General features: G+C 44.2%; 2 protein-coding genes and 1 pseudogene across 2 annotated transcripts in view; 1 reads left to right on the top strand and 2 right to left on the bottom strand.

Annotated features, from left to right (window-relative positions):
* Nucleotides 1-1,537, bottom strand: part of LOC116356312 (uncharacterized) — a 3,827-nt gene extending 2,290 nt beyond the window's left edge. Inside the window, exons 1-2 of the mRNA XM_031801462.1 lie at nucleotides 1,323-1,537; nucleotides 1-388 (exon numbers count right to left, since the gene is read on the bottom strand). The exon at nucleotides 1-388 is cut by the window's left edge and continues 1,340 nt beyond it. Coding sequence (XP_031657322.1) covers nucleotides 1-343 — 343 coding nt within the window. The 5' untranslated portion in view covers nucleotides 344-388; nucleotides 1,323-1,537. The remainder of the gene's footprint in view (nucleotides 389-1,322) is intronic.
* An 18,321-nt stretch (nucleotides 1,538-19,858) lies between these two features.
* LOC109876107 (disintegrin and metalloproteinase domain-containing protein 10-like) lies at nucleotides 19,859-65,785 on the top strand. Its single transcript, XM_031801556.1, has 16 exons — nucleotides 19,859-20,040; nucleotides 24,516-24,669; nucleotides 27,138-27,256; nucleotides 27,580-27,738; nucleotides 34,148-34,248; nucleotides 34,867-35,016; nucleotides 35,168-35,260; nucleotides 35,501-35,684; nucleotides 35,986-36,149; nucleotides 40,950-41,133; nucleotides 41,386-41,536; nucleotides 41,815-41,998; nucleotides 44,945-45,056; nucleotides 46,747-46,967; nucleotides 48,662-48,788; nucleotides 54,553-65,785. Exons 1-16 carry the CDS (start codon nucleotides 19,974-19,976, stop codon nucleotides 54,762-54,764), a joined length of 2,382 nt encoding a protein of 793 aa, XP_031657416.1. The 5' UTR covers nucleotides 19,859-19,973; the 3' UTR covers nucleotides 54,765-65,785.
* A 3,616-nt stretch (nucleotides 65,786-69,401) lies between these two features.
* LOC116356403 (uncharacterized) lies at nucleotides 69,402-69,575 on the bottom strand (annotated as a pseudogene).
* Nucleotides 69,576-72,089: the final 2,514 nt, after the last annotated feature.

Raw genomic sequence — 72,089 nt, 5'->3', positions numbered from 1 at the left:
CATTGTTATTGTCCAGCTCCTCAATGCTGGTGCTCTGAGAGTGCTGAGGATGGTCCTCACTCTTCAGACTCCGAGGCCCATTATGAGGTTCTATAGTTGGCCCTTTGCTGCTCAGACTCATCAGTAGGCTCATCAGTCCTTTATCAGTAGGCTCCCCTGTGGATAAGTGGCCAAGGCAGGGCGGAGGGCCCATACTCCTCAAACTCTGTGGTCTTTCTTTCTGAGGTCCTTCATTATGAGGTCCTTCATTAGACTCTTCTGTGGATCCTGTGGATCCAGGGCAGGGTGGAGGGCTGGGCCCCAGGATTCTGGTGATCTTCTCTGACTTCCTCCCATGAGCCATGGCTCAGGCTGGCCCATCAAATCCCCCACCACACTATCCTCAGTCCTAAAATAAGACCGCAATGAACCCATGGTCAAATTATTATCGGAATTGCATATCGGGTTTACAAGCTAAATTTATGCCTAAAATAGTTTACTGGTTCTATTTACATAGCTAGACCAAATAAGAGTGTACGGGAACGCATGCAATCCTCAAGTGAGCGAAATCAAATGGTTTAATCTTCTAAAACTGCGTCACTACACATCTGCGTTCAATAATACCCGCCAAAACCACACACATCTAAATGCGAACTGTCCCTGTCCATGGTGCTGAACCGTACAACTGATGATTGATGCTATTTGTAGTCGGCCTTTTTTTGTTGATCATTATGACGTTGCAAATGCTGTTGCTATTGCTGTTGCTATTGCTGTTGCTATTGCGGATCGTATAAGATCTCGTGCGAGATTCTTCCATTGAACATTGCAGATAATCAAAATGATAAACGATTACGCCAAACTTTTGCCGCAACTGCAGGGGTAGCGTTAGAAATATGTTCTTTTGAGCACAGGAGAGCAAAACGCACGCAATTCGTTCTATCTCAACCTATTTCTTAAATCGGATCCGGGTTTTCACGCACTCAGCATCTATTGTCTGTCTCCCATAAAACGCAGATATGTTTTTCTCATCCATTCTCTGAAAACCGCTAATCGTCACATTCAACCAAAGCGTTGTAAATCTATAGGCGACAAAAACAAACCGTTTACTTCTTATTGGCATAATTAACAACGACCTTGATTTGATTGATTTCTCATTGAGACTGCACCACGCTGGTGTTGTGCTATAAGCTAATCAGGCTGGTGGTGTGTGTGTGCGCGTGCCATGATTCTCTGTGCCATAGAACCAAATCTTTATGATAGAGACCTGAGATAGCGAGTTGCAAGCTGATCTGTTTTTATGAAAGCTTAATCATCAAAATAATATAAGCCGATATCCGACTTACCAGCATTGACTGATGATCAGGATCTTCGCTACTTTTTAAATTCTTGCCTGTGTCCCGATCAGAGATTTGCCTTAGAAGAAAAAAACGGGAATCTGGTGAATTTAGAAGAAAAGAGAAAGGGGCAAGCAGCCCTGGAACATGTGTAAGGAATACCCCAGGCATCTCTATTCTCTCCTCAGCCTCTGGATGCTTCAGTACTGGAGGACCAGGGTTGGGCTGGAGGACCAGGGTTGGGCTGGAGGACCAGGGTTGGGCTGGAGGACCAGGGTTGGGCTGGAGGACCAGGGCTGGGCTGGAGGACCAGGGCTGGGCTGGAGGACCAGGGTTGGGGGTACTGGAGGACCAGGGTTGGGAAACACTGTTGGGGATACTGGAGGACCAGGGTTGGGCTGGAGGACCAGGGCTGGGAAACACTGTTCTGGGTCATCTGATCTCATTAAAAGTATCCTTCATGAGACTGAACAGAAATCAGAGTCAAAGTGAGAGTCCTATAAACATTACGGCCATTTGTTTCCTAGGGGTTAAAAACATTTAATATCCAGATACTCAATTAGCCCATGCATTCTGTCTATTTTTGTATTTTAATTTCTACATTTCTACAGAAGCGGTAGGCTACACCGCCTAGTATTTATGTCAATTAATAACAATGATAATTTTTTTTATGTTGTGCTATTATTTTGTGAAAGCACACATTGACCTCCATTTTCAACCATCTATGAAAATCCACCAATATCGACGGGATGTGTAATCTATTCGCCTACTTTAGTCTACTCTAGATATGCATCTGACATCCTTTGCTCGGTTGCACATGAATGCAAAACAGGCTGTTCATGTAACAACAAACCCCCCCCCGGGGCTACTCAACTAGCTTCATTTAATCTAAACCTCATAATAATGTTTATTAACAATAACACAATGTAGAACCAGTTTCTCTGCCACTGTCTGACGCCTGCAAAGAGAACTAGCTAGTTGTCTCAGGTTGTTGGAGGTTAACCAGCGCAGTCGCACATTGCCCATTCTGAATGAAAGATCCGTGGTGAACGACACTGGTGACACTAGTAAGTAGATGAAGCTATACTATTAAAGGACTTATACCATTATGACGTCACTGTGACATTGTTCTAAAGAATATCTGGTACTGATGTATTTATGACCATGTTCATCAAGTACGTTTCTCTCACTGTCACACAGTACAGAAATATGTCTTTTGATTCTCTCTCTCTCTCTGTCTCCCCCCTCTCTCTCTCTCTCTCTCTCTCTCTCTCTCTCTCTCTCTCTCTCTCTCTCTCTCCTCCCCCCCCCCCCCCCCCCCCCACCCGCAATAACCATCTGCTAAATATGTGTATGTGACCAATACAATTTGATTTGACTTGGTAGAGGGAAGAGCAGTCGATTGATTTTACCAGAGTCAATTAAACCACCATTTATTTAAAATAAAAAGGGATCTTTTTCTGTTTTATATTAAAGCATCACTTATCAACAAAAAAATATTCTCCCAGCAACATTGTTTAGACGCCGACACAACCTTCTTAGGCAGGGAGGCAAATGAATTTCCACGCTTCAGTGCATGAAGCCTCGATCACACCGACAGTGTTATTGCATTTTGGTACACCAGAAGTACATTCATTTCCAATGGGACGCTGTGTATTTGTATTCATTATGGACCCCCATTGGCAGCAACTGCTCTTCTTGGGGTCCAGCAAAATTAAGGCAGTTTATACCATTAAAAAAAAACATTACAATACATTCACAGATTTCACAACACACTGTCCTCAGGCCCCTACTCCACCACTACCACATATCTACAACACACTGCCCTCAGGCCCCTACTCCACCACTTCCACATATCTACAACACACTGCCCTCAGGCCCCTACTCCACCACTACCACATATCTACAACACACTGCCCTCAGGCCCCTACTCCACCACTACCACATATCTACAACACACTGTCCTCAGGCCCCTACTCCACCACTACCACATATCTACAACACACTGCCCCCAGGCCCCTACTCCACCACTACCACATATCTACAACACACTGTCCTCAGGCCCCTACTCCACCACTACCACATATCTACAACGCACTGCCCTCAGGCCCCTACTCCACCACTTCCACATATCTACAACACACTGCCCTCAGGCCCCTACTCCACCACTACCACATAACTACAACACACTGCCCTCAGGCCCCTACTCCACCACTACCACATATCTACAACACACTGCCATCAGGCCCCTACTCCACCACTACCACATATCTACAACACACTGCTCTCAGGCCCCTACTCCACCACTACCACATATCTACAACACACTGCCCTCAGGCCCCTACCCCACCACTACCACATATCTACAACACACTGTCCTCAGGCCCCTACTCCACCACTTCCACATATCTACAACACACTGCCCTCAGGCCCCTACTCCACCACTACCACATATCTACAACACACTGCCCTCAGGCCCCTACTCCACCACTACCACATATCTACAACACACTGCCCTCAGGCCCCTACTCCACCACTTCCACATATCTACAACACACTGCCCTCAGGCCCCTACTCCACCACTACCACATATCTACAACACACTGCCCTCAGGCCCCTACTCCACCACTACCACATATCTACAACACACTGTCCTCAGGCCCCTACTCCACCACTACCACATATCTACAACACACTGCCCTCAGGCCCCTACTCCACCACTACCACATATCTACAACACACTGTCCTCAGGCCCCTACTCCACCACTACCACATATCTACAACACACTGCCCTCAGGCCCCTACTCCACCACTACCACATATCTACAACACACTGTCCTCAGGCCCCTACTCCACCACTACCACATATCTACAACACACTGTCCTCAGGCCCCTACTCCACCACTACCACATATCTACAACACACTGTCCTCAGGCCCCTACTCCACCACTACCACATATCTACAACACACTGCCCTCAGCCCCTACTCCACCACTACCACATATCTACAACACACTGCCCTCAGGCCCCTACTCCACCACTTCCACATATCTACAACACACTGCCCTCAGGCCCCTACTCCACCACTACCACATATCTACAACACACTGCCCTCAGGCCCCTACTCCACCACTACCACATATCTACAACACACTGCCCTCAGCCCCTACTCCACCACTACCACATATCTACAACACACTGCCCTCAGGCCCCTACTCCACCACTTCCACATATCTACAACACACTGCCCTCAGGCCCCTACTCCACCACTTCCACATATCTACAACACACTGCCCTGCAGGCCCATACTCCACCACTTCCACATATCTACAACACACTGCCCTCAGGCCCCTACTCCACCACTACCACATATCTACAACACACTTCCCTCAGGCCCCTACTCCACCACTACCACATATCTACAACACACTGCCCTCAGGCCCCTAATCCATCACTTCCACATATCTACAACACACTGCCCTCAGGCCCCTACTCCACCACTACCACATATCTACAACACACTGCCCTCAGGCCCCTACTCCACCACATCCACATATCTACAACACACTGCCCTCAGGCCCCTACTCCACCAAAACCACATATCTACAACACACTGCCCTCAGGCCCCTACTCCACCACTACCACAGATCTACAACACACTGTCCTCAGGCCCCTACTCCACCACTACCACATATCTACAACACACTGCCCTCAGGCCCCTAATCCATCACTTCCACATATCTACAACACACTGCCCTCAGGCCCCTACTCCACCACTACCACATATCTACAACACACTGCCCTCAGGCCCCTACTCCACCACTTCCACATATCTACAACACACTGCCCTCAGGCCCCTACTCCACCACTACCACATATCTACAACACACTGCCCTCAGGCCCCTACTCCACCACTACCACAGATCTACAACACACTGCCCTCAGGCCCCTACTCCACCACTTCCACATATCTACAACACACTGCCCTCAGGCCCATACTCCACCACTTCCACATATCTACAACACACTGCCCTCAGGCCCCTACTCCACCACTACCACATATCTACAACACACTGCCCTCAGTCCCTACTCCACCACTTCCACATATCTACAACACACTGCCCTCAGCCCCTACTCCACCACTACCACATATCTACAACACACTGCCCTCAGGCCCCTACTCCACCACTTCCACATATCTACAACACACTGCCCTCAGGCCCCTACTCCACCACTACCACATATCTACAACACACTGCCCTCAGGCCCCTACTCCACCACTTCCACATATCTACAACACACTGCCCTCAGGCCCCTACTCCACCACTACCACATATCTACAACACACTGCCCTCAGGCCCCTACTCCACCACTACCACATATCTACAACACACTGCCCTCAGCCCCTACTCCACCACTACCACATATCTACAACACACTGCCCTCAGGCCCCTACTCCACCACTTCCACATATCTACAATACACTGCCTTCAGGCCCCTACTCCACCACTACCACATATCTACAACACACTGCCCTCAGGCCCCTACTCCACCACTTCCACATATCTACAACACACTGCCCTCAGGCCCATACTCCACCACTTCCACATATCTACAACACACTGCCCTCAGGCCCCTACTCCACCACTACCACATATCTACAACACACTTCCCTCAGGCCCCTACTCCACCACTACCACATATCTACAACACACTGCCCTCAGGCCCCTACTCCATCACTTCCACATATCTACAACACACTGCCCTCAGGCCCCTACTCCACCACTACCACATATCTACAACACACTGCCCTCAGGCCCCTACTCCACCACTACCACATATCTACAACACACTGCCCTCAGGCCCCTACTCCACCACTTCCACATATCTACAACACACTGCCCTCAGGCCCCTACTCCACCACTACCACATATCTACAACACACTGCCCTCAGGCCCCTACTCCACCACTACCACATATCTACAACACACTGCCCTCAGGCCCCTACTCCACCACTACCACATATCTACAACACACTGCCCTCAGGCCCCTACTCCATCACTTCCACAAATCTACAACACACTGCCCTCAGGCCCCTACTCCACCACTACCACATATCTACAACACACTGCCCTCAGGCCCCTACTCCACCACTACCACATATCTACAACACACTGCCCTCAGGCCCCTACTCCACCACTACCACATATCTACAACACACTGCCCTCAGGCCCCTACTCCACCACTTCCACATATCTACAACACACTGCCCTCAGGCCCCTACTCCACCACTACCACATATCTACAACACACTGCCCTCAGGCCCCTACTCCACCACTTCCACATATCTACAACACACTGCCCTCAGGCCCCTACTCCACCACTACCACATATCTACAACACACTGCCCTCAGGCCCCTACTCCACCACTACCACATATCTACAACACACTGCCCTCAGGCCCCTACTCCACCACTACCACATATCTACAACACACTGCCCTCAGGCCCCTACTCCACCACTACCACATATCTACAACACACTGCCCTCAGGCCCCTACTCCACCACTTCCACATATCTACAACACACTGCCCTCAGGCCCCTACTCCACCACTACCACATATCTACAACACACTGCCCTCAGGCCCCTACTCCACCACTTCCACATATCTACAACACACTGCCCTCAGGCCCCTACTCCACCACTACCACATATCTACAACACACTGCCCTCAGGCCCCTACTCCACCACTACCACATATCTACAACACACTGCCCTCAGGCCCCTACTCCATCACTTCCACATATCTACAACACACTGCCCTCAGGCCCCTACTCCACCACTTCCACATATCTACAACACACTGCCCTCAGGCCCCTACTCCACCACTACCACATATCTACAAAACACTGCCCTCAGGCCCCTACTCCACCACTACCACATATCTACAACACACTGCCCTCAGGCCCCTACTCCATCACTTCCACATATCTACAACACACTGCCCTCAGGCCCCTACTCCACCACTTCCACATATCTACAACACACTGCCCTCAGGCCCCTACTCCACCACTACCACATATCTACAACACACTGCCCTCAGGCCCCTACTCCACCACTACCACATATCTACAACACACTGCCCTCAGGCCCCTACTCCATCACTTCCACATATCTACAACACACTGCCCTCAGGCCCCTACTCCACCACTTCCACATATCTACAACACACTGCCCTCAGGCCCCTACTCCACCACTTCCACATATCTACAACACACTGCCCTCAGGCCCCTACTCCACCACTACCACATATCTACAACACACTGCCCTCAGGCCCCTACTCCACCACTACCACATATCTACAACACACTGCCCTCAGGCCCCTACTCCACCACTACCACATATCTACAACACACTGCCCTCAGGCCCCTACTCCATCACTTCCACATATCTACAACACACTGCCCTCAGGCCCCTACTCCACCACTACCACATATCTACAACACACTGCCCTCAGGCCCCTACTCCACCACTTCCACATATCTACAACACACTGCCCTCAGGCCCCTACTCCACCACTACCACATATCTACAACACACTGCCCTCAGGCCCCTACTCCACCACTTCCACATATCTACAACACACTGCCCTCAGGCCCATACTCCACCACTTCCACATATCTACAACACACTGCCCTCAGGCCCCTACTCCACCACTACCACATATCTACAACACACTTCCCTCAGGCCCCTACTCCACCACTACCACAGATCTACAACACACTGTCCTCAGGCCCCTACTCCACCACTACCACATATCTACAACACACTGCCCTCAGGCCCCTACTCCACCACTTCCACATATCTACAACACACTGCCCTCAGCCCCTACTCCACCACTACCACATATCTACAACACACTGCCCTCAGGCCCCTACTCCACCACATCCACATATCTACAACACACTGCCCTCAGGCCCCTACTCCACCACTACCACATATCTACAACACACTGCCCTCAGGCCCCTACTCCACCACTACCACATATCTACAACACACTGCCCTCAGCCCCTACTCCACCACTACCACATATCTACAACACACTGCCCTCAGGCCCCTACTCCACCACTACCACATATCTACAACACACTGCCCTCAGGCCCCTACTCCACCACTTCCACATATCTACAACACACTGCCCTCAGGCCCATACTCCACCACTTCCACATATCTACAACACACTGCCCTCAGGCCCCTACTCCACCACTACCACATATCTACAACACACTTCCCTCAGGCCCCTACTCCACCACTACCACATATCTACAACACACTGCCCTCAGGCCCCTACTCCACCACTTCCACATATCTACAACACACTGCCCTCAGCCCTACTCCACCACTACCACATATCTACAACACACTGCCCTCAGGCCCCTACTCCACCACATCCACATATCTACAACACACTGCCCTCAGGCCCCTACTCCACCACTACCACATATCTACAACACACTGCCCTCAGGCCCCTACTCCACCACTACCACATATCTACAACACACTGCCCTCAGCCCCTACTCCACCACTACCACATATCTACAACACACTGCCCTCAGGCCCCTACTCCACCACTACCACATATCTACAACACACTGCCCTCAGGCCCCTACTCCACCACTTCCACATATCTACAACACACTGCCCTCAGGCCCATACTCCACCACTTCCACATATCTACAACACACTGCCCTCAGGCCCCTACTCCACCACTACCACATATCTACAACACACTGCCCTCAGGCCCCTACTCCACCACTACCACATATCTACAACACACTGCCCTCAGGCCCCTACTCCACCACTACCACATATCTACAACACACTGCCCTCAGGCCCCTACTCCACCACTACCACATATCTACAACACACTGCCCTCAGGCCCCTACTCCACCACTTCCACATATCTACAACACACTGCCCTCAGGCCCCTACTCCACCACTTCCACATATCTACAACACACTGCCCTCAGCCCCTACTCCACCACTACCACATATCTACAACACACTGCCCTCAGGCCCCTACTCCACCACTTCCACATATCTACAACACACTGCCCTCAGCCCCTACTCCACCACTACCACATATCTACAACACACTGCCCTCAGGCCCCTACTCCACCACTTCCACATATCTACAACACACTGCCCTCAGGCCCCTACTCCACCACTTCCACATATCTACAACACACTGCCCTCAGCCCCTACTCCACCACTACCACATATCTACAACACACTTCCCTCAGGCCCCTACTCCACCACTACCACATATCTACAACACACTGCCCTCAGGCCCCTACTCCATCACTTCCACATATCTACAACACACTGCCCTCAGGCCCCTACTCCACCACTACCACATATCTACAACACACTGCTCTCAGGCCCCTACTCCACCACTACCACATATCTACAACACACTGCCCTCAGGCCCCTACTCCACCACTTCCACATATCTACAACACACTTCCCTCAGGCCCCTACTCCACCACTACCACATATCTACAACACACTGCCCTCAGGCCCCTACTCCACCACTACCACATATCTACAACACACTGCCCTCAGCCCCTACTCCACCACTACCACATATCTACAACACACTGCCCTCAGCCCCTACTCCACCACTACCACATATCTACAACACACTGCCCTCAGGCCCCTACTCCACCACTTCCACATATCTACAACACACTGCCCTCAGGCCCCTACTCCACCACTACCACATATCTACAACACACTGCCCTCAGGCCCCTACTCCACCACTTCCACATATCTACAACACACTGCCCTCAGGCCCCTACTCCACCACTACCACATATCTACAACACACTGCCCTCAGGCCCCTACTCCACCACTACCACATATCTACAACACACTGCCCTCAGGCCCCTACTCCACCACTACCACATATCTACAACACACTGCCCTCAGGCCCCTACTCCACCACTACCACATATCTACAACACACTGCCCTCAGGCCCCTACTCCACCACTACCACATATCTACAACACACTGCCCTCAGGCCCCTACTCCACCACTTCCACATATCTACAACACACTGCCCCCAGGCCCCTACTCCACCACTACCACATATCTACAACACACTGCCCTCAGGCCCCTACTCCACCACTAACACATATCTACAACACACTGCCCTCAGGCCCCTACTCCACCACTACCACATATCTACAACACACTGCCCTCAGGCCCCTACTCCATCACTTCCACTAATCTACAACACACTGCCCTCAGGCCCCTACTCCACCACTTCCACATATCTACAACACACTGCCCTCAGGCCCCTACTCCACCACTACCACATATCTACAACACACTGCCCTCAGGCCCCTACTCCACCACTACCACATATCTACAACACACTGCCCTCAGGCCCCTACTCCACCACTTCCACATATCTACAACACACTGCCCCCAGGCCCCTACTCCACCACTACCACATATCTACAACACACTGCCCTCAGGCCCCTACTCCACCACTAACACATATCTACAACACACTGCCCTCAGGCCCCTACTCCACCACTACCACATATCTACAACACACTGCCCTCAGGCCCCTACTCCATCACTTCCACTAATCTACAACACACTGCCCTCAGGCCCCTACTCCACCACTTCCACATATCTACAACACACTGCCCTCAGGCCCCTACTCCACCACTACCACATATCTACAAACACACTGCCCTCAGGCCCCTACTCCACCACTACCACATATCTACAACACACTGCCCTCAGGCCCCTACTCCACCACTACCACATATCTACAACACACTGCCCTCAGGCCCCTACTCCATCACTTCCACATATCTACAACACACTGCCCTCAGGCCCCTACTCCACCACTACCACATATCTACAACACACTGCCCTCAGGCCCCTACTCCACCACTACCACATATCTACAACACACTGCCCTCAGGCCCCTACTCCACCACTACCACATATCTACAACACACTGCCCTCAGGCCCCTACTCCATCACTTCCACATATCTACAACACACTGCCCTCAGGCCCCTACTCCACCACTACCACATATCTACAACACACTGCCCTCAGGCCCCTACTCCACCACTACCACATATCTACAACACACTGCCCTCAGGCCCCTACTCCACCACTACCACATATCTACAACACACTGCCCTCAGGCCCCTACTCCACCACTACCACATATCTACAACACACTGCCCTCAGGCCCCTACTCCACCACTACCACATATCTACAACACACTGCCCTCAGGCCCCTACTCCACCACTTCCACATATCTACAACACACTGCCCTCAGGCCCCTACTCCACCACTACCACATATCTACAACACACTGCCCTCAGGCCCCTACTCCACCACTTCCACATATCTACAACACACTGCCCCCAGGCCCCTACTCCACCACTACCACATATCTACAACACACTGCCCTCAGGCCCCTACTCCACCACTTCCACATATCTACAACACACTGCCCTCAGGCCCCTACTCCACCACTACCACATATCTACAACACACTGCCCTCAGGCCCCTACTCCACCACTTCCACATATCTACAACACACTGCCCTCAGGCCCCTACTCCACCACTACCACATATCTACAACACACTGCCCTCAGGCCCCTACTCCACCACTACCACATATCTACAACACACTGCCCTCAGGCCCCTACTCCATCACTTCCACATATCTACAACACACTGCCCTCAGGCCCCTACTCCACCACTTCCACATATCTACAACACACTGCCCTCAGGCCCCTACTCCACCACTACCACATATCTACAACACACTGCCCTCAGGCCCCTACTCCACCACTACCACATATCTACAACACACTGCCCTCAGGCCCCTACTCCATCACTTCCACATATCTACAACACACTGCCCTCAGGCCCCTACTCCACCACTACCACATATCTACAGTACAATATCCACGTGTACCTGTGTGGGTAGTGCGTATGTTATCGTGTTTGTGTATGCCTGTGTCTGTATGCCTGTGTCTGTATGCCTGTGTCTGTATGCCTGTGTCTGTATGCCTGTGTCTGTATGCCTGTGTCTGTGCCTATGTTTGTGTTGCTTCACAGTCCCCGCTGATTCTACTGCTGCATCAGTTACTTGATGTGGAATAGAGTTCCATGTAGTCATGGCTCTATGTAGTACTGTGGAATAGAGTTCCATGTAGTCATGTCTCTATGTAGTACTGTGGAATAGAGTTCCATGTAGTCATGGCTCTATGTAGTACTGTGGAATAGAGTTCCATGTAGTCATGGCTCTATGTAGTACTGTGGAATAGAGGTCCATGTAGTCATGGCTCTATGTAGTACTGTGGAATAGAGTTCCATGTAGTCATGGCTCTATGTAGTACTGTGGAATAGAGTTCTATGTAGTCATGGCTCTATGTAGTACTGTGGAATAGAGTTCCATGTAGTCATGGCTCTATGTAGTACTGTGGAATAGAGTTCCATGTAGTCATGGCTCTATGTAGTACTGTGGAATAGAGTTCCATGTAGTCATGGCTCTATGAGGTACTGTGGAATAGAGTTCCATGTAGTCATGGCTCTATGTAGTACTGTGGAATAGAGTTCCATGTAGTCATGGCTCTATGTAGTACTGTGGAATAGAGTTCCATGTAGTCATGGCTCTATGTAGTACTGTGGAATAGAGTTCCATGTAGTCATGGCTCTATGTAGTACTGTAGAATAGAGTTCCATGTAGTCATGGCTATATGTAGTACTGTGGAATAGAGTTCCATGTAGCCATGTCTCTATGTAGTACTGTGGAATAGAGTTCCATGTAGTCATGGCTCTATGTAGTACTGTGGAATAGAGTTCCATGTAGTCATGGCTCTATGTAGTACTGTGGAATAGAGTTCCATGTAGTCATGGCTCTATGAGGTACTGTGGAATAGAGTTCCATGTAGTCATGGCTCTATGTAGTACTGTGGAATAGAGTTCCATGTAGTCATGGCTCTATGTAGTACTGTGGAATAGAGTTCCATGTAGTCATGGCTCTATGTAGTACTGTGGAATAGAGTTCCATGTAGTCATGGCTCTATGTAGTACTGTAGAATAGAGTTCCATGTAGTCATGGCTATATGTAGTACTGTGGAATAGAGTTCCATGTAGTCATGGCTCTATGTAGTACTGTGGAATAGAGTTCCATGTAGGCATGGCTCTATGTAGTACTGTGGAATAGAGTTCCATGTAGTCATGGCTCTATGTAGTACTGTGGAATAGAGTTCCATGTAGTCATGGCTCTATGTAGTACTGTGGAATAGAGTTCCATGTAGTCATGTCTCTATGTAGTACTGTGGAATAGAGTTCCATGTAGTCACGTTTCTATGTAGTACTGTGGAATAGAGTTCCATGTAGTCATGGCTCTATGTAGTACTGTGTAATAGAGTTCCATGTAGTCATGGCTCTATGTAGTACTGTAGAATAGAGTTCCATGTAGTCATGGCTCTATGTAGTACTGTAGAATAGAGTTCCATGTCGTCATGGCTATATGTAGTACTGTGGAATAGAGTTCCATGTAGTCATGGCTCTATGTAGTACTGTGGAATAGAGTTCCATGTAGTCATGTCTCTATGTAGTACTGTGGAATAGAGTTCCATGTAGTCATGTCTCTATGTAGTACTGTGGAATAGAGTTCCATGTAGTCATGGCTCTATGTAGTACTGTGGAATAGAGTTCCATGTAGTCATGGCTCTATGTAGTACTGTGGAATAGAGTTCCATGTAGTCATGGCTCTATGTAGTACTGTGGAATAGAGTTCCATGTAGTCACGTTTCTATGTAGTACTGTGGAATAGAGTTCCATGTAGTCATGGCTCTATGTAGTACTGTGTAATAGAGTTCCATGTAGTCATGGCTCTATGTAGTACTGTAGAATAGAGTTCCATGTAGTCATGGCTCTATGTAGTACTGTAGAATAGAGTTCCATGTCGTCATGGCTATATGTAGTACTGTGGAATAGAGTTCCATGTAGTCATGGCTCTATGTAGTACTGTGGAATAGAGTTCCATGTAGTCATGTCTCTATGTAGTACTGTGGAATAGAGTTCCATGTAGTCATGTCTCTATGTAGTACTGTGGAATAGAGTTCCATGTAGTCATGGCTCTATGTAGTACTGTGGAATAGAGTTCCATGTAGTCATGGCTCTATGTAGTACTGTGGAATGGAGTTCCATGTAGTCATGGCTCTATGTAGTACTGTGGAATAGAGTTCCATGTAGTCATGGCTCTATGTAGTACTGTGGAATAGAGTTCCATGTAGTCATGGCTCTATGTAGTACTGTGGAATAGAGTTCCATGTAGTCATGGCTCTATGTAGTACTGTGGAATAGAGTTCCATGTAGTCATGGCTCTATGTAGTACTGTGGAATAGAGTTCCATGTAGTCATGGCTCTGTGTAGTACTGTGGAATAGAGTTCCATGTAGTCATGGCTCTATGTAGTACTGTGGAATAGAGTTCCATGTAGTCATGGCTCTATGTAGTACTGTGGAATAGAGTTCCATGTAGTCATGGCTCTATGTAGTACTGTGGAATAGAGTTCCATGTAGTCATGGCTCTATGTAGTACTGTGGAATAGAGTTCCATGTAGTCATGGCTCTATGTAGTACTGTGGAATAGAGTTCCATGTAGTCATGTCTCTATGTAGTACTGTGGAATAGAGTTCCATGTAGTCATGTTTCTATGTAGTACTGTGGAATAGAGTTCCATGTAGTCATGGCTCTATGTAGTACTGTGTAATAGAGTTCCATGTAGTCATGGCTCTATGTAGTACTGTGGAATAGAGTTCCATGTAGTCATGGCTCTATGTAGTACTGTAGAATAGAGTTCCATGTCGTCATGGCTATATGTAGTACTGTGGAATAGAGTTCCATGTAGTCATGTCTCTATGTAGTACTGTGGAATAGAGTTCCATGTAGTCATGGCTCTATGTAGTACTGTGGAATAGAGTTCCATGTAGTCATGGCTCTATGTAGTACTGTGGAATAGAGTTCCATGTAGTCATGGCTCTATGTAGTACTGTGGAATAGAGTTCCATGTAGTCATGGCTCTATGTAGTACTGTGGAATAGAGTTCCATGTAGTCATGGCTCTATGTAGTACTGTGGAATAGAGTTCCATGTAGTCATGGCTCTATGTAGTACTGTGGAATAGAGTTCCATGTAGTCATGGCTCTATGTAGTACTGTGGAATAGAGTTCCATGTAGTCATGTCTCTATGTAGTACTGTGGAATAGAGTTCCATGTAGTCATGGCTCTATGTAGTACTGTGGAATAGAGTTCCATGTAGTCATGTCTCTATGTAGTACTGTGGAATAGAGTTCCATGTAGTCATGTCTCTATGTAGTACTGTGGAATAGAGTTCCATGTAGTCATGGCTCTATGTAGTACTGTGGAATAGAGTTCCATGTAGTCATGGCTCTATGTAGTACTGTGGAATAGAGTTCCATGTAGTCATGGCTCTATGTAGTACTGTGGAATAGAGTTCCATGTAGTCATGTCTCTATGTAGTACTGTGGAATAGAGTTCCATGTAGTCATGGCTCTATGTAGTACTGTGGAATAGAGTTCCATGTAGTCATGGCTCTATGTAGTACTGTGGAATAGAGTTCCATGTAGTCATGGCTCTATGTAGTACTGTAGAATAGAGTTCCATGTAGTCATGGCTATATGTAGTACTGTGGAATAGAGTTCCATGTAGTCATGGCTCTATGTAGTACTGTGGAATAGAGGTCCATGTAGTCATGTCTCTATGTAGTACTGTGGAATAGAGTTCCATGTAGTCATGGCTCTATGTAGTACTGTGGAATAGAGTTCCATGTAGTCATGTCTCTATGTAGTACTGTGGAATAGAGTTCCATGTAGTCATGTCTCTATGCAGTACTGTGGAATAGAGTTCCATGTAGTCATGGCTCTATGTAGTACTGTGGAATAGAGTTCCATGTAGTCATGTCTCTATGTAGTACTGTGGAATAGAGTTCCATGTAGTCATGGCTCTATGTAGTACTGTGGAATAGAGTTCCATGTAGTCATGTCTCTATGTAGTACTGTGGAATAGAGTTCCATGTAGTCATGGCTCTATGTAGTACTGTGGAATAGAGTTCCATGTAGTCATGTCTCTATGTAGTACTGTGGAATAGAGTTCCATGTAGTCATGTCTCTATGCAGTACTGTGGAAAAGAGTTCCATGTAGTCATGGCTCTATGTAGTACTGTGGAATAGAGTTCCATGTAGTCATGTCTCTATGTAGTACTGTGGAATAGAGTTCCATGTAGTCATGGCTCTATGTAGTACTGTGGAATAGAGTTCCATGTAGTCATGTCTCTATGTAGTACTGTGGAATAGAGTTCCATGTAGTCATGGCTCTATGTAGTACTGTGGAATAGAGTTCCATGTAGTCATGTCTCTATGTAGTACTGTGGAATAGAGTTCCATGTAGTCATGTCTCTATGCAGTACTGTGGAATAGAGTTCCATGTAGTCATGGCTCTATGTAGTACTGTGGAATAGAGTTCCATGTAGTCATGTCTCAATGTTGTCCTGTGCGCCTCCCATAGTCTTTTCTGGGCTTGGGGACTGTGAAGAGACCTCTGGTGGCATGTCTTGAGGGGTATGCATGGGTGTCTTAGCTGTGTGCCAGTAGTTTAAACAGACCTCTGGTGGCATGTCTTGTGGGGTAGTCATGGGTGTCTGATCTGTGTGCCAGTAGTTCAAACAGACAGCTCGGTGCATTCAACATGTCAATACCTCTCAGAAATACAAGTAGTGAGTAAATCAATCTCTCCTCCACTTTGAGCCAGGAGAGATTGACATGCATATTATTAAAATGAGCTCTCTGTGTACATCCAAGGGTCAGCTGTGCTGTCCTGTTCTGAGCCAATTGCCATTTTCCTGAGTCCCTTTTTGTGGCACCTGACCACACGACTGAATAGTAGTCCAGGTGTGACAAAACTAGGGCCTGTAGGACCTGCCTTGGTGATAGTGCTGTTAAGAAAGTAGAGTAGCGTTTTATTATGGACAGACTTCTCCCTATTTTAGCTACTGTTGTAGCAATATGTTTTGACCATGACAGTTTACAATCTAGTGCTACTCCAAGTAGTTTAGTCACCTCAACTTGCTCAATTTCCACATTATTTATTACAAGATTTAGTTGAGGTTTAGGGTTTAGTGAATGATCTGTCCCAAATACAATGCTTTTAGTTTTAGAAATATGTAGGACTAACTTATTAATTGCCACCCATTCTGAAACTAACTGCAGCTCTTTGTTAAGTGTTGTAGTAATTTCCGTCGCTGTAGTAGCTGACATGTATAGTGTCGAGTCATCCACATACATAATGTCATTAGCAAATATTGAAAAAAGTACGGGGCCTAGACAGCTGCCCTGGGGAATTCCTGATTCTACCTGGATTATGTTGGAGAGGCTTCCATTAAAGAACACCCTCTGTGTTCTGTTGGACAAGTAACTCTTTATCCACATTATATCAGGGGGTGCAAAGCCATAACACATACTTTCTAGCAGCAGACTATGATCGATTATGTCAAAAGCCGCTCTGAAGTCTAACAAAACTTAGCGACAGGCTGTCTCAGAAGCAGCAGATCTACTATTCTATTATATTATGTCAGCTGGTAGAGGTGAAGGGCCCTATCTATGTGGCTGGATAAACTGGGGGTCGGTGTAAAGGTGTGACACGTGGCGGTGACCGGGACCAGAGGGGCTCGGCTGGAATAAGAAGATCCTTTTAACACTACTGAACTGAGCTGCGCTGAGCTGTACTGTGTGATCATGCATCCATTTGTACCATTTACATTTACCGAGCTGAGTTTTACTAGACTAGCCTGGTGGCCCAGATGAGCTGCAGAGACTGGGAGCTGACATAGAGGTGTGTCACATCACTGCCATCGAGGCTTGAATAGGACGGATGAGTTTGGCAAACACCTGCCTTTGACCTTTGACCTTTGACAGTGTCTCACTGAAGTACACACTCAGGTCCACAATTTAATGAAACTGACCTTAAACAGTTAGCACTTTAGAGTTGGTTGTAGGACAGACAGGGAGAGAAGAAGAAGAAACAATATGAATTCAGTGTTTCCCCTATATTAATTTAGCAGCGGCGCACCGAATTGAGGCTCCTTATGTTTTGTTTACTCAGTGTGTATATATATTTACTTATTTTTATTCTGCAGAGACGGCCTTTTAAGCTGAGAGTGACAAGTTACAACATCAGATCGCCCGAGAAATCACAAAGGTAACTAGCTAGCTAGCTTGTAATCCTACTTTTTGAAACATTACCTAATACACTATCTGCTACAATGTATCACTCCATGGTGATGGGGAAGAGAGACTCCTCATCCCTAGGTCTGCGTCTGACGTCAGGGCATTAAACACGGAGAGAGAGAGAGAGAGAGAGAGAGAGAGAGAGAGAGAGAGAGAGAGAGAGAGAGAGAGAGAGAGAGAGAGAGAGAGAGAGAGAGAGAGAGAGAGAGAGAGAGAGAGAGAGAGAGAGAGAGCGAGAGAGAGAGAGAGAGCAATGTTTACTGTTAATTTTGATTGTTTATTTCACTTTGGAAAATGATCTACCTCACTTGCTTTGGCAATGTTAACACATGTTTCCCATGCCAATAAAGCCCCTTGAATTGAATTGTGTGAGAGAGAGAGAGAGAGACAGACAGAGAGAGAGAGCGTGAGAGAGAGAGAGAGAGAGAGAGAGACAGGCAGAGACAGAGAGACAGGCAGAGACAGAGAAAGACTGAAAAGAGAGACTCCTCATCCTTAGGTCTGCGTCTGGCGTCAGGGCGTTAAACACAGAGAGAGAGAGAGAGAGAGAGAGATAGAGAGAGTGTGACTGACCCAAACTTAAGGAAAGCTTTGACTATGTACAGAATTAGTGAGCATAGCCTTGCTATTGAAAAAGGTCGCCGTAGACAGGCCTGACTCTCAAGAGAAGACAGGCTATGTGCACACTGCCCACAAAATGAGGTGGAAACTGAGCATCACTTCCTAACCTCCTGTCCAACGTATGACCATATTAGAGATACATATTTCCCTCAGATTACACAGATCCACAAAGAATTTGAAAACAAATCCAATTTGGATAAACTCCAAATAAAGCCCCTTGAATTGAATATATATATATATATATATATCTCAATTCAATTCAAGGGGCTTTATTGGCATGGGAAACATGTGTTTACATTGCCAAAGCAAGTGAGGTAGATAATATACAGAAGTGAAATAAACAATAATAATTAACAGTAAACATTACACATACAGAAATTTCAAAACAATAAAGACATTACAAATGTTATAGTATATATATATATGTATATATATATATATATATATATATATATATATATATATATATATAGAGAGAGAGAGAGAGAGAGAGAGAGAGACTGAAAAGAGAGACTCCTCATCCCTAGGTCTGCGTCTGACGTCAGGGCGTTAAACACAGAGAGAGAGGGAGGCGGGAGGCAAGGAAGAGGCGAAAGAGAGGAAGCTGGGATAAACATTGTCACAGAGTGAGTCTAAAGTAGGACAATAAAGGGGATCACGGTATCAATGCTCGAACAATGGACTTAGCAGATATGTTCATCGTCAAATTCCTCTATTTCATCTACTTAATAAATTACACCCAAGGTGAGTAGGAGCATTTGGTATGTATTCTGTAGAGCGAAGGAATAACGGCCAAGAAGGCTAGGTTAGCTAAGAAAACTTAACATAACGGACCAAGGCCTGGTCGTTGTGAAGATATCGTTTGTCCTTTTTTTGTTGACAAACCAACAAGCTATATAGTTGTCGAAATATTTTATTTTAAGTTTTACAAAAAGCTAGTTTTGTTTTAAAATTATGGTTTATCATGATGGTTATGTGAAGGCTAACGCTAGCTAGCTCGCCGAGGTGCCATTTGTTATGAGAATATGAAGAAGGATTCTGCGACCATCTGATTTTTCTTGCAATATTATGGAGTGTTTTAGGTCAATATTGTTTATGCACAACGTCAATAGTAAAAAAAAGTGCAATTATGGGGCTGTCCCACTTTCTGTGAGTAATTAACTAGTTAAGCCCGCTAATTTAGCATCAGTTTAGCAGCAACAATTAGCTAGTTAGCCGTATTGCTTGATGATTAACGTTCCTAGCTAGCTATGCCTTTTGACATCTTGTCATTTTTGCATTTTCTTTGTTTGTTGTTGGCCCAAAGTCAATGGATCTCGAAAGAGAACATATATTCGATCTTTGTTTTTAACTTACTTACTAGCTAGCTATGTGGTAGCTAGCATCCTAGGAGGATCTAGGGGCATCCTAGGGGGATCCTAGGGTATCAGGTAGACTAGTGGTTAGAGCTTTGGACTAGAAACTGAAAGGTTGATGGATTGAATCCCAGAGTTGACAAGGTAAAAATCTGTCGTTCTGCCCCCTGAACAAGGCAGTTAACCCAATGTTCCTAGGCCGTTACTGAAAATAATAATTTGTTATTAACTGACTTGTCTAGTTAAATAAATAAAATAGTAAAAAATAATATATGTACAATATATGTTATAACTATTCGATGGATACAGTAGAAAGATAAAATAGTATACATGTGAATCCAACAATTTCCAGATTTTCATTGACAAGTTCTGATCAAGAAATCTATCGAGGCAACTCACTGTGTGTTTTCAATGAGATGTCGTTCTTCTTCACATGACGCCGCTGCACCCACTGCATCATCCTTGCATCAGTTAGAAATCACCCTGCATGGAACTAATTGCTCAAAGAAGTGATTTTAACAGCTTTGATTGAATGTAGTGTTTCATGGTTCACATATAGCCTGAGATGCATTCTTAAGGAGACTACACCTCTACTCCTTAACGTCCTAGCATTTTTTTGATTTGATATCTTCGGAGGGTAGACAGACTGGCGCTAGCAGCCAAAACAGCCAAGTACTCAATCTAAACGTGAATTGATTCTAAATAGCGATACATTTCTGGATACATGAACCCCTTTTAATTTCATATAATGCTAAATGTACTGTGCACCAGTGGTGGCAGGTTTTTAAAATGTATTTTACCATTATTTAACCAGGCAAGTCTACCCTCTGAAATTCTTCTTTTCAATGACAGCCTAGGAACTGCCTGTTCAGGGGCAGAGCAAAAGATTTCTACCTTGTCAGCTCGGGGATTTGAACTTTCAACCTTCCGGTTGCTAGTCCAACGGCTCTAACCACTAGGCTACCCTGCCGCCCCAGGTGGGATGAGCTATAACCTTCCGGTTGCTAGTCCAACGCTCTAAGCACTAGGCTACCTGCCGCCCCTCCACTCTAACCACTAGGCTACCCTGCCGCCCCTCCACTCTAACCACTAGGCTACCTGCCGCCCCTCCTCTCTAACCACTAGGCTACCCTGCCGCCCCTCAACTCTAACCACTAGGCTACCCTGCCGCCCCTCCACTCCAACCACTAGGCTACCTGCCGCCCCTCCACTCTAACCACTAGGCTACCTGCCGCCCCTCCACTCTAACCACTAGGCTACCTGCCGCCCCTCCACTCTAACCACTAGGCTACCCTGCCGCCCCTCCACTCTAACCACTAGGCTACCCTGCCACCCCAGGTGGGATGAGCTATAGGAAGATGGGCTCATAGTGATGGCTTAAATGGAACACGGTATCGATCATATGGAAACTACGTTTGACTTATTTCTTCTTTAATTCCACTCCAACCATTTACAATGAGCCCGTCCTCCTATAACTCCTCCCACCAGCCTCCACTGCTTTACACTGTTTTGACAGGCTTTATCACAGTTTCAGCCGACGGTAGTTTTTTACAGTTACAACACGTTTCTGGGAGCCTTCTTCCGTTACAGACAGGTGTTCAGAGCATGCTAGATAGCTAATTAGTAAAGGTGGTCCGTCTGTCTGTTCCTGTAAACATGTGCTGTAACATGGAGATAGGGCCTTGTGGGAACACTAACCCTATAAAGGTGTGTATCGATGAGACCTTTTTTTAAAAAAAAAATATTTTTGAAAATGATTTCTCGCTGATATGAAAGATACAGTCTTTATGCTTCCAAAACTGTACCGTGTGGCTCTTAACGAAACTCCTCGACACAGAAGACGCCTTCGTCCAATGACTCTTATGTGATGTCATGGAACTGGGAGTCATGATCTAGGGCTAACCCATTCATAGAGGTCAACTACCTTTTAGTGCCAAACGTTATTGATGAAGGTATCTTCTTCCCTGTGGGGGGGGACTTTGATTCAGATCCCCAACGCTCAGTGTGAACACATATCGCTTGGAAACATAAGGCACATATCTTTCATATCAGCGAGAAATAATTTTCTTTCAAAAATAAAAAAAACGACACAATTTTAGAGGGAAGGTGTTCTCACACTGCCATATCTCTATGTTACAGTGCGTGTTTAGAGAAAACAAGAGGTGCTAACCTAGTAGGGATCATCTTTCCCCTTCAAGATGATTCGATACGTGTATAGATATACATGGGCTCTGATACGATACAGGAACGATACGTTTTAGTTTGAAATGATTCGGTTTGATTAGCTGTATAGTATTAGCCTACCTACCTGAATGAAATCATGAGCTGAAACAGATCGTACAGTAGTAGATCGTACAGAGAGCAGGCACGGGATTTAACACCTGCTCCTGTAAGTGATATCACACCTGAGGTCAAATACTGTTTTTAAATACTCCAAAGACGTTGTGTCCGCTAGCTTGCCTGAGGTGGTAGATGGACATTGTTTGCCCTTTTGGGACTATTCTATTGGTCCATTAAGGCAGGCAATCTCAACCAAGCACAGATACAGTATTTGGAATGATTTCAAATAGTGTTTGAAGCCAGGTCTGAGTGATACTAATTCAGTTCTAATCCATTAAGCCTTATGTTAAAGCCTTATTATGCGATCCGGGTGGTTTTATATCTAGGGTTGAGAGTGAGATTGCTGTGGCTGTTTTGCCTAGCCAGGCTTTTTACGGATGGAGATATATAAATAGACCTACATTCTGTTTCTATAATATAATCTAGTTCTATAATCGATTCTAGTTCTGTAATAGATTTTTATTTCTATATTAGATTGTATTTCTATATTATATTCTGTTTCTATAATAGATTCTAGTTCTGTAATAGATTCTAGTTCTGTAATAGATTCTAGTTTATAATATATTCTATGTCTATAATATAGTCTTTCTATATTCGATTCTGTTTCTATAATAGGTTGTATTTCTATAATAGGTTGTATTTCTATAATAGGTTGTATTTCTATAATAGGTTGTATTTCTATAATAGATTGTAATACTATAATAGATTCTATTTCTATGGATGTAGACTAGGCTATATGCTCAGTGAACTACCACTCCTTTGTAGGACTACCACTTCTTTTGCTCGTTTTATGTCATTTTGAGGGGGGGGGGGGGGGGTCCAGGCGTTATGGTGGTTCTCCACAAGTCAGGACTCCTATGTAATTACACACAGAATGTTCCCAAGTACAGGACTAAGTAGTAGTATGTGTAATGTGTTTCCAGGCCTTGGTAGAATCAATTGGGGATCATCAAATCAAATCAAATTTATTTATATAGCCCTTCGTACATCAGCTGATATCTCAAAGTGCTGTACAGAAACCCAGCCTAAAACCCCAAACAGCAAGCAATGCAGGTGTAGAAGCACGGATCATGAATGTTATGATGGTGCGATCATGGTATCGTTATGTTTTTTATATGATTTGTTGATATAGTTAGGCCTAGAAGAGGAAGAAATGTGTGATATAATTAAGCAATAAGGCCCGGAGGTGTGGTATATGGACAATATACCACGGCTAACGGTTGTTCTTAGGCAAGACGCAACGCGGAGTGCCTGGACACAGCCCTTAGCCTTGGTATATTGGCCATATAGCACAAACCCACGAGGCGCCTTAATGCTATTATAAACTGGTTACCAATTGTAATTAGAGCAGTTAAAATAAATGGTCTGATATACCATGGCTGTTAGCCAATCAGCATTCGGGGCTCGAACCACCCAGTTTATAATTGTAGTTAATATTCAGTTTACACGGCCTGTGGTTTGAAGAGGAGTGCAGTGTGATTTTTGTTCTCGTGGTCTTAAGTGCCTGTCTTGTCATCTTCACAGGTTACCTTTATGGAAACCGCCTGAACAAGTATGTTCATCACTATGAGGGTCTCTCCTATAACACCTATGAGATACATGACAAGCACCTGAGAGCCAAGAGGGCCCTCCACCACCAAGACGCGTTTCTCCATCTAGACTTCCATGCACACGGAAGGTAGGCCTACGTCTCCCAGACCTTTTTTTACTCTCTGTGTGTGTCTCTCTCTCTGTGTTTCTCTGTGTGTCTCTCTCTCTGTGTTTCTCTGTGTCTCTCTGTGTGTGTCTCTCTCTGTGTGTCTCTCTCTCTGTGTTTCTCTGTGTGTCTCTCTCTCTCTGTGTGTCTCTCTCTGTGTGTGTGTCTCTCTGTGTGTGTGTGTCTCTCTGTGTGTGTGTGTCTCTCTGTGTGTGTGTGTCTCTGTGTGTGTGTCTCTCTGTGTGTCTGTGTCTCTCTCTCTGTGTCTCTCTCTCTGTGTGTGTCTCTCTCTCTGTGTGTGTCTCTCTCTCTGTGTGTGTGTCTCTCTCTCTGTGTGTGTCTCTCTCTCTGTGTGTGTCTCTCTCTCTGTGTCTCTCTCTGCGTGTGTGTCTCAACGCGTCTATAACAGAACCGTGAGGTTCTCAATAACATAGGCCTATTTGTAGTTTCAATGAAAGTTGTTTAGCTTTGTTTTCATCTCATTATTTTCAGATAACATTTTAGAGAATTATTCATATCCTCTACCTTCTAAATTAGCCTTCCCAGGCTTCGTGGGAGAGCATGGTTTCTCTCATGGTCTCGACCGGGTCCCTAGGTAGGCCATCTGGCTGTTTGTTCAGTTTTATTTAAAATAATTTAAAATATTTAATCTGTGCTTAATGGATCATTAAAAATCCAGTAGGGGGTTGGAGGCTATTGGCCACTCCCCTTTGCGATATTACAGAGGATTTGAATAAAGTTCAGCGTTCCCCATGGGGCTGTTTTTCTGCAAAGGGACCAGGACGACTGATCCGTGTAAAGGAAACAATGAATGGGGCCATGTATCGTGAGATTTTGAGTGAAAACCTCCTTCCACTGTTTTGATTCGCAACTTCAGAACTAACAACTGGCTTTTGACCGGACTATACCGTCTGATGGGAAGTATGAAATAAAACACATTTACTCAGTAAAATAACGTTTTTAATTGAAAACATGTTAATCTTTATTTTTTTTTTTCTTGGTAATTTTTATGTTGGCAAACTGTTTTTATAAAAGCAATAAGAGCCTGGAAGCCGGGGGTTATGGGGATCACTCCCTCCTAAAGGGCTTTTCCCAGCTCTTTTGGTTCCACCCCGGGCCTAAGAACAGCCCTGAGTCGGCTGTTATCACACGATAAACCCTCCGGGGTTCTCATTCCTTATTGCTTAATTATTCGTCAATTGTACACATGGTCGAACCCGAAATGTACCTTTCTCTTTATCCCTACCGCTCTGAATGACACAGATACACGTACAGGTTGGAGAGGTGTCTGTCCCTATGCCATGTACACCTCTTTTGGAGATTGATTTTAGGGAGAAGTCACTGATGTTGACCAACTCAAAATTCTCTCCTTTTTACTGTTTGTGTTTGAGGAGCTTTACAGAACGTAATGATTTCGTTCTTCAATTATTTACAGTGCTACTTTTTATTTTTTTAACATCGTTTAATATGCAGGAAAGACGCAGCGTTTTTTTTTTTTTAAGGTGGCCTCATTTTGCTGTTGGAGTTGGAAATAATATTCACTGCCCTTGTACGGTAACAAAAAATAGATTTTTAATTTTCTGCTGGGCCAATACCCTTGTCTTTTTATCCCTCTGCCTCTCTCTCTTTTTCATTTTCATTCTTTTCCCCTGAGTCCTGTGAAACATCGGTCAAGTTCCATCCAGAGTTTTTAATTATATTCTTATTGAGTTTTTGACCTTTTTTTTATTTATGTTATCAGGTAGGACCTATGTTATTATGAGCACCAACACACTCTATAATAACAACCCGAATCATAGAAATAGATTATATAGAACGGAAATTCTATAGTTTATATTTCTATGATCAGGAGACTCACTCTCAGGTCTGAAGGCACCACGTTTTAGTGCCACGTGTTAATAACATAGTACAGGAGAAAGGGGTTTGAGATGAGACTCTTCTCACGAGTCATTGAAACACCATTTAACTGAAACGTTGAATCTCAGTGGGTGTATTCAGAATTTTAATTGTTGTCCTCCACATTTTTGTTTGTTTGTTTGTTGCTCTAAATTGTAATAGAACCTGACACTGATAATAAACACGCTGTTTTATGAAGGTTCTTTCAGGATGTGTCTTCCAGACAGCTTCTGGGGATTCTTATAAATCAAACTAAACATATCTATTTTATCAGGTGATTGTTTGTTTATTTAATATGTCAATGTATTTGTATCTGTCCCTCCTCAAAATAAAACCATACAGAATTTTTTATTTGACCTTTATTTAACCAGGCAAGTCAGTTAAGAACAAATTCTTATGTTCAATGACGGCCTAGGAACAGTGGGTTAACTTGCCTGTTCAGGGGCAGAATGACAGATTTGAACTTGCAAACTTCTGGTTACTAGTCCAACGCTCTAACCACTAGGCTGCCCTGAATGACTTGGTACTAAACCTCCACTGTTTCCATCTGTCAGACACTTCAACCTGAGGATGAAGAGAGACACCAGTCTGTTTGCGGAGGACCTGAAGGTGTCCGTAGGAGGCCAGGAGGTGAACTATGACACCTCTCACATTTACACAGGAGAAATATATGGTGAGACTGGAGGACACTTCACCTCATATGTCTGTTTTTGTGTTCCTTCTATGTGTTATATATCTAACCCTGGCCAGTATGCTACATTTAATGTTCCTTCTATGTGTTATATATCTATCCCTGTCCTGGTTGCTACATTTAATGGACGGGTCCAGGTAGTCCCTCCCTCAGTCTGTTTCTTCTTTTGGGGGTCTATTGTATACTGGCCTCCACTCCAGCTGTTCTAGGGGTTTTGCAGATGAAGCTTGATTCTGGATTGAGAATAGGGTGTTGAGGTCTGGTATCACACGACTAAATGACCCCTGCTTTCTCTCCATCTCCAGGTGAAAAGGGCACACTGAGCCATGGTTCGGTGGTGGATGGCAAGTTCGAGGGCTTCATCCAGACATACCAGGGGAAGTTCTACGTAGAGCCAGCGGAGAGATACCTGAAGGACCGGGACGTTCCCTTCCACTCCGTTATCTACCACGAGGACGACATCAGTGAGTACTGTGGGGGTGTGTGTGTGGAGGGGGTGTGTGTGTGTGTGTGGGGGGGGGGGGGGGGGGGGGGGGGGGGGATGGGGGGAGGTGTGTGTGTGTGTGGGTGGAAGGGGGGTGTGTGGGTGGAAGGGGGGGGTGTGGGTGTGTCAAAGACCTACCCTTCCACTCTTAACACCCAATCCTCTACTGCTTCTGTCCCTATACAAACACACAGGCTTTGGTGTACCCTTTGGTCATATTTTAATTGTGTGAGTGCATGCTTGTTCCTGTTCCATCTGGAGGATAGAGACCGGCTCAGTGCTGGCCCCTATGGAGAGGAGACACTCATTAGCTGAGTGACTGGGTGTATTTAAAAAATAAAAAAGCCCTCTCAATCTGATTGGCCTTCAGGCCCATCAATCAACCGCTGATGCCGACCAATCAACTCCAGCTCAGCTGTTCTCCACTGTTCATACCGGATCTTATTCCTTTGTTCCATGGGCTATCAGTAGGCAGCAGTGGGTGACGAGGTGGGGTCCTGATGAGGTCCTGGTGACTCACTGGAGAATAAGATGGATGAGCTTTGTTCCAGAGTCTCTGATCAGAGAGACTTAAAAAGCTAAACATATTCCATGTCTTATTGAAACGAGGCTGGATCGGACTGCCGCTTCGGGGAAAACGAAAGGACAGTGAGGGTTTTTTTTTTTCTCTTTTTTTTTCTCTCTCATAAATAACAACTGATGTGCTGCTTCTATACTCCATAATATACAATACCCCATAATGACAAAGCAAAAACAGGTAAAAAAAGAAATATATATATATATATATATACACATTTTTTATAAAACTTACACAGAAACAGTTGATGTCTGAAGTTCACATACACTTAGGTTAGAGTCATTAAACCTTGTTTTTCAACCACTCCACACATTTCTTGTTAACAAACTATAGTTCTGGCAAGTCGGTTAGGACATCTACTTTGTGCAGGACACAAGTAATCTTTCCAACAGTTGTTTACAGATAGATTTTTTTCACTTATAATTCACTGTATCACAATTCCAGTGGGTCAGAAGTTTACATACAAAGTTGACTGTGCCTTTAAACAACTTGGAAAATTCCAGAAAATGATGTCATGGCTTTAGAAGCTTCTGATAGGCTAATTGACATCATTTGAGTCAATTGGAGGTGTACCTGTGGATGTATTTCAAGGCCTACCTTCAAACTCTTGCCTCTTTGCTTGACATCATGGGAAAATCAAAATAAATCTGCCAAGACCTCAGAAAATAAATTGTAGACCTCCACAAGTCTGGTTCATCCTTGGGAGCAATTTCCAAACGACTGAAGGTACCTCGTTCATCTGTACAAACAATAGTATGAAAGTATAAACACCATGGGACCACGCAGCCGTCATACCACGCAGCCGTCATACCACCCAGGAAGGAGACGCATTCTGTCTTCTAAAGATGAAAGTACTTTGGTGCGAAAAGTTCAAATCAATCCCAGAACAGCAGCAAAGGACCTTGTGAAGATGCTGGAGGAAACAGGTACAAAAGTATCTATATCCACAGTAAAACGAGTCCTATATCGACATAACCTGAAAGGCTGCTCTTCAAGGAAGAAGCCACTGCTCCCAAACCACCATAAAAAAGCCAGATTACGTTTTGCAACTGCACATGGGGACAAAGATCGTACTTTTTGGAGAAATGTCCTCTGGTCTGATGAAACAAAACTAAAACTGTTTGGCCATAATGACCATCGTTATGTTTGGAGGAAAACGGGGAGGTTTACAAGCCGAAGAACACCATCCCAACCATGAAGCACGGGGGTGGCAGCATCATGTTGTGGGGGTGCTTTGCTGCAGGAGGGACTGGTGCACTTCACAAAATAGATGGCATCATGAGGACGGAAAATGATGAAGCAACATCTCAAGACATCTGTCAAGAAGTTAAAGCTTGGTCGCAAATGGGTCTTCCAAATGGACAATGACCCCAAGCATACTTCCAAAGTTGTGGTAAAATGGCTTAAGAACAACGAAGTCAAGGTATTGGAGTGGCCATCACAAAGCCCTGACGTCAATCCTATAGACAATTTGTGGGCAGAACTGAAAAAGCATTTGCGAGCAAGGAGGCCTACAAACCTGACTCCGTTACACCAGCTCTGTCAGGAGGAATGGGCCAAAATTCACCCAACTTATTCTGGGAAGCTTGTGGAAGGCTACCAGAAACTTTTGACCCAAGTTAAACAATTTAAAGGCAATGCTACCAAATACTAATTGAGTATATGTAAACTTCTGACCCACTGGGAATGTGATGAAATAAATACAAGTTGAAATAAATCAGTCTCTCTACTATTATTCTGACATTATTTCACATTCTTAAAATGAAGTGGTGATCCTAACTGACCTAAGACAGGGAATTTTTACCAGGATTAAATGTCAGAAATGGTGAAAAACTGAGTTTAAATGTATTTGGCTAAGGTGTATGTAAACGTCTGACTTCAACACTAGATACTACCTCATCAAAGGAACCTTATTTACATAAGTATACAGACCCTTCTGCTATGAGACCTGAAATTGAGCTCAGGTGCATCCTGTTTCCATTGATCATCCTTGAGATGTTTTCTACAACTTGGAGTCCACTTGTGGTAAATTCAATTGATTGGACACGATTTGGAAACGCACACACCAATTCCTCTGTGGAGATGGTTGTCCTTCTGGAAGATTCTCCCATCTCTCCATCAATCAGGCCATTATGGTAGAGTGGCCAGACAGAAGCCACTCCTTAGTAAAATGCACATGACAGCCCGCTTGGAGTTTTCCCAAAAGGCACCTAAAGACACTCAGACCATGAGAAGCAAGATTCTCTAGTCTGATGAAACCAAGATTGAACTCTTTGACCTGAATGCCAAGCGTCACGTCTGGAGGAAACCTGGCACCATCCCTACGGCAAAGCATGGTGGTGGCAGCATCATGCTGTGGGGATGTTTTTCAGTGGCAAGGACTGGGAGACTAGTCAGGATCAAGGGATGGATGAATGGCGCAAAGTACAGTGAGATCCTTGATGAAAACCTGCTCAGGACCTCAGACTGTGGCGAAGGTTCACCTTCCAACAGGACAATGACCCTAAGCACACAGCCAAGACAACACAGGACTGAATGTCTGGCCCAGCCAGAGCCCGGACTTGAACCCGATCGAACATCTCTGTAGAGACCTGAAAATAACTGTGTGGCGACTCTCCCCATCAAACCTGACAGAATTAGGGAGGATCTGCAGAGAATAATGGGAGGAACTCCCCAAATACAGGCCAAGTTTGTAGCATCAAGACGACTTGAGGCTGTAAACACTTTGCTTCAACAAAGTACTGAGTAAAGAGTCTGATTACTAAATGTAAATGTGATATTTCAGCTTTTTATTATAATACATTTGCAGACATTTCAAAAAACCTGTTTTGCTTTGTCATTATGGGATCTTGTGTGTAGATAGATGAGGAAAAACTGGGACTTTGAAAACGTTTGGTAAAATCTATAATATCTGATTCAAATTATTTAAAAAAAAATGGTATTATTTAACCTTTATTTAACTAGGCAAGTCAGTTAAGAACAAATTATTATTTACAATGACGGCCTACCGGGGAACAATGGGTTAACTGCCTTGTTCAGGGGCAGAATAACAAATTTTTACCTTGTCCGCTCTGGGATTCAATCTAGCAACCTTTCGGTTACTGGCCCAATGCTCTAACCACTAGGTTATCTGCCGCCCCACTAAAGGTAAATTAACTAAATGACTATCGCCCCGTAGCTCTCACTTCTGTCATCATGAAGTGTTTCAAGAGGATTGTTAAAGATCATATCACCTCTACCTTACCTGATACCCATGGCACTGCACTCTGCCCTATCCCATCTGGACAAGAGGAATACCTATGTAAGAATGCTGTTCATTGACTATAGCTCAGCATTCAACACAACAGGCCCTGGGTCTGAAACCCGCCCTGTTCAACTGGGTCCTGGACTTCCTGACGGGCCACCCACAGGTGGGGAAGGTAGGAAACAACACCTCCACTTCGCTGATCCTCAACACTGGGGCCCCACAAGGGTGCGTTCTCAGCCCCCTCCTGTTCACCCATGACTGCGAGGCCATGCACACCTCCAACACAATCATCAAGATTTCAGACGACACAACAGTAGTAGGCCTGATTTACCAACAATGACGAGACAGCCTACAGGGAGGAAGTGAGGGCCCTGGGAGAGTCTTGACAGAAAAATAACCTCTCACTCAACGTCAACAAAACAAAGGAGCTGATCAAAACAGCAGGGGTTCCTCGGCATTCATCACTGACGATCTGAAATGGGCCACCCACACACAGTGTGGTGAAGAAGGCGCAACAGCGCCTCTTCAACCTCAAGAGGCTGAAGAAATTTGGTTTTACAGATGCACAATCGAGACCATCCTGTCTGGCCGTATCACCGCCTGGTACGGCAACTGCACCGTCCTCAACCGCAAGGCTCTCCAGAGGGTGTTGCGGTTTGCCCAATGCATCACCGGGGGCAACCTACCTGCCCTCCATGACACCTACAGCACCGGATGTCACAGAGAGGCAAAAAAAGATAATCAAGGACATCAACCACCTGAGCCACGTTCTGTTCACCCCGCTATCATCCAGAAGGTGAGGTCCGAAGCGGTCTCTCGGTCCATCTCAAGACCATCAGACTGTTATAGCCATCACAGCCCAAGTTCCACTCTGTTATGCAACCCTGCACCTTAGAGGCTGCTGCCCTATATACATAGGCTTGGCCACTTTAATAATGGAACACTGGTCACTTTAATAATGGAACACTGGTCCCTTTAATAATGGAACACTGGTCCCTTTAATAATGGAACACTGGTCCCTTTAATAATGGAACACTGGTCCCTTTAATAATGGAACACTGGTCCCTTTAATAATGGAACACTGGTCCCTTTAATAATGGAACACTGGTCCCTTTAATAATGGAACACTGGTCCCTTTAATAACGGAACACTGGTCCCTTTAATAACGGAACACTGGTCCCTTTAATAACGGAACACTGGTCCCTTTAATAACGGAACACTGGTCCCTTTAATAACGGAACACTGGTCCCTTTAATAACGGAACACTGGTCCCTTTAATAACGGAACACTGGTCACTTTAATAATGGAACACTGGTCACTTTAATAATGTTTTCATACTGCTACTCATCTCATATGTATATACTGTTTTCAATACTACTGTTTTCTATACTACTGTATTTTAGTCAACGCCTCTCTGACGTTGCTCGATCTAATATTTATATATTTCTTAATTACATTCTTTTAATTTTAGATTTGTGTGTATTGTTGTGAATTGCTAGATACTACTGCACTGTTGGAGCTAGGAACACAAACATTTCCCTACACCATCTGCTAAATATGTGTATGTGACCAATCAAATTTGATTTGACATATGCTGAGCACATGTTGGCTGCTTTTCCTTCACTCTGCGGTCCAACTCATCCCAAACCATCTCATTTGGGTTGTGGAGGCCAGGTTATCTGCCCTTCCACAGCCTGGAGGTGTGTTGGGTCATTGTCCTGTTAAAAAACAAATGATAGTCCCACTAAGCGCAAACCAGATGGGATGGCGTATCCCTGCAGAATGCTGTGGTAGCCATGCTGGTTAAGTATGCCTTGAATTATAAATAAATCACTGACAGTGTCACCAGCAAAGCACCATCACACCTCCTCCTCCATGCTTCACGGTGGGAACCACACATGCAGAGATCATCGGTTCACCTACTCTGTGTCTCAAAGACACGGCAGTTGGAACCAAAAATCTCAAATTTAGACTCATCAGACCAAAAGGACAGATTTCCACTCGTGTTTCTTGGCCCAAGCAAGTCTCTTCTTGTTATTGGTGTCCTTTAGTAGTGGTTTCTTTGCAGCAATTCGACCATGAAGGCGTGATTCACGCAGTCTCCTCTGAACAGTTGATGTTGAGATGTGTCTGTTACTTGAACTCTGTGAATAATTTATTTGGACTGCAATTACTGAGGCTGGTAACTTCAATGAACTTATCCTCTGCAGCAGAGGTAACTCTGGGTCTTCCTTTCCTGTGGCGGTCCTCATGAGAGCCTGTTTCATCATAGCGCTGGATGGGTTTTTGCGACTGCAACTAAAGAAACTTTTTTTTAAATCTAGAAATTTCCAGATTGACTGACCTTCATGTCTTTAAAGTAATGATGGACTGTCGTTTCTCTTTGCTTATTTGAGCTGTTCTTGCCATAATATGGACTTGGTCTTTTACCAAATAGGGATATCTTCTGTATACTCACCCCTACTTTGCCACGACACAACAAGGTGTAGAGTGAGTAATATTTTATATGAGCTTTTAGTGGAAAATGTTATCTAAACAATTCATGTCCATCTCTCTCTCCCCTAGACTATCCCCATAAGTATGGTCCGGAGGGTGGCTGTGCCGACCACTCAGTGTTTGAGAGGATGAAAACGTACCAAGCCACTGCCATAGAGAAACCAGACAAGGTGATTTAACACACTTTTAAAAAAAAATATTAAATTTTATTTTTTAGGGTTGAACAATTTTTGGGGGGGTAACTTTCCTCCCAAAAAAATCCCTAGTTTTTCCCAGAATTCCCAGTTGGAAGATTCCCCTGAATCGGAAGGAAATTTGGTTCAAACCAGGATTTCTGGAAAAGCTGGTTCGTTTTGGAAAAGTTACATGAATTGTTTATTATTATATTATAATTGAAAAGTTACAGGAATTGTTTATTATATTATAATTGTTTATTACACATTTATACGATAGTGGTTCTCAAAGTGAGGAGCAGTAAGCTGGAAGGGAAACAAATGCAGTATTTATCTAATTAACTCATAGCTTTGTTTCCTCTATTGAGTAATGATACTCCATGTTAAGTGTTTCTTAATTGGAGTGGATACTAACATACTGCATATTGCATCAACTTCTTGCCTCAACATCTCACCTGAGATTCAGCCGTAAGGGGTTTATAACACTATAACGTTATATAAGATAGTGGGTTTATTATTATCCACATGGGGAAATGTTGGTACAATACAGTCTACAATAACAATATTTAAATCCTTTACATCTCCTCCTCTTCATCATCCCCCTCCTCCTCCCAGGGGCTCCATTCTGAGGAGGTGTCCAGTGTTCCGGTGTTGCTGAGGAAGAGGAGGATGGCTCAGATAGAGAAGAACACCTGTCAGCTCTTCATCCAGACAGACCACCTCTTCTTCAAGTACTACAAGACGAGGGAAGCTGTTATCGCACAGGTGTACTGGATGACACACACACACATACACTATACCTCAATAACACCAAGTGGATTATGGGAAAACATGTCATCAATGCTTTCAGACGTTGCAGTTTTTTTCTATTCCATAATAATGATGTGAATACTGATGTATGTTGTGTCTCTCTCAGATTTCTAGTCACGTCAAGGCTATAGATGCCATCTACCAGGGAACAGACTTCATGGGCATCCGCAACATCAGCTTTATGGTCAAGAGGATACGGGTGAGTCCCTCCCTGCCTAGTTGTTTGACCTGGCATCAATCAAATTAAATTATATTTCTAAACCCCCTTTTTTTTAAACAAAAACAGCTGTTTTAGCGATTCAAAGTCTCCGTTGTCCCTCGGACCTCTTCTTCTCTTTAAACTTGTTGTTAGTTCAGCAGTCATCACCATCACTTCCTGTTGTCTGTCATGACGTCACTTCCTGTTTCCACGTCCTCATTTGACCACTCCCTGCTCCAGATCAACACCACTACAGATGAGAGGGACCGGTCCAACCCGTTCCGCTTCGCTAACATCGGCGTGGAGAAGTTCCTGGAGCTGAACTCTGAGCAGAACCACGACGACTACTGTCTGGCCTACGTCTTCACTGACAGGGACTTTGATGATGGTGTCCTGGGCCTGGCCTGGGTCGGAGCTCCTGCAGGTCCATAAGACTTCCCTTTTCACTATTTACACCCTTTTAGATCAACGGCAGATGTTACACGCTGGAATGACCGTATCTGACTGCTTCCGTTGTCATGGAAACTGTCTTATGAAATTAGCCCCATTTCCTGTCTTTTTTTATGATTGATCATCTCTCCTACTTTTCCCCCTTTTTGCTTGCTGAGTCTTTTTATTTGATAAACTTGTTATCCAGTTTTGTATTTCCAAATTGGGTTCATCATTGTGTTATTAAAGGATTAAATCCTACCCCATCACTAATACTTGACTGTGTGTGTCCACAGGAAGTTCTGGAGGGATCTGTGAGAAGAGTAAGCTGTACTCTGACGGGAAGAAGAAGTCCCTGAATACCGGCATCATCACAGTGCAGAACTACGCCTCTCACGTCCCCCCTAAAGTCTCACACATCACCTTCGCACATGAAATAGGACACAACTTTGGCTCGCCTGTGAGTTAGATTCATTATTTATTTAACTCGGCAAGTCAGTTAAGAACAAAATTCTTATTTTCCAATGACCCCAAGGCCCACACCTAACCCGGACGACGCTGGGCCGGTTGTGATACAGCTTGGAATCGAACCAGGGTCTGTAGTGACACCTCTAGCGCTGAGATGCAGTGCCTTAGACCGCTGCGCCACTTGGGATAACCTAGGCTGATGATGGGAGATCTCATAGACTGTGTGTACACAGACAGCCCAAATCTTTTTATTTTTTCTCACTAATTGGTCTTTTGACAATATTTGAAAATATGAGAATAAAAGATGAGAATTGGCATGCCGTGTAAACACAGCCATAGAGGTCTTCTTTCTGTGTGTTGTCTCTGTTCATCTGCTGTCGTTACTCGATGCAACAGAGATGCAACAGGAAATGTAATGTCTGGGAGTTGTAGTTTTTTGTGTTTTGTGTAAACTGTTACGAGCCTATGGATCTTTTTTTTTCTTCTTGGAGGTCAATTTATGAAAACGTTTATTTTGACAGGGAAGTCATACATGAGACTAGGCTCTCTTTTACAGATGAGTCCTGCATAAAATGCAACATTACAAAACATATTAAGAAAAACATATATTTTTATTTATTTAACTAGGCAAGTCCGTTAAGAACAAATTCATATTTACCATGACGGCCTACACCAGCCAACGCTGGGGCCAATTGCGAGCCGCGCTATAGGACTCCCAATCACGGCCGGTTGTGATACAGCATGGATTTATCAGACGTCTCCGATCATTACTAAACTGACCAATGGGGGACCAGAACATCTCCTTTCAGAGAGCTCTGTGAGTTGTTCCACATAAAGGGTGCAAGATAAAAAACTAAAATCAGCATTCTCCGACTCTGTGGAGACCGAAGGGGCCTCTAGTGTTATCCAAGCCTGAGACCGGGTTTGGTCATGTGTACGTCTAAATTGAATTAATGATGATAGATAAAGTTACATTACAGCCTTCTAAAATGTATTTAAGATTTTTTTTCCCCTTATCAATCGACACACACTACCCCATTAATGACAAAGCAAAAAAGCTTATTTTTGCTCATTTATTCTAATAAAAAAATAAATCATATTTACATAAGTATTCAGACCCTTTACTCAGTACTTTGTTGAAGAACCTTTGGCAGCAATTACAGCCTCGAGTCTTCTTGGGTATGACGCTACAAGCTTGGCACACCTGTATTTGGGGAGTTTCTACCATTCTTCTCTGCAGATCCTCTCAAGCGCTGTCAGGTTGGATGAGTTCAAACCCCCGAGCTGACAAGGTACAAATCTGCCGTTCTGCCCCTGAACAGGCAGTTAGCCCACTGTTCCTAGGCCGTCATTGAAAATAAGAATTTGTTCTTAACTGACTTGCCTGGTTTAATAAAGGTTAAAAAAAGGGGGGTGGTTATAGGATATGAGACCAAGTAGGACCCCACTGCTGAGAGGGAGACATAAGAAAGCCTGACTGCAATTTGCCAAAACACACCTGAACATGCCAAAATCCTTCTGGGAGAATGTCCTGTGGACAGATGAGACCAAATTAGAGCTTTTTGGTAAAGCACACACCGTCTCTATGGTTACAGAAAACAAAATGAAGTCTTCAACTAAAAAAACACCTTCCCTACAGTCAAACATGGAGGAGGTTCAGTGACCTTTTGGGGTTGCTTTGTCTTGAACATGTGCAGGGCATCATGAAATCAGGAGAATACCAAGGCATTTTGGAGCGCAATGTCAGACCCGGTGTCAGAAACCTGGTTCTCCTTCAAAGGTCGTGTGTCTTCCAGCAGGACAATGACCCCAAACACACTTCAAAAAGCACCCAGGAATGGTTCAAGACAAAACGCTGGACTGTTCTGAAGTGGCCAGATCTAAATCCCATTGAAAACTTGTGGAGAGATCTGGAAACAGCAGTTGGGAGATGGCACCCGTCAAATCTGGGAGAACTGGAGCAGTTTGACCAAGAGGAGTGGGTCCAAACTGCCAGTACAGAGGTGCAGGAAGCTCATTGATGACTATAGGAAGCGCTTAATTGCAGTTATTTATCATTTATTTATCATTAGTCATTATAAATTATTTTAAGGCCTCCCAAACGGTCTAAGGCACTGCATTGCAGTGTTGCGGCATCATTACAGCCTGGGGTTCGATCCCAGACCGTGAGTGGGAGTTCCATAGCGCTGCGCACAATTGGCCCAGCGACGTCCGGGTTAGAGGAGGGTTTCCTTGTGGCGGCCCGGGTGCCTGCAAGCTGACTTCGGCCATCAGTTGAGCGGTGTTTCCTCCGACACATTGGTGCAGCCGGCTGCCGGATTAAGAAACGCGGCTTGGCGGGTCATGTTTCGGAGGACGCATGACTCGACCTTCGCCTCTCCCGAGCACGTTGGGGAGTTGCAGCGATGAGACAAGATTGTAATTGGATCGCAATTGGGGAGAAAAATTATAATAATAAAATAAATTAATTTATATCTGGGTTTAGGAACTTAAATGCATTTTGTTTGCATTGACCACTAACTTTAGCTCCAATAGTGACCTCTGCAGTCCTTGAAAATCAGATTTCAAATTTGAAAAGTATTGGCCAACCGATGGAGCAATGGAATACAACACTGCATCATTGTATTTACAACATTACCAATGTTATTTATATAGATTGTAAACACTAGTGGGCCGAGTATTGAACCTTGGGGAACCCCTTTTATGTAGCTCAAGGAATTCCGATTTCACCCCAATCTACCTTGATGGCCTGAGTTCTGTCATTGAGATAATTATGAAACCATCAGTTCCCAACCCTACCCTGGGAAAGCTTATTCAATTAATTATGAAACCATCGGCAAGCATCAGTACCCAACCCTACCAGGGACAGCTTATTCAATTAATTATGAAACCATCAGTACCCAACCCTACCAGGGACAGCTTATTCAATTAATTATGAAACCATCAGTACCCAACCCTACCAGGGACAGCTTATTCAATTAATTATGAAACCATCGGCAAGCATCAGTACACAACCCTACCAGGGACAGCTTATTCAATTAATTATGAAACCATCGGCAAGCATCAGTACACAACCCTACCAGGGACAGCTTATTCAATTAATTATGAAACCATCGGCAAGCATCAGTACACAACCCTACCAGGGACAGCTTATTCAATTAATTATGAAACCATCAGTACCCAACCCTACCAGGGACAGCTTATTCAATTAATTATGAAACCATCAGTACCCAACCCTACCAGGGACAGCTTATTCAATTAATTATGAAACCATCGGCAAGCATCAGTACACAACCCTACCAGGGACAGCTTATTCAATTAATTATGAAACCATCGGCAAGCATCAGTACACAACCCTACCAGGGACAGCTTATTCAATTAATTATGAAACCATCGGCAAGCATCAGTACACAACCCTACCAGGGACAGCTTATTCAATTAATTATGAAACCATCGGCAAGCATCAGTACACAACCCTACCAGGGACAGCTTATTCAATTAATTATGAAACCATCAGTACCCAACCCTACCAGGGACAGCTTATTCAATTAATTATGAAACCATCAGTACCCAACCCTACCAGGGACAGCTTATTCAATTAATTATGAAACCATCAGTACCCAACCCTACCAGGGACAGCTTATTCAATTAATTATGAAACCATCAGTACCCAACCCTACCAGGGACAACTTATTCAATTAATTATGAAACCATCGGCAAGCATCAGTACCCAACCCTACCAGGGACAGCTTATTCAATTAATTATGAAACCATCAGTACCCAACCCTACCAGGGACAGCTTATTCAATTAATTATGAAACCATCAGTATCCAACCCTACCAGGGACAGCTTATTCAATTAATTATGAAACCATCAGTACCCAACCCTACCAGGGACAGCTTATTCAATTAATTATGAAACCATCAGTACTCAACCCTACCAGGGACAGCTTATTCAATTAATTATGAAACCATCAGTACCCAACCCTACCAGGGACAGCTTATTCAATTAATTATGAAACCATCAGTACCCAACCCTACCAGGGACAACTTATTCAATTAATTATGAAACCATCGGCAAGCATCAGTACCCAACCCTACCAGGGACAGCTTATTCAATTAATTATGAAACCATCAGTACCCAACCCTACCAGGGACAGCTTATTCAATTAATTATGAAACCATCAGTACCCAACCCTACCAGGGACAGCTTATTCAATTAATTATGAAACCATCAGTACCCAACCCTACCAGGGACAGCTTATTCAATTAATTATGAAACCATCAGTACCCAACCCTACCAGGGACAGCTTATTCAATTAATTATGAAACCATCAGTACCCAACCCTACCAGGGACAGCTTATTCAATTAATTATGAAACCATCGGCAAGCATCAGTACCCAACCCTACCAGGGACAGCTTATTCAATTAATTATGAAACCATCAGTACCCAACCCTACCAGGGACAGCTTATTCAATTAATTATGAAACCATCAGTACCCAACCCTACCAGGGACAGCTTATTCAATTAATTATGAAACCATCAGTACCCAACCCTACCAGGGACAGCTTATTCAATTAATTATGAAACCATCAGTACCCAACCCTACCAGGGACAGCTTATTCAAAGGAATAACATTGTGGACACGCATGGGACACGCATGGGACACGCATGGGAGTACAATTCTTTCTAAGGCATTTGCAATGTAATTTACAACAAACATGGTAGCCATTTTGTAGTACTATGTTTAAATCTATTCTAAAATCTAATTTGTCTCCATCCTCCTTACAGCATGACTCGGGGTCGGAGTGCACCCCGGGGGAGTCTAAGGCCCAGGATAAGAAGGAGAAGGGGAACTACATCATGTACGCCCGAGCCACATCAGGAGACAAACTCAACAACAACAAGTTCTCCGTCTGTAGTGTCAGGAACATCAGCCAGGTCCTGGAGAAGAAGAGGGGAAGCTGCTTTGTCGGTTTGTTTTTAACTGGTGTCTATGCTGTTTGAGATTAGCCCTTAGTTTGGAAGTGTACTGTGTAGGGGTTGCAGAATTCAATATTTTTAGGAAATCGCTGTTGGAGGATTCCCAGAATCCTTCAACCTGGATTCCTGGAAAGCCTTGGAATTTTGGTAAAGGAGAAATGTTTGGAAATCTATGCTGTGTCACAGATCAAATGTGTCAAATGTAATTTCATAACGTGTGTGTTCTATCTGCCTCCTCATGCAGAGTCAGGCCAGCCCATCTGTGGTAATGGGTTAGTGGAGCCAGGGGAGGAGTGTGACTGTGGATACAGCGATCAGTGCAGAGACCAGTGTTGCTATGACGCCGGGCAGCCTGACAACAGGAAGTGTAAACTAAAACCCAACAAAGTCTGCAGGTATGATAAGGTGGCCCTTTTTTTTTTTAAAGCTGCGATACAGTACAATGCTATTCAGTTCTAGGTTTTTTTTCTAACCTGTGGTGCAGGAAGTGACACAAACTAAGGGAAATAATCTCCTGCACACTTAGTTACCATGCAAATGTCATGGGAATTGAATTACTAAAATTGCCATGGATTAAAGTGTACAGAGGCTTATTTCTGTCATTTAGTTATTTTAACCTTTTTTCCCCCTCCATCTCCCTCTCTCTCTTCCTCTCTCCCTCTCCCTCCCCCAGTCCTAGCCAGGGCCTGTGCTGTACTCCTGAGTGCTTCTATAAGGGTCGTAATGAGAAGTGTCGTGAAGAGTCTGAGTGTGCCCATCAGGGCATGTGTAACGGGGGTACGGCCCAGTGCCCCACCTCTGAACCCAAGGCCAACTTCACCGCCTGCCACGGAGAGACTCAAGTCTGCCTCAACGGGGTGAGTGGATACCTGGCTTCCTGTAGTGTGTAGTTAAATACCTGGCTTCCTGTAGTGTGTAGTTAAATACCTGGCTTCCTGTAGTGTGTAGTTAAATACCTGGCTTCCTGTAGTGTGTAGTTAAATACCTGGCGTCCTGTAGTGTGTAGTTAAATACCTGGCGTCCTGTAGTGTGTAGTTAAATACCTGGCGTCCTGTAGTGTGTAGTTAAATACCTGGCTTCCTGTAGTGTGTAGTTAAATACCTGGCTTCCTGTAGTGTGTAGTTAAATACCTGGCGTCCTGTAGTGTGTAGTTAAATACCTGGCTTCCTGTAGTGTGTAGTTAAATACCTGGCTTCCTGTAGTGTGTAGTTAAATACCTGGCCACTTTCAAGGTTGTGGTCAAATTCCATTTCAATTCCAGTCAATTCAGAAAGTATTCCAAATGTTCCTAATTGAAGAGAATTGGAATTTCAGTGTACTTCCTGAATTTCCGTGTACTTCCTGAATTTCCGTGTACTTCCTGAACCCCAACCCTACTGTCTGTCTGTACCAATTTATCAGTCACCACATATGAAGTTCCCTCCCTCACAGGAAAACATTATAAAGGCTGAGTACTAATTCAAATCAAATTGTATTGGTCACATACACCTGGTTAAGCAGATGTTAATGTGAGTGTAGTGAAATGCTTGTAGTTGAAACAATAACAAAGCGCCCGCCCTGCCTCTGTTTGGGTAAAAATAGCTGACAGATCGGCCTGGATAAATGTAACCACTCTCAAATTCATGGACAGAGCTATGGATGCAAGGACTGACCATACATGATACAACCATTATAGTTGAACCGTGTTATGAGGCTCTACAGTGTTTGTTTACGTTGGCATTGTTTACAAACATTGGGGTCAAACCGACTTCTATGTTGGGTTCTGATGCGACAGTTGAGGAATTTTTAAGTTCTATTCTTCAACAATCAATGGGTGTATATATCATCAATGTATAAGTCAAACAATGGATGGAGCAACTAAGTAGCTAATAGCTAGCTAAGAAACTAGCTTTAAGTAAAAAGAATGGATGGAGCATCTAGTAGCTAGCTAAGAAACTAGCTTTAAGTAAAAAGAATGGATGGAGCAACTAAGCATCTAGTAGCTAGCTAAGAAACTAGCTTTAAGTAAAAAAATGGATGGAGCAACTAAGCATCTAGTAGCTAGCTAAGAAACTAGCTTTAAGTAAAAAAAAATGGATGGAGCAACTAAGCATCTAGTAGCTAGCTAAGAAACTAGCTTTAAGTAAAAAAATGGATGGAGCAACTAAGCATCTAGTAGCTAGCTAAGAAACTAGCTTTAAGTAAAAAAATGGATGGAGCAACTAAGCATCTAGTAGCTAGCTAAGAAACTAGCTTTAAGTTAAAAAAAATGGATGGAGCAACTAAGCATCTAGTAGCTAGCTAAGAAACTAGCTTTAAGTTAAAAAAAAATGGATGGAGCAACTAAGCATCTAGTAGCTAGCTAAGAAACTAGCTTTAAGTAAAAAGAATGGATGGAGCAACTAAGCATCTAGTAGCTAGCTAAGAAACTAGCTTTAAGTAAAAAGAATGGATGGAGCAACTAAGCATCTAGTAGCTAGCTAAGAAACTAGCTTTAAGTAAAAAAATGGATGGAGCAACTAAGCATCTAGTAGCTAGCTAAGAAACTAGCTTTAAGTAAAAAAATGGATGGAGCAACTAAGCATCTAGTAGCTAGCTAAGAAACTAGCTTTAAGTAAAAAAATGGATGGAGCAACTAAGCATCTAGTAGCTAGCTAAGAAACTAGCTTTAAGTAAAAAAATGGATGGAGCAACTAAGCATCTAGTAGCTAGCTAAGAAACTAGCTTTAAGTAAAAAGAATGGATGGAGCAACTAAGCATCTAGTAGCTAGCTAAGAAACTAGCTTTAAGTAAAAAGAATGGATGGAGCAACTAAGCATCTAGTAGCTAGCTAAGAAACTAGCTTTAAGTAAAAAGAATGGATGGAGCAACTAAGCATCTAGTAGCTAGCTAAGAAACTAGCTTTAAGTAAAAAGAATGGATGGAGCAACTAAGCATCTAGTAGCTAGCTAAGAAACTAGCTTTAAGTAAAAAAATGGATGGAGCAACTAAGCATCTAGTAGCTAGCTAAGAAACTAGCTTTAAGTAAAAAAATGGATGGAGCAACTAAGCATCTAGTAGCTAGCTAAGAAACTAGCTTTAAGTAAAAAGAATGGATGGAGCAACTAAGCATCTAGTAGCTAGCTAAGAAACTAGCTTTAAGTAAAAAGAATGGATGGAGCAACTAAGCATCTAGTAGCTAGCTAAGAAACTAGCTTTAAGTAAAAAGAATGGATGGAGCAACTAAGCATCTAGTAGCTAGCTAAGAAACTAGCTTTAAGTAAAAAGAATGGATGGAGCAACTAAGCATCTAGTAGCTAGCTAAGAAACTAGCTTTAAGTAAAAAAATGGATGGAGCAACTAAGCATCTAGTAGCTAGCTAAGAAACTAGCTTTAAGTCAAAAGAATGGATGGAGCAACTAAGCATCTAGTAGCTAGCTAAGAAACTAGCTTTAAGTAAAAAAATGGATGGAGCAACTAAGCATCTAGTAGCTAGCTAAGAAACTAGCTTTAAGTAAAAAAATGGATGGAGCAACTAAGCATCTAGTAGCTAGCTAAGAAACTAGCTTTAAGTAAAAAGAATGGATGGAGCAACTAAGCATCTAGTAGCTAGCTAAGAAACTAGCTTTAATTATTGATTCCTTGATGCTGCTTGCCTGTAATATTTTATACTTCATCTCAAATACCAGGAACCTTTTTTAAAATTTTATTCACTTACAAATGCCTGTGTTTGCTCGAAATTCAAGTTTTAGCTACAGCATGTCTACAATTCCAAAATAAAATACACCTTAAATATAAAAGTGATTTGAGTTTGCCCCGTCTCTACCATGTGCCGCCTTCTCCAGGGCTGTTCTGGATCCATCTGTGAGAAGTATGGTCTGGAGGTCTGTACCTGTGTCAGCGTGGAGGGCAAGGACGAGACTGACGAGCTGTGCCACGTCTGCTGTGGCGAGAAGAGTGAGTCCTGCTTGTGTGTGTGTTGCCGTCTCAGGTCACTCTACCCCAAAGAGCGTGAGCGCTACTCTCTTAACCGGATTCCTGACATTAACATTCTGTTTTAGGGGCATATTTCAGTAGTATTATGTCCTGACGTTAACATTCTGTTTTAGAGGCTTATTTCAGTAGTATTATGTCCTGACATTAACATTCTGTTTTAGAGGCTTATTTCAGTAGTATTATGTCCTGACGTTAACATTAACATGTTTTAGGGGCTTATTTCAGTAGTATTATGTCCTGACATTAACATTCTGTTTTAGGGTCTTATTTCAGTAGTATTATGTCCTGACGTTAACATTAACATGTTTTAGGGGCTTATTTCAGTAGTATTATGTCCTGACATTAACATTCTGTTTTAGAGGCTTATTTCAGTAGTATTATGTCCTGACGTTAACATTAACATGTTTTAGAGGCTTATTTCAGTAGTATTATGTCCTGACGTTAACATTAACATGTTTTAGGGGCTTATTTCAGTAGTATTATGTCCTGACATTAACATTCTGTTTTAGGGGCTTATTTCAGTAGTATTATGTCCTGACGTTAACATTAACATGTTTTAGGGGCTTATTTCAGTAGTATTATGTCCTGACATTAACATTCTGTTTTAGGGGCATATTTCAGTAGTATTATGTCCTGACGTTAACATTAACATGTTTTAGGGGCTTATTTCAGTAGTATTATGTCCTGACATTAACATTCTGTTTTAGAGGCTTATTTCAGTAGTATTATGTCCTGACGTTAACATTAACATGTTTTAGGGGCTTATTTCAGTAGTATTATGTCCTGACATTAACATTCTGTTTTAGGGTCTTATTTCAGTAGTATTATGTCCTGACGTTAACATTAACATGTTTAGGGGCTTATTTCAGTAGTATTATGTCCTGACATTAACATTCTGTTTTAGAGGCTTATTTCAGTAGTATTATGTCCTGACGTTAACATTAACATATTTTAGAGGCTTATTTCAGTAGTATTATGTCCTGACGTTAACATTAACATGTTTTAGGGGCTTATTTCAGTAGTATTATGTCCTGACATTAACATTCTGTTTTAGGGGCTTATTTCAGTAGTATTATGTCCTGACGTTAACATTAACATGTTTTAGGGGCTTATTTCAGTAGTATTATGTCCTGACATTAACATTCTGTTTTAGGGGCTTATTTCAGTAGTATTATGTCCTTTTCAACAGGGTTGCAAAATTCTAGATACATTCCCAAAGTTGCTGCGTTTTTCAGCATTCCCAGTTGGAGCATTCTCTCGTGATTCTGGGAATACTCCAATACAGGTTTTCTGAAAAACCAAGCAACTTTTCTGGAATTTTTCAGCCTTACTTTTACCACCTTGTATAACAACCACATTGTATGACAAGGTTTTTAAAGGGCTTTGAGATTATTTATGTAATGAATAGTTCGAGCGTCAGATCAGCAACTGAAAGGGTGATGGATCGAATCCCCTGAGCTGACAAGGTAAAAATCTGTCGTTCTGCCCCCTGAACAAGGCAGTTAACCCACTGTTCCCCAGTAGGCCGTCATTGTAAATAAGAATTTGTTCTTAATTAACTGACTTTCCTAGTTAAATAAAAGTTAAATAAAGGTGAAATAAATGACTAGTGCTATAAAAGTTATTATTAGTTGATTGTCTTGTCTTGCAGTGAACCCCAACACCTGCAGCAGTACAGGCTCAGAGAAACTGGCCCGGTTCTTCAATAAGAAAATCACCACGCTGCCTGCGGGGTCTCCCTGTAACGACTTCAAGGGCTACTGCGATGTGTTCATGAGGTGTCGGCTGGTGGACGCGGATGGCCCTCTGGCCAGACTGAAGAAGGCCATCTTCAACCCTGAGCTCTATGAAAACATTGCTGAGTGGATAGTGGTACGTAGCTTACTGACTGAGTGGATAGTGGTAGGTAGCTTACTGACTGAGTGGATAGTGGTAGGTAGCTTACTGACTGGATAGTGGTAGGTAGCTTACTGACTGACTGAGTGGATAGTGGTACGTAGCTTACTGACTGAGTGGATAGTGGTAGGTAGCTTACTGACTGACTGAGTGGATAGTGGTACGTAGCTTACTGACTGAGTGGATAGTGGTAGGTAGCTTACTGACTGACTGAGTGGATAGTGGTACGTAGCTTACTGAGTGGATAGTGGTACGTAGCTTACTGACTGACTGAGTGGATAGTGGTAGGTAGCTTACTGACTGACTGAGTGGATAGTGGTAGGTAGCTTACTGACTGACTGAGTGGATAGTGGTAGGTAGCTTACTGACTGAGTGGATAGTGGTAGGTAGCTTACTGACTGAGTGGATAGTGGTAGGTAGCTTACTGACTGAGTGGATAATGGTACGTAGCTTACTGACTGACTAAGTGGATAGTGGTAGGTAGCTTACTGACTGAGTGGATAGTGGTACGTAGCTTACTGAGTGGATAGTGGTAGGTAGCTTACTGACTGACTGAGTGGATAGTGGTAGGGAGCTTACTGACTGACTGAGTGGTAGGGAGCTTACTGACTGATTCTGTCAGATGACCAGAAAAGGTCACTATATTCCCATGAATGTAATTCTGATTTACTATGTATTTCACTGATTTTGAAAAAAACAAGTCAGTCAGATGCATAAAGAAAAGGATAGGAAGGTGTTTTAAACTAGCTCACGTGTCTGAAGGTAGAATTCTGCCTGTCAACATCTTGTTCAACACTTTTATAAGCCATAAAATGCACATTTTCCCTACTTCCACTCAAGCTACAACTAGCACTGCAGCAGCATGAGTATAGCAACGCGTTTCTATAAGCTTTGTGGTCGATAAGCTTGTGTTGCTGTACTGAACTAAAATATAAACGCAACATGTAAAAAGTGTTGGTCCCACGTTTCATGAGCTGAAATAGAAGATCCCTGAAATGTTTCATACGCACAAAAAAGCTTATTTCTCTCAAATGTTGTGCACAAATTTGTTTACATCCCTGTTAGTGAGCATTTCTCCTTTGCCAAGATAATCCATCCATCTGACAGGTGTGACATATCAAGAATCTGATTAAACAGCATGATCATTACACAGGTGCACAAAATAAAAGGCCACTCTAAAATGTACAGTTTTGTCACAACACAATGCCACACAGATGTCTCAAGTTGAGGGAGCGTGCAATTGGCATGTTGACTGCAGGAATTTCCACCAGTGCTGTTGCTAGAGAATGTAATGTTAATTTCTCTACCATAAGCCGCCTCCAACGTCGTTTTAGATAATTTGGCAGTACGTCCAACCGGCCAGTCAGACGCATGCATAAAGATTACCATGGAGGATAACTCAAAAAGACGCATGCATAAAGATTACCATGGAGGATAACTCAAAAAGACGCATGCATAAAGATTACCATGGAGGATAACTCAAAAAGACGCATGCATAAAGATTACCATGGAGGATAACTCAAAAAGACGCATGCATAAAGATTACCATGGAGGATAACTCAAAAACAATTGTATTTTCGTTGTGGACTCTAGTGGACAGATTGTTGTTAGAAGTTGTGTGTTTATGAAAAATGTATCTCCATTTCATAGTGTTTTTCTTATGGTTCCAGGCTCACTGGTGGGCAGTGCTATTGATGGGTATCGCTCTGATCATGCTGATGGCTGGCTTCATTAAGATCTGTAGTGTCCACACTCCCTCCAGCAACCCCAAACTGCCCCCACCCAAACCACTACCAGGTGAGTCTCCACACTCCCTCTAGCAACCACAAACCACTACCAGGTGAGTCTCGGCACCCCCTCTAGCAACCACAAACCACTACCAGGTGAGTCTCGGCACTCCCTCCAGCAACCCCAAACTGCCCCCACCCAAACCACTACCAGGTGAGTCTCGGCACCCCCTCTAGCAACCCCAAACCACTACCAGGTGAGTCTCCACACCCCTCTAGCAACCCCAAACCACTACCAGGTGAGTCTCCACACCCCCTCTAGCAACCCCAAACCACTACCAGGTGAGTCTCCACACTCCCTCTAGCAACCCCAAACCACTACCAGGTGTGTCTCCACACCCCCTCTAGCAACCCCAAACCACTACCAGGTGTGTCTCCACACCCCCTCTAGCAACCCCAAACCACTACCAGGTGTGTCTCCACACCCCCTCTAGCAACCCCAAACCACTACCAGGTGTGTCTCCACACCCCCTCTAGCAACCCCAAACCACTACCAGGTGAGTCTCCACACCCCCTCTAGCAACCCCAAACCACTACCAGGTGAGTCTCCACACTCCCTCTAGCAACCCCAAACCACTACCAGGTGAGTCTCCACACCCCCTCTAGCAACCCCAAACCACTACCAGGTGAGTCTCCACACTCCCTCTAGCAACCCCAAACCACTAACAGGTGAGTCTCCACACTCCCTCTAGCAACCCCAAACCACTACCAGGTGAGTCTCCACACCCCATGAGTCTCCACCCCAAGTCTTCAAATGAATGGGTTGTGAAAAATGTATGTGAACCGGTCAGGAGCAGAGAACTACAACAGTATGAGTGTTGTCAGAAATGACCAGGTCGCCCTTGAAATAGAGGAGTTTTAACCTCTATGGATCTACCTGGTGAAATGAAGGTTTTAAATGCCTGTGATAAGACGGGAATGTTCAGCTAAACCAGTGGTCACCGACCTTTTTCCGAGTCAAGATCACTTTCCGGGTCAAAAGTCAACGCCTAGATCTACCGCTCAGATTTAGTTTTAACTAGTGATGCACCGATATGACATTTTTTGGCCGATACCGATATCTGATATTCTCCTTGCCCCAAAAACAATGATACCGGTATTTACAATTTTAGCTGTCTTTTAAGCATTCTAGTACAGTTAAATAGTTAGACCACTGCGTCCATGTGTGTGTGTGTTAAAGCACTGCATCTCAGTGCAAGAGGCGTCACTACAGTCCCTGGTTCGAATCCAGGCTGTATCACATCTGGCCGTGATTGGCAGTCCCATAGTGCGGCACACAATTGGTCCAGCGTTGTAAATAAGAATTTGTTCTTAACGGACTTGCCTACTTTTATAAAGGTCACATCACACACACACCACACTGACTCAAAAGTTATTTTGTTGGCATTTATGTCCCCATGACGAGTAAAACATCATCAAAACTTTTCTTTCACTTACTTGCTGTGCTGTTTCATCGTTCAGTCGTTTCATTCTCAACCAGGATTTCTATGGAACACCGTTTGGGTCTTTGCGTGTCAAACAAGATACACGTCAAATAACACATCTGTTTCAGTAGCTATAGTTCGCTAGCTAACTATATAGCTAGGTGTCATCATCTAAAATAACCCTAATTTATTAGGCGGTTCTTATTTGATTGATGGTGGTCGGACCCATCTATGTGAAGCTAGCCACAATAAGGATTCGCCACAATAGTGGACTTTGCGGTTAGCCTTCAAAGTAAAAGTATGGCATAATTCTACTATTCATGTAATTTGCATTACGGTCAATGACTTTTATTTTGAAGGCAAACTACAAATTCCACTATTGTGCCTAATCCTTATTGTGGCTAGCTTCACAACACATAACTTGGTCCGGTTTTTATTTAAATTTTTTATTTTACCTTTATTTAACAAGGCAAGTCAGTTAAGAACAAATTCTTATTTTCAATGATGGCCTAGGAACAGTTTGTTAACTGCCTGTTCAGTGGGCAGAACGACAGATTTGTACCCTGCTATAATGTTAGCAACTTAACCCCGTTGCCTAAAGCTGACTAGCTATTTCTTTTCATGAACTAAAGTAAAATTTCAATAGGCGAACAACACGTGTCAACCTAGCTAATACATACTCACAAGGTCTCCTAAATCATTGCTAAGAATAATGAAAATGACTGCAGGTTCTACTGGTCATTGTTTTCGGGCTGGTTGTATTGGTGTTAGCTAGATACCAAGCTAAAGCTAGCTAGATACCAAGCTAAAGCTAGCTACCGCAGAAGTTGCTGTTGAACAAATAATGCTTTATTACCAACGTGGTATTGTAAACACATCGTTCGTGGCCGGTGTTTGCTTGTTTGCAGACTTCTTTGTACAGCTTTGACAGTGCTACTGTATATTTTTTGACACGCAAAGACCCAAACGGCGTTCCGTAGTATGTATGTCGTGAAGCTAATAGCAGTGATGCTATTACTGTGTAACTCCGGTAGGGCAACATCTGAAAAATGTGTACCGGTGCTCGACCAGTCGGTGAAAGACAACATCACCCACAACAGAGAACAGTTGATTGTCAAGGGCAATGAATTCCATTATCTTGGCTTTAATGGATTTCGCCTTTGAGTTGCCTCGCTGAAATTTTGCTACTCTTTCAAGTGACTGCTGGACTTGTTGACTGCTCGATCCACACAGCAGACATTGTGGGCGAGGTTAGGAATGATGTGTTGCTCTTATCGCGCTACATTTTACGTGGCGTCATGTACCTTCGTTATACAGGTATGTCAGCTTTGATGTCGGTTTTACAAATCGGGGCATTAAACTAGATACCGATGTTGTCATTTTTAGCTAATAATATTGTCCGATACCGATATATCATGCATCCCTAGTTTTAACCCTGACTTAAAAAAAAAAAAAAAACGTAAGCCTTATGCAACATTGACCTATTCAAATACAGTTCTGTAGAAATTAGGATTGTGCAGTAGGCTAATAGGCCCAATACATTATTACTGCATATTGCCTGTGCTTGAATTGCCCTGCCAGTGTTGGTTGTTTCTTTCTTCGTAGACCTGAAAGGTATATGATCACACTGGTAATAGATCGTTTGTTATATTACTTGTGAGGCACAGCTAAGTGATAACGTAATTTATTTAAAAACATGTTTACTGGACTGATGGCCTGCATCTGAAAGTCATGCGTCCTCCGATACACAACCCGACCAAGCCGCACTGCTTCTTAACACAGCGCGCATCCAACCTGGAAGCCAGCCACACCAATGTGTCGGAGGAAACACCGTGCACCTGGCTGCTTCTCACTTGACTCACCGTCCCGCCGCTCTCCGCTCTGAGAAAAGGGTACACAGTCTTCCAGCTGATGGCGCAAATCAAGTCTCCCTGCATGCAGCAATTCATTTTGTTACTCCTATGACCAGAGAGAGTGAAATATTCCTCTGTATTTAAAAAGACAAGCCGGAAGACGCCAATAATTCACTGAACAAAAATATAAATGCAACAATTTAATAGATTTTTACTGAGTTACAGTTCATAGAAGGAAATCAGTAAATTGACAAATTCATTAGGTCCTAATCTATTGATTTCACATGACTGGGAATACAGATATGCATCTGTTGGTCACACATATCTTCACAAAAAAGGGTAGGGGTGTGGATCAGAACACCAGTCAAAACCAGGCACACTTCTCCAGCATACCGGTGGCCATCGAAGGTGAGCATTTGCCCACTGAAGTCCGTTACGACACCAAACTACCGTAGGGTCAAGACCCGGGTGAGGACAACGAGCATGCAGATTAGCGTCCCTGAGACGGTTTCTGACAGTTTGTGCAGAAATTCTTCAAATCCACACATTCATCAGCTGTCCAGGTGACTGGTCTCAGATGATCACGCAGGTGAAGAAGCCGGATGTGGAGGTCCTGGGCAGGTGTGGTAACACGTGGTCTGCGGTTGTGAGATCGGTTGGACGTACTGCCAAATTCTCTAAAACAATGTTGGAGGTGGCTTATGGTAGAGAAATGAACATTCCTGCAGTCAACATGCCAATTGCACACTATTTCAAAACTTTGAGACATCTGTGACATTTTATTTCCCCCGGCACAAGGTGCACCTGTGTAATTATCATACTGTTTAATCAGCTTCTTGATATGCCACACCTGTCATGTGGATGGATTATCTTGGCAAATGAGAAATTCTCACTAACAGGGATGCTACGTGCACAAAATTTTTGAGAAATAAGCTTTTTGTGCGTATGGAACATTTCTGGGATCTTCTATTTCAGCTCATGAAACGTGGGACCAACACTTTTTACATGTTGCGTTTATATTTTAGTTCAGTACAGCAACACAAGCTTATAGAAACGCGTTGCTATACTCATGCTGCTGCAGTGCTAGTTGTAGCTTGAGTGGAAGTAGGGAAAATGTGCATTTTATGGCTTATAAAAGTGTTGAACAAGATGTTGACAGTGCTAAATAGCAACTTAAACATGAATTTACTCATAAAAACAGCAGCTCTTTGCTTTATTCGTTGAGTCTCTCTCTAGTCATGGTCTGAAACGTTTTCATCTCACAGTATCAACTTTTGCTGTGTGTACTTTTTTACAGTGTCTGGATTCAGGAAACTGTGCAGACAAGGTGATCTGAGATATCTGATTGCCCAGCGGTAGGCCTATAGGTGCACTTGATTTTTTTTAAATATTTTTTATTTATTTCACCTTTATTTAACCAGGTAGGGTAGTTGAGAACAAGTTCTCATTTGCAACTGCGACCTGGCCAAGATAAAGCGTAGCAGTGTGAGCATACAACAAAGAGTTACACATGGAGTAAACAATTAACAAGTCAATAACACAGTAGAAAACAAAGGGGGGGGTCTATATACAATGTGTGCAAAAGGCATGAGGAGGTAGGCAAATAATTACAATTTTGCAGATTAACACTGGAGTGATAAAAGATCAGATGGTCATGTACAGGTAGAGATATTGGTGTGCAGAAGAGCAGAAAAGTAAATAAATAAAAACAGTATGGGGATGAGGTAGGTGAAAAGGGTGGGCTATTTACCAATAGACTATGTACAGCTGCAGCGATCGGTTAGCTGCTCAGATAGCTGATGTTTGAAGTTGGTGAGGGAGATAAAAGTCTCCAACTTCAGCGATTTTTGCAATTCGTTCCAGTCACAGGCAGCAGAGTACTGGAACGAAAGGCGGCCAAATGAGGTGTTGGCTTTAGGGATGATCAGTGAGATACACCTGCTGGAGCGCGTGCTACGGATGGGTGTTGCCATCGTGACCAGTGAGCTGAGATAAGGCGGAGCTTTACCTAGCATAGACTTGTAGATGACCTGTAGCCAGTGGGTCTGGCGACGAATATGTAGCGAGGGCCAGCCGACTAGAGCATACAAGTCGCAGTGGTGGGTGGTATAAGGTGCTTTAGTGACAAAACGGATGGCACTGTGATAGACTGCATCCAGTTTGCTGAGTAGAGTGTTGGAAGCCATTTTGTAGATGACATCGCCGAAGTCGAGGATCGGTAGGATCCTCGATTTGCTCTCTGGGCCTGCTGGGTAGGCACAGTTCTACCTTCAGACACATGAACTGGTTCAAAATGGGAACACTTTGCCTTCCTAGTGCTAGGAATGTTGAATCAAGTGCACTTACCTCCAATAGTGTGGAAATAATATAAAACATTTGAATGCAAGGCTTTATCCTTGGGTTTTTACGGAAATGTTTGGTGATCAACCAGTCAATCGCGATCGACTGGTTGTTGACCACTGTGCTAGACTAACCTCTCTCTCCCTCTTTACCCCAGGCACGTTGAAGAGGAGGAGAGCCCAGCAGCAGGCCAGGGAGGCCCAGGTGCACCAGTCCCAGTCGCACCATGGAGGTGTCAGTCACGGCCAGCACCACCCTGTCTCTGGGGGCCAGCGGCAGCAGCCCTCACGCCAGCCCCAACCCCAGAGGCACCACCGCAGCCAGGGTCAGCCTAGAGAAAACTACCAGATGGGCCAGATGAGACGCTGAGCTGCTGAGACACTGGGGTTCGGGGTGGGGAACGCTGCTCCCTCCATCACCTGCTCCTTGCCTTGGCTCCTCCTTGTGCCTATTTATGTCGCTGCTGGGATTGAGATTTGAACCCATTTGTTGGTATTTGATTGAACCCATGTCTCCAGGGTGGAAATCCCACATCCTCACCATTTAAACCTAGAGGATATTCTTAGATGTTTTATGATTTAGGACAGGTGGAATTGAGGGAAAGAAAAGGGAACAACACCTTTTAGTTTTTACACACTTTTTTAGCATGTCCTGTTTATCTAATGGTTTACACCTAACAGTGGGATAAAACATGTGCTTCACTCCACCCAAAGAACAGCCTAAACTGGTTGTTTATACCATCCCCATACGTCAGACCCTCCATCTACAAACAGACAAACAGGACGGAGTTGAGAAAGCTCAAAGACCCCCTCCAACGCCCACCACTGGAGCTGCAGCACAGCTGACATCTTTAAATAAAGACTTCCTCCAACGACCACTACTAGAGCTGCAGCACAGCTGACATCTTTAAATAAAGACTTCCTCCAACGACCACTACTAGAGCTGCAGCACAGCTGACATCTTTAAATAAAGACTTCCTCCAACGACCACTACTAGAGCTGCAGCACAGCTGACATCTTTAAATAAAGACTTCCTCCAATGACCACTACTAGAGCTACAGCACAGCTGACATCTTTAAATAAAGACCTCCTCCAACGCCCACCACTGGAGCTGCAGCACAGCTGACATCTTTAAATAAAGACCCCCTCCAACAACCACCACTAGAGCTGCAGCACAGCTGACATCTTTAAATAAAGACTTCCTCCAACGACCACTACTAGAGCTGCAGCACAGCTGACATCTTTAAATAAAGACTTCCTCCAACGACCACTACTAGAGCTGCAGCACAGCTGACATCTTTAAATAAAGACTTCCTCCAACGACCACTACTAGAGCTGCAGCACAGCTGACATCTTTAAATAAAGACTTCCTCCAACGACCACCACTGGAGCTGCAGCACAGCTGACATCTTTAAATAAAGACCCCCTCCAACAACCACCACTAGAGCTGCAGCACAGCTGACATCTTCAAATAAAGACCCCCTCCAACGACCACCACTAGAGCTGCAGCACAGCTGACATCTTCAAATAAAGACCTCCTCCAACGACCACCACTAGAGCTGCAGTACAGCTGACATCTTCAAATAACCACCACTAGAGCTGCAGCACCGCTGACCTCTTCAAATAACCACCACTAGAGCTGCAGCACAGCTGACATCTTTAAATAAAGACCCCCTCCAACAACCACCACTAGAGCTGCAGCACAGCTGACATCTTTAAATAAAGACTTCCTCCAACGACCACCACTGGAGCTGCAGCACAGCTGACATCTTTAAATAAAGACCCCCTCCAACGACCACCACTAGAGCTGCAGCACAGCTGACATCTTTAAATAAAGACCCCCTCCAACGACCACCACTAGAGCTGCAGCACAGCTGACCTCTTCAAATAACCACCACTAGAGCTGCAGCACCGCTGACATCTTCAAATAAAGACCCCCTCCAACGACCACCACTAGAGCTGCAGTACAGCTGACATCTTCAAATAACCACCACTAGAGCTGCAGCACAGCTGACATCTTTAAATAAAGACCCCCTCCAACAACCACCACTAGAGCTGCAGCACAGCTGACATCTTTAAATAAAGACTTCCTCCAACGACCACCACTGGAGCTGCAGCACAGCTGACATCTTTAAATAAAGACTCCCTCCAACGACCACCACTAGAGCTGCAGCACAGCTGACCTCTTCAAATAACCACCACTAGAGCTGCAGCACCGCTGACATCTTCAAATAAAGACCCCCTCCAACGACCACCACTAGAGCTGCAGCACAGCTGACATCTTCAAATAAAGACCTCCTCCAACGACCACCACTAGAGCTGCAGCACCGCTGACCTCTTCAAATAACCACCACTAGAGCTGCAGCACAGCTGACATCTTTAAATAAAGACCCCCTCCAACAACCACCACTAGAGCTGCAGCACAGCTGACATCTTTAAATAAAGACTTCCTCCAACGACCACCACTGGAGCTGCAGCACAGCTGACATCTTTAAATAAAGACCCCCTCCAACGACCACCACTAGAGCTGCAGCACAGCTGACCTCTTCAAATAACCACCACTAGAGCTGCAGCACCGCTGACATCTTCAAATAAAGACCCCCTCCAACGACCACCACTAGAGCTGCAGCACAGCTGACATCTTCAAATAAAGACCTCCTCCAACGACCACCACTAGAGCTGCAGTACAGCTGACATCTTCAAATAACCACCACTAGAGCTGCAGCACAGCTGACATCTTCAAATAAAGACCTCCTCCAACGACCACCACTAGAGCTGCAGCACCGCTGACCTCTTCATAAAGACCTCCTCCAACGACCACCACTAGACATCTTCAGTCTTCATCCAGCTGTTTTCTGGGGCTCCACCTTTTTGAGTGAGATCTGACATTTTGTCATTCTGTGGAGTGGAAGTGACCAACAGCCATTGCAGTGTGGAGTGGAAGTGACCATCAGCATTGCAGTGTGGAGTGGAAGTGACCATCAGCCGTTGCAGTGTGGAGTGGAAGTGACCATCAGCCGTTGCAGTGTGGAGTGGAAGTGACCATCAGCCGTTGCAGTGTGGAGTGGAAGTGACCATCAGCCGTTGCAGTGTGGAGTGGAAGTGACCATCAGCCGTTGCAGTGTGGAGTGGAAGTGACCATCAGCCGTTGCAGTGTGGAGTGGAAGTGACCATCAGCCGTTGCAGTGTGGAGTGGAAGTGACCATCAGCCGTTGCAGTGTGGAGTGGAAGTGACCATCAGCCGTTGCAGTGTGGAGTGGAAGTGACCATCAGCCGTTGCAGTGTGGAGTGGAAGTGACCATCAGCCGTTGCAGTGTGGAGTGGAAGTGACCATCAGCCGTTGCAGTGTGGAGTGGAAGTGACCATCAGCCGTTGCAGTGTGGAGTGGAAGTGACCATCAGCCGTTGCAGTGTGGAGTGGAAGTGACCATCAGCCGTTGCAGTGTGGAGTGGAAGTGACCATCAGCCGTTGCAGTGTGGAGTGGAAGTGACCATCAGCCGTTGCAGTGTGGAGTGGAAGTGACCATCAGCCGTTGCAGTGTGGAGTGGAAGTGACCATCAGCCGTTGCAGTGTGGAGTGGAAGTGACCATCAGCCGTTGCAGTGTGGAGTGGAAGTGACCATCAGCCGTTGCAGTGTGGAGTGGAAGTGACCATCAGCCGTTGCAGTGTGGAGTGGAAGTGACCATCAGCCGTTGCAGTGTGGAGTGGAAGTGACCATCAGCCGTTGCAGTGTGGAGTGGAAGTGACCATCAGCCGTTGCAGTGTGGAGTGGAAGTGACCATCAGCCGTTGCAGTGTGGAGTGGAAGTGACCATCAGCCGTTGCAGTGTGGAGTGGAAGTGACCATCAGCCGTTGCAGTGTGGAGTGGAAGTGACCATCAGCCGTTGCAGTGTGGAGTGGAAGTGACCATCAGCCGTTGCAGTGTGGAGTGGAAGTGACCATCAGCCGTTGCAGTGTGGAGTGGAAGTGACCATCAGCATTGCAGTGTGGAGTGGAAGTGACCATCAGCATTGCAGTGTGGAGTGGAAGTTCATTTATTTGAATAGAGTTCCAAGGAGTGGAGGAATGGTTCCATCACATGTAGCTTTAGTTGTGTGGTTTTTTTCTTTCTTTCCATTTGCAAAGTCCCTCCTCCTGAGTGAGAACACACATATGTTCCAAGGCTCCTGGTTGGTTGAAATGTTTTGTCAGCCATTTTAGCCAGTAATGAAAGAGATTTGCTGGACTTGTGATTATGACACAACGTTTCAAACTCAACAGCAAAAAGACACAAGGCTCTTCTCTTTGTTTCTCCATGCAGACTCTCAGAGACAGTCTGACTGACTGTCTCTGACTGACTGTCTGTCTGTAAAGATTTTCAGTGTAACATAACATGAGTGAAAAAACAACTATTTCTTCTACTGTAAATGTACATATGATTCTTTACTGATTTTGGTTAGTACTGTACTCTCAGGACAGTAACACAAATGAAGATATCTGGAAGGGTGTATGGGTAAGTTCTGTGGACTGGACACTGAAGTTGGGAATTTTAACAGCATTTCAGCAATCACGTTCTTGTTTTGCTGCAATCATGGAATCCTATGGATGGAATTCTCATGGTGTTTAGATTCCTGAGGTTCCAGAGGTAGAACATAAGGTCACCACCATATCTCACCTTTGACCTTTTGTGACGTTCAAGAGCTCCCTCATCTCTTCATCTGGTATTTTTGCTAATAACTTGTTGTGGTTGTGACGTGATGGGAAGTTCACTTAGTTTTTAAACACTTTTTTGGTTTTGTCCCAGTTTGTTTTGTATATATATACACGTTTTGATGCAGTAGAATGAATAGAACAAAGAACCACTAATTAAAAGCTGATTCTGTCACGTCACTGACGGCAGGCTAAGCTAAGCTTGGCATAGGGTCCATCCAAAATAGCACCCTATTCCCTATTTATCCCTGGTCCAAACTAGTGCACTATGTATAGTTGAAGTCGGAAGTTTACATACACTTAGGTTGGAGTCATTAAAACTCGTTTTTCAACCATTCCACAAATTTCTTGTTAACAAACTAGTTTTGGTAAGTCGGTTAGGACATCAACTTTGTGCATGACGCAAGTCATTTTTCCAACAATTGTTTACAGACAGATTATTTCACTTATAATTCACTGTATCGCAATTCCAGTGGGTCAGAAGTTTAGATACACCAAGTTGACTGTGCCTTTAAACAGCTTGGAAAATTCCAGAAAATGATGTCATGTCTTTAGAAGCTTCTGATAGCCTAATTGACATCATTTGAGTCAATTGGAGGTGTACCTGTGGATGTATTTCAAGGCCTACCTTCAAACTCAGTGCCTCTTTGCTTGACATCATGGGAAAATCTAAATAAATCTGCCAAGACCTCAGAAAATAAATTGTAGACCTCCAAGTCTGGCTCATCCTTGGGAGCAATTTCCAAACACCAGAAGGTACCACGTTCATCTGTACAAACAATAGTACGCAAGTATAAACACCATGAGACCACACAGCCGTCATACCACTCAGGAAGGAGACGCGTTCTGTCTTCTAGAGATGAACGTACCTTGGGGCGAAAAGTTCAAATCAATCCCAGAACAACAGCAAAGGACCTTGTGAAGATGCTGGAGGAAACGGGTACAAAAGTATCTATATCCACAGTAAAAACGAGTCCTATATCGACATAACCTGAAAGGTCACTCTGCAAGGAAGAAGCCACTGCTCCAAAACTGCCATAAAAAAGCCAGAGGTTTGCAACTGAACATGGGAACAAAGATTGTACTTTTTAGAGAAATGCCCTCTGGTCTGATGAAATATAAATGTAACTGTTTGGCCATAATGACCATCGTTATGTTTGGAGGAAAAAGGGGGAGGCTTACAAGCCGAAGAACACCATCCCAACCGTGAAGCATGGGGGTGGCAGCATCATGTTGTGGGGGTGCTTTGCTGCAAGAGGGATTGGTGCATTCCACAAAATAGATCGCATCATGAGGCAGGAAAATTATGTGGATATATGTCACGACAGTAGGTATCCTACGCACATACTTCCACACAAAACAGTAGGTGAGTTTTATCTCCATAGTTCTTACCACTGTGTATCACTGCCTAGCCGACAGTTCCATTCCCCCGAGATTAGGGAAACCTTGAGAAGTACTCCCTGTCCTCTCATAGGTTCCTCCGAGGCCTAGCCAGGTCGGTTCAAACACAGTTTAACTGTTCTCTGTATCTGTCTTTCAAATCCTGAGCTAGGCCTTGCTCAGATCTGACTAAAACTACACACATCATCAGATTATAATTTTATGATTCTAATCAATTTCATAAGGTGTAGTGGAATTATTTAATCATTATCTTTCAACATTTAAATTATTTTAACAATATATTTGAAGCAACATCTCAAGACAACAGTCAGGAAGTTAAAGCTTGGTCGTAAATGGGTCTTCCAAATGGACAATGACCCCAAGCATACTTCCAAAGTTGTGGCAAAATGACTTAAGGACAACGAAGTCAAGGTATTGGAGTGGCCGTAATAAAGCCCTGACCTCAATCCTATAGACAATTTGTGGGCAGAACTGAAAAAGCATTTGCGAGCAAGGAGGCCTACAAACCTGACTCCGTTACACCAGCTCTGTCAGGAGGAATGGGCCAAAATTCACCCAATAAATTGTTGGAAGCTTGTGGAAGGCTACCTGAAACATTTGACCCAAGTTAAACCATTTAAAGGCAATGCTACCAAATATTAATTGAGTGTATGTAAACTTCTGACCACTGGGAACGTGATGCTGAAATAAATCAGCTATGATTCTGACATTTCACATTCTTAAAATAAAGTGGTGATCCTAACTGACCTAAAAGACAGGGCATTTTTACTAGGATTAAATGTCAGGAATTGTGGAAAAAACGAGTTTAAATGTATTTGGCTAAGGTGTATATAAACTTCCGATTTAAACTGTAGGTGTTAGGGTGCCATTTCGTATGTACACTTACTTTAGTATAAAGAGGTTATTAAAGACGGATTTCTAGGTTTACGTGAGTGTGGAAATGCATCGAAAATCAATTCCAATATGGAAGAAACAAAAAGTTAATTTTCAGATCAAAAGCCTGACAATGTACAACGTGGCCGTGCAGTCATGTTTTTCAAATTTTTTTTTATTTAAATGTGACCATTGTTGATTGACTGTACTAGGCTGTAAGGTGTGTAATATATATTTTTTGTCTGTTACACAATTAATCATAACTGATTATGTTCCTATGATTGCTGGGGGTTGATTTTAGTTCGGTATTTTAGATTTTAGTTCGGTATTTTAGATTTTAGTTCGGTATTTTTAGATTTTAGTTCGGTATTTTAGATTTTAGTTCGGTATTTTAGATTTTAGTTCGGTATTTTAGATTTTAGTTCGGTATTTTAGATTTTAGTTCGGTATTTTAGATTTTAGTTCGGTATTTTAGATTTTAGTTCGGTATTTTAGATTTTAGTTCGGTATTTTAGATTTTAGTTCGGTATTTTAACCACAACAAACAGGAGATATTCATATTCTAATTGTCCACTATGACATAACACTTTGCTTAGAGCTTGTTCCTAGATTGAAAGGTTCATTTTTCCCCCCCCCATGCATTCATCACTTGCCCTGTAAAGAAATGTGTGTGTGGATGATTGGGTTGTGTTGATTTGGGCACCAAACGGAAGAAAACAGAATGCGACGGTGGAAGGACTACCTGGGATCTTCCAATAAGAAACGTGTTCCAAAAAATTGATTTTAAAACGTTTTTTTTTTCTTCATCTTTTTGTTGTTGATGTGTGCCCTAATGACATAACCCTGTTCTGTTAAAAGACTGTGTCCCCTACAGAGATGAGTGTCTTTGTGACCCTTTACATTAGTTAACATGAGTGTTGTTGTGCCATACTTTATGAACAAGTCTTTTATATATTTTCTTATCTTTACTTTTATGTAGGAAAAGCCAGTAGGAAGGTCTCTAAAAGCTATGCACTAGTTTGAATGGACAAATGGAAGACTCATAGCACAAACCGTCCTGGGACCGGGCTGTCTAACTCCTCTAGTGTAGTTGTCATGCCAAAACAGTCATTTTGACTTTGACTGACCATAGAAGTTGGTCGTGTACCTCTGCTCGGACGTTGCAGACGAATGCCAGATCTTACAAAGCCTGGATATATATTTTAAGTACGAACTATAACCACATCATATGTTATAGCAGCTGGTGCCTGACGACACAGTCAGTGATGTGGTACGTAACCATTGAAGAAAGAGGAGCGTAGGAGACTGGTAGTGGGACTGTTTGACCTCCGGTGTTTTGACCTCTGCCCTTAATACTACAAAGGACTAGGTTGATTTTAGATCAGGGATGGGCAACTTTGATGGGGGGGTGGGAGCCACATAATGTAAACTCATCATGAGGGGTGGCAGTGGCTCTCTGGTCTGTGTACCCACACTCAAACCCATATTCGCGCAGTCCGAGCCAGCCCTAGCCTTTTTGGGTCCCTAAGTGAAATTTTGTTTTGCGAGCAAAACATATTAGCGCCCACCGGGTCCCCCACTTGACAGCAGAGATAAAAAAAAAATAGTTTTAGAGTTAATTTCCTGCAATACTTCACATTGTGCGATGGGGCGTAGATGATGTTGCCGTTTTTTAAAGCACTACCCACGGAGTTTGTTGTTTTACTACGGCGCGCGACATGGTTCAATTTCAATGTACCAGTTAATCAGCTAAATCTACTTTTTCATTTTTTTTTTTGCATGGTTTCAAATTGGAGCTAGAATTAGGATCGTGTATATTGTGCTAACGCTGATACATAAAAATAGTAATGTTAGAGAGTCACTTTAACATACTTTAACAAACTTTAACAAACGAGGCATTTGTGGTTATGTACATGGGGGTCGCCATCGTTATGCACCATTCCTGTTTCCTGCAATTCTGCTCATTTTGCCATAGGGTGGAGAGAAATGTTGCCATTTTAAATATGATATCTGAGTGAGAGGTAATTTACCGCGACGGTAATTTGACCATGGCTAGATTTATTTTGGTGCCATGGGCTAATTGAGTGACTGACATAACAAGAGAGGAACTGCTGATACAAAACCACATTTAGAAATGGGACCTTGTGTATTCTACCATTTTGTGTGTGTGTGTGTGTGTGTGTGTGTGGGGGGGGGGGGTTGATCTGAGGTGCCCGTCCCTGGCCTAGATCATGTAAACAGCTTCAAAGCTAACTGACTTGCTTTCCTTTTCTGGGTCATGATCACATGTACTCTTTTCACACTATCGTGCAGACTCCAACCGTACTGTTTTGGGTCAGAACTGTTATTTTCAGCCTATCGTGCAGACTTCAACCGTTCTGGTTCAGAACTGTTATTTTCACATTGTCCTTTCCAGCCCGGTTCCAGCAACAATGGTGGATGTGTAACCAGGCCAGGGCAGTATATCTGGCGTTGGCTTGGCTTGGCTCGGTTCAGCTTGGTTGTGTGAAAACAGGTCATGGGCTCTGTAGGGGACTTTCTCACATTGAATCTCATCATGGACTTTTTCTGTAGAAAATGAAGCAGTTTTAAAAACCATACTACTGGCTAGTACACTCACAGTACTCTCACAGTACTCTCACAGTACACACACAGTACTCTCACAGTACTCTCACAGTACACACACAGTACACACACAGTACTCTCACAGTACACACACAGTACTCTCACAGTACTCTCACTACTTGGGAGGATTTCGTTTTTATTTGAAGATTTAAACAATAGAATTTCGATACGTCTGTTACTTTCTTTTTTGTTGTTGTTATAAATCCAGAGAAACTGTTCAGAGATGTTCATACACTATATATACAACAGGATGTGGACCCCCCCCCTCTCCCTTCAAATGTGTGGTTTTGGGTATTTCAGTCTGTTTGGGGTAGGCCCTTTTCCTGTTTCAGCAATGCGAGGAGGTTCATACTGAAATAATTGTCGAGATCGGTGTGGAATAACTTAACTGGCCTGCACAGAGCCCTGACCTTAACCCCATCGAACATCTTTTGGGATGAACACCGACTACGAGCCAGGCCTAATCCCCAAACATCAGTGCCCAACCTCACTAATGCTCGTGGGCTGAATAGAAGTCCTCGCACCAATGTTCCAACATCTAGTGGAAAACCTTCCCAGAAAGGTGGATGCTGTTGTAGCAGCAAAGAAGGTCCCAGGTCCATATTAATGCCCATGATTTTAGAATGACATGTTCAACGATGTCCACATACTCAGGTGTCCACATACTTTTGGCCATGTAGTGTATGTGATAAATCCTCCCTTTCTCAATAACAATTGATTTGAAGGGTACTTATATATATATATATAATAATAATTACATAACATTCATCAATCATAAGCACACATTCATATTACACACTGCTTATGAATGTTATACGGTCCTTTTTATTTAGGTACCCTTCAAATAAAAGTGTTATCAACCTTTTTGAGTTATTTATGTTCTTATCTATGCTAATTGAAATGAGATTCATTTTAAATATTTGTACTGTTTTTTTTTCGTTTTTTTCTCCATCATGAAAATGTTTAAAACAATTAATTGTGATGGACTAACTGTCAATTCGTAAATTCGCTCTGGCTATCTACTCCGATTTCAGAGCACTCTGAGTGTGTCAGGGCACAGAATAACTGCTGAAATGCCCGTGTTAGTAAACGTCAGCCAAAAAGCGTGATTCAATCTGTCACCAACGCTCTGGATCACGTGAAAAAAAGCCTAACCAGCTCTGCTAGGGCGAGTAAAATGGTCAGAGTGAGCTGTTCTCTCATTTGTGTCTGGAAGTAGCTAGCTAATTTTAGCTGGTTAGCTTGTGTGCTTGACTGCCGTTGTGAGGCCAGAACGATCGGATCATTCCTACTCCTCGGCCAGATGTGCGCTCGCTCTGAACGCTCCGTGAGCGAAACGCTCTCAATTTACGGACGCTCAGAGTGGCGCTCTCTGCCACTCCAGAGTGAATTTACAAACGCATCCTAAAATCTTTCATTCATTGTGTCTGTTCTCTTGTGCATGGTTTGGATTAGAAGAACAACCACACAAGATCTAATGCCAGAAAAATTTACTTTATTTTTTATTTTGTAATCTTCATGGGTAAAAAAAAAGAGAAGTTTCTAGATATAAAACATGCACTGAAATGTCAAATTGAGTTGAATATGTTGTAGGTGAAATGATGTAGACCGAAAGAACACAAGATGATAAAAAAGTTTAAAACTGTCTGATTTTAATGTTCACTGTGTTTTATACAGTATCAAAAAATGTTGTTCACTTTGAACATTTTTACTAAAAAATTTCAAAAAATGTATTGTGCAAAGAGATGTAATTTTTTGGAGTACTTGAAATGCATTAATTAAAAGACTCGTTCAAAATAAACCAGATCCAGGATTCACTTTTTTCTTTTAGAATGTTCATCATACAATCTATTGGTGTTTTATTGTAATTTCTACACAATTCAAGAATGAACTGACAGTCTTTTTAACGGGAAGACAATCTGAGACTGACAGTCTTTTTAACGGGAAGACAATCGGAGACTGACAGTCTTTTTAACGGGAAGACAATCGGAGACTGACAGTCTTTTTAACGGGAAGACAATCGGAGACTGACCCTTTTTTTTATGGGTATACAATCTGAGTTTTGCCCCGTCTTGCATGTTTCTATTTGGGGAGACCCCTGGCCAGATAATTTCAACCCTAAAAACACATTGATATCCTAGATATCCATACGATAGAGTGGGTATTACAAATGATGTCTTTCTAATTTGTGATGTACATTCTCTATGTATTGTAAATCATGACGTAACAGAAACCTGTAGGATGGTGTCAATACTCTGTGTGTTTTTCACGGAAACCCCCGGTCCATAGCACATACCAGGACATGTGCTGTGTCCTTGATTGTCAATACAGATCCTCAATACAGTGATTGGCTGTTGGCATGTGCACACTGACTGAATGAACTTTCACCCACAACAGTTGAGTGGGTTCAATAAACAGTCTAGCAGGAGCAGCAGCACAGTGCCATGCCTCTAGCTGTTCATTATGTATCTACTGAACTGGTGTACGGAGGCTGTGCTGGTCTGGCCAAATTCCACAGAACATATTAGCATGAAACCCCAGACCAGTTTTGTGCTAACCTTCCACTTTGTGTACTCTGTGGGGGAGGATCTCAATTTGTTTTTCCCTCGACTACTTGTGTCCTCTGTCCTTGCCTGCTTTTTAAAACATTTCCAAGGTAATGGAGGAGCGGAGGCAAGGAGAGGAAACGTGGAAATAAATGCGCTTGTATGAAATGAGAATCTCCTTCTGTCATATGGCTTATGACACTGAGAACAAGGAGTGGAATATTAGCACAAGCTCAGTTCTGAACTGAGTACTGGGTTTTGGAGATGATAATGGGTGCTGGACTGTCTCCCAGACAGGAGTGATTAGAAGCCAGCTCAGATCTTGACATGTCAGGCTCTGGCCCTGAACATCTCCTGGGTAGAACAAAAAAAACACAACTTTTCATATTCAAGCAAAAATAACGACTTTTCATATTTAAAGCAACAAAAAACCACAACTTTTCAAAATCAATGCAAAAAAAAAAAACGTTACTTATTTTCCACCATAAATTGCAAATAAATTCATAAAAAATCCTACAATGTGATTTTCTGGATTTTTTTTCTCATTTTTTCTGTCATAGTTGAAGTGTACCTATGATGAAAATTACAGGCCTCTCATCTTTTTAAGTGGGAGAACTTGCACAATTGGTGGCTGACTAAATACTTTTTTGCCCCACTGTATTTGTACTTTGGATTCAATTTACATGGCAACAATACAAAATGAAAAACAGAACGAAAGTACAAGTAAACAATAGTATCACATTATATACTGGGTGGTTCAAGCCCTGAATGCTGATTGGCTGGGTGGTTCGAGCCCTACTAACAATGCTCCGTTGCTGACAGGTGTATAAAATTGAGGACATAGCCATGCGATCTCCATAGACAAACATTGCCAGTAGAATGGCTTTACTGAAGAGCTCAGTGACTTTCAACATGGCATCGTCATAGGATGCCACATTCCCAACAAGTCAGTTCATCACTATCCCTGTTAGAGCTGCCCCGGTTAACTGTAAGTGCTGTTATTGTGAACTGTAAACATTTATGAGCAACAACGGCTCAGCCATGAAGTGGTAGGCCACACAATCTCATAGAACGGGACCGCCGAGTGCTGAAGTGCGTAAAATTGTCTGTCCTCGGTTGCAACACTCACTACCATGTTCCAAACTGTCTCTGGAAGCAACAACACAATAACTGTTTGTCGGGAGCTTCACGAAATGGGTTTCCGTGGCCGAGCAGCCGCACACGAGCCCAAAATAACCATGTGCAATGCAAAGCGTTGGCTGGAGTGGTGTAAAGCTCGCCGCCATTGGACTCTGGAGCAGTGGAAATACGTTCTCTGGAGTGATGAATCACTCTTCACCATCTGGCAGTCTGAAGGATAAATCTGGGTTTGGCAGATGCCAGGAGAAAACACTACCTGCCCCAATGCATAGTGCCAAGTGGTGGAGGAGCAATAATGGTTGTTTTTCATGGTTCGGACCCCTCGAGTGAAGGGAAATCTTAACGCTACAGTGACATTCTAGATGATTCTGTGCTACTAACTTTGTGGCACTTTAGGAGTGGCCCTTTCCTGTTTCAGAATAACAAGACCCCCGTGCACTAAGCAAGGTCCATACAAAAATGGTTTGTCGAGATCGGTGTGGAAGAACTTGACTGGCCTGCACAGAGCCCTGACCTCAACCCCATCGAACACATTTGGGAGGAATTAATAGGCTGACTGCGACCCAGGCCTAGTCGCCCAACATCAGTGCCTGACCTCACTAATGCTCATTGATGCTTATGGTTTATTGTCATTCTTTCCCATCCTTGCATAAATAATAATTCCTTAAGTCCTCAATGACACTGTCCATGCAGCTAACACACACTGGAGTCATAATACCCATAAACAAGGAAATGTTTATTTATCATACAAGGCTCTACAGACAGATTTAACAATACATAGGCTATTTTTGCTTTGCTAATGTATGTATGTATTGAAGCCAAGTGTAGCTTGGTGGTTAGAGCTTTAAGACCAGTAACTGAAGGTTGCTGGATCTAATCCCCGGCGCTGAAAAGGTACAAATCTGTCGTTCTACCCCTGAACCCACTGTTCCTAGGTGGGTCATTGTAAATAAGAATTTGTTCTTAACTGACTTACTTAGTTAAACGGAAAAAAAAAGTGGTTCAACATTCGAATGTATTTTATTGACAACATAGAACAACTTGAACAAGGCGACGGTCGGTGGAAGTCTGGCGCCACCAAGTGGACACTTATTTTAGTTCCCTTGTGGCAGTAGCGCTTCCAGGGATAGTTTATAAAATTGGCCCGCAGGGGCCTTGTGTGTTGTGGGGGACCCTTCGCCTCGGGTCGAGGCCCCCTTTCTTCTGTACCACCCCAGCGCTTCCGTGGCTACCATGGCCACTGCCCGGGGGGTGGTCTCTACTCGTTTCGCTACCAGCAGGTTGCGGGAGGACCACAGTGCCTCCTTCAGACACGTGAGGGTGGGCCAGAACTTGGTGAGGGCCTTCGGCCCACCCCATACAGCACGAACTGGGGCGTTAGGTCTTCCCCTGCTGGCAGACACGAGGAGATCAGGGGGCCTGTTTCCTTTCACAGGTCCCTGGCAGCTCTCCCAGAGCAGGTAAGAACATATATTTTATTTTGGAAATGTTTTATTGTTGCATTTCCTTTGAAAACAGCTCAAATATATTTGTGCACATCATTTTATACACATAAAAACGGCATAAAAGCATCAAAAACTATTTGAATTTGTTTTGATTAATTGGGTTGACCACCACTAATTTGTCATCATTGACATAAACTTGCTCAAGTTTTATATTACATTTCAATATCCATCATGATTCTGATAAAAGAGCCATCCGGTTAACTTCGTCTACTTTTCTTTTACAACGGAAGGGGGTGCACCGTTCCTGGAGGTACTGCAATACCAGGTCGATGCGTGGAGTGGACGGAGCAAGCCCCTATTCCATCTCCCTATTCCAAAAATCAATTTAATATATGGTCCCCAGATAGGGGACGTATCAGATATTAAACTGATAAGAACAGATTTTTCTTTTGGAAAAGTTTTATTGGCACAATTCCTTTAAAAACAGCTCATACATTTTTTACATCATTTACACACATGAAAACGGCAACAAGGCATAAAACACAGCATTTGATAGTTACATTTGAATTTGTTAAAAAGTACATGTTGTTAAAATCAATTAGTTAAAACAACCATGAGTAAAAGTACTTTCCTTGTAAAAATATCAAATCTGTAGAAGCCATTTAAAATGTGTACTAATGATCTAAAAAGGTAAAACATTTTTAAGACATGAAAAACATGTTAAAAAGCCACTTTGTTAAAAAGCTGTCTTCAGTCCTTTGTACAGGAGCGGGGTGAGTCTTTATCAAGCTCACCTCATCCTGCTCCTCTGAATAGACCATCGTCCCATCCTTTGGGGCCCAGAGGAGATCCCTCCCCTAGGCGCATCGCCCTAGGCGCCGCAGCGCTGTCAGGCCGTGGCCGCCGGGACCTAGGGTGTTGTGGGGGACCCTTCACCTGGGGTCGAGGCCCCCTTCCTTTCGTACCACCCCAGGGCTTCCGTGGCTACCATGGCCACTGCCTGGGGGGTGGTCTCTACGTTTTTCGCTACCAGCAGGTTGCGGGAGGACCACAGTGCTTCCTTCAGGCACGTGAGGGTGGGCCAGAGCTTGGTGAAGGTCTTCGATGAAATGGGCCTTCGGCCCACCCCATATAGCACGAGCTGAGGTGTTAGGTCCTCCCCTGCTGGCAGACACGAGGTAATCAGGGGGCCTGCTTCCTTCCACAGGTCCCTGGCGGCTCTGCACTCCCAGAGCATGTGCCTCACCGATTCTTCTTGGCCGCAGCCTGTTCGGGGGCACGCGGATGTCCTCGCCATGCCCCGTGAGTGCATAACGGCCCTGACCGGGAGGATCTCGTGGGCGACCATCCAGGACAGGTCCCGATGCCGATTCAGTAGAGCAGGATGGGCCACGTTGCGCCAAACCGTTGTGGGCTCACCTATAGCGAGCCCGCGCACTGGACATACTGGTTCCCGCTCCTGCACAAGAGAGAGAAGAGAGCGGTGTTTTGTTAAGACCGTGACTGTTTCTTTTTCCAGTTTAAAATGTCTTAAAAACTTCTGGAGCTGGACGTAGGGCGGGGGTAGCAGGAAAGAGACTGGGGCTCGCAGGTCGACTGGGATCAGCCTCAGAGTCCTGAGGTATGATCCCAGCCAGAACCGTGCGAGGGCCTGAGTCTTGTTGTTGACCGGGGAGGTGGCAAGAGTCAGATGTAACGCTGTGTAGCGGCTGCCCAGGAACAAGTAGAGGTCAGGCAAGCCTTTCCCCCCCTTGGACCTGGGCCTCTTGACCACCTCCCTCCTCAGCCTCTCCCACTTGCCTCCCCACAGGAAGTAGAAAAGCATTCGCTCCAGGTCTAAAATACTCCTTCGAGGGGGGATAAAAACAGAACTGATTAATAAAAGCACAGGTAAAATCACAGCTTTAATGATTAAAACCTTGCCCTCAAGAGTCAGCTGTCGTAGTCCCCAAAAACCCAGTCTCTGTCTTACGGTCCCCAGGATTCCACTCCAGTTACCACTCCCTCCTCCCCCCCGGTCAAACTTTACCCCCAGTACCCTTATGTCCGTTAGTTTAACTGTCAGAGGTAGTCTGGTCAAGTCTGGGTCTGCCCACGGTCCGAAGAATTGGGCCTCTGTCTTGTCTCTGTTCAGTCTCGCCCCAGAGGCTCGACCGTACCAGTCAGTCCTGTCCAGAGTCCTGTCGACAGATAAAAGGTCGGTACATAAAATGTTGACGTCGTCCATATAAAAGACGCACTTGGCGGTCATCCCCCCACTCCCCGGGATACCCACCCCACTGATCCCTTGGTCCCTTCTCAAGACCTGTGCCAGTGGTTCAATACAGGCTACGAACAGAAGAGGAGATAACGGACAGCCCTGACGGACGCCGCAGTGTACTCCCACTGCTTTTGACAGATGCCCATTTACAAGGATTTTGCTGGTGATGTCCCCATACAGCAGTCCCACCCAAGCTAAGAACCTGTCCGGGAAACCCATTTTTTGCAGTACCTTAAAGAGGTACTGGTGCGAGACCCGATCAAAGGCTTTTTCAAAATCTAAATTTAGGACTACAAGCCGCATGTTTCTGTCTCTCGCATAACAGATGGCATCTCGGATCAGTATCAGGCTGTCCGTGATCTTCCTTCCGGGCACGGCACAGGTTTGGTCCGGGTGGATCACCTCCCCTAAAACAGAAGACATTCTGAGTGTTAAAACCTTGGTAAAAAGTTTACAATCAAAGTTTAAAAGAGTTATCGGTCTCCAGTTCTTCAAGTCAGTCCTGTCGTTTTTCTTATATAAAAGAGTCACGATCCCCACTCTAAAACTGTCAGGTAATCTGTCAAGATGTTCAAAGTCGGTAAAAACAGTCAGAAGTTCGTCGGCTAAAACATCCCAAAAGGTCAAATAAAACTCCAAAGGGAGGCCGTCCTCCCCCGGTGATTTACCCCTCTTAAAATGTTTCAGTCCTTGTTCGATTTCGGTCCTCGTCAGGT

This window comes from Oncorhynchus kisutch, linkage group LG22 (genome assembly GCF_002021735.2).
Source record: "Oncorhynchus kisutch isolate 150728-3 linkage group LG22, Okis_V2, whole genome shotgun sequence".
Classification (NCBI taxonomy): domain Eukaryota; kingdom Metazoa; phylum Chordata; class Actinopteri; order Salmoniformes; family Salmonidae; genus Oncorhynchus; species Oncorhynchus kisutch.
Note: the sequence above shows the minus strand (reverse complement) of the source record. Positions and strands in the feature narration are given on the sequence as shown.

What these genes read in the sequence shown, in the direction of transcription:
- LOC109876107 (XM_031801556.1), top strand. Translation starts at nt 19,974, where the DNA reads ATGGACTTAGCAGATATGTTCATCGTCAAATTCCTCTATTTCATCTAC. An exon ending in CGTCTGCTGTGGCGAGAAGA is followed by an intron (nt 45,057 to 46,746) that starts GTGAGTCCTGCT and finishes CTTGTCTTGCAG; the next exon opens with TGAACCCCAACACCTGCAGC. An exon ending in ACATTGCTGAGTGGATAGTG is followed by an intron (nt 46,968 to 48,661) that starts GTACGTAGCTTA and finishes TTATGGTTCCAG; the next exon opens with GCTCACTGGTGGGCAGTGCT.